General features: G+C 41.9%; 1 protein-coding gene across 1 annotated transcript; it reads left to right on the top strand.

The window, feature by feature from the left end:
• The first annotated feature begins 21211 nt into the window (after positions 1–21211).
• SCFD2 (sec1 family domain containing 2) lies at positions 21212–47740 on the top strand. Its single transcript, XM_010079677.1, has 5 exons — positions 21212–21257; positions 35030–35175; positions 38810–38944; positions 43543–43662; positions 47648–47740. The coding sequence occupies exons 1-5, from the start codon at positions 21212–21214 to the stop codon at positions 47738–47740; spliced, it is 540 nt and encodes a 179-aa protein (XP_010077979.1).
• Positions 47741–51072: the final 3332 nt, after the last annotated feature.

The following is a 51072-nucleotide window of genomic DNA, read 5'->3' as shown; positions in this document are numbered from 1 at the left end:
CTGATGCTTCTTGCCCTAGCTGTTTTGGAAGTCATATAGCTACAGCCTGCAATCTACCTGGCTTCATTCAGAGTTGTTCATAGCTCAGCTTTCACAATTATTAAATGAGCCAAATATACATACCTCCTTATCCAAATACAAATCTATTTTAAAACTGCTGTGGAAAGAAATGCTTTCTAGTAGCAAACCCACCTCATTACTCCTAAGCCTTGATAAGAAGCAGTAAAAGGTGGTGGTATGGTTGGTAAATGTGCCTCAAGGGATCACACATTGAATGTGACTCTCATTTTTTGTTCCCATGTAGGTCTCTTTACAGCGCGCTGACTAGTTTAAAGTGGCCTTGAATGAGCACAGATCGTACTTTGGGCCTTTTTTGCTTAAACTCTTATGAAAGAGATCTGACAGAAGGCAAATCAGATGCGTGATATTTTAAAATGTGCTGTAAAAGTATCAGTTGAGTAGTGCACACAGTGTGTCTGTGAAGCAGTCTTTTTTTCCCCTAGATATGGAAACTCAGAGACTAGCCGATAGAGTTGCCTGAGGCCACCCAGAGTGTTAACAGCACAACTGGGATTAGAGCTCAGGAGCTGGTTTCATGCAACCCCATAGCTAATCGGCTGTTTCACATGACTCCCTTTGCGTGGAAAGCATGCCGGCACAAACCTGGATTGCTCCAGCCGTGCACAGAGAGGCCAAGGTACAAATCTACCCTTCCTGGCTGTCCGTGGTTGCAAGCCCTGGTCTACTGCCAGATCTGCAGTGGTGGCATGCATCTGATCTGAGTGTGAAGTGTGGGGTCATCTTCACATAGTCCATCTCAGAGCTTTTCCTGCACTGACACATTTTAGTCCAGCGTAGAAACCCCATCTGAGACGTGTTGCAGTGTCACCGGGTGACTGCAGGACTTACTGCTGCTCTTTGGGCATTCATGGCCTTCTCCAAATACATCAAACAAGTGAGCTTCCACATACTCATGTTTACCACTCCCTATCTTCTTGTTTTTTCTTTACATCCTTCCCTTCCAATCCTGCATATCACAACTAAATCTTACAACAGAGTCAGGCTGGACACGCTGGTGGCTTTTCTAAAACATCTCTACGATGTGAAAGTTAAATCTCAAACTTTGTTTGCCATATAGAAATATAACCTGCTGGTCCTTCTTCAATAAAATATTAGTGGCCCAAATCAGCATAGTCTTACAAGGCAGCCTAAGAATACTGAATCAGAGAAGACTAATAAAATGTGATGTCTTGCAGTACCTAGCCTACAGCCACTTTTTAATTCAAACAGACAACCTGGTAATACTATGTGAATATTTTATATTGAATTTATTTGTTCATTTATTTTATATCGAATGTATCTGTTCATTTATTCACCTGCTGTTTGGTGGAAGAATAAAATATAGTACCACTTCCTGATAGCAGTTTTTTCTCCCTTGTAACGCCCAGCCTTTGGGGAGTTCTGTATTGCTTAGCATGAAAGTCACATCATCTTCACTGCATGCACGTTTTGCAAAACCGAGGAGAAGTCTGTCCTATGTGGACAGTGAATATATTTCACCTCAAGTATACGTAAATCTGCTGTATGTCTGATTTGTGGTAAAGCTCTTCAGTTATGCAGCAGAGCTTTTTCTTTGTGTTTCTATAAATAATACTAACTTCAGTGTCAAAGTTCTGCAGTTGCAAGAACATTATTTGCAGGACACAATTTGGACAGAGTCCTGTTTTGGTCTTCTGAGTCAGATGGATTGTCTCCTGTAGCCATTTCATCCCTTACAAAGTGGCATCTGTAAGGCGTAACCATACACAGCAGTGTGGTGTTTCCCTCTGTGGCTGAAAACTAAATGTCTAAGTACAGCTTCTCTTTATGGAAGACTATACCCATCAGAGTCTCTAATTAAATGGGAACACAATTACCATTTAGAAGTCTAGGAAGATACTCAGAATCAACTGAAGCTATTTTAGACTTGTTAGACTGCAGTTACCTAAATAAATAGGATTTCCCTTTCTTCTTATTTGCTGCCCTCTATTGCAAACGCCCTTGAAAATCTAGCCAAGTTTACGCTTGTGGCTTGTATCATATTTGCATCCAGTATAATTTTAAAAGTTAGCATTTTCAGTGTGAGCAGGGTTTTTTTTTTCTCCTGGCGAATTTGATTATTGGTGCATTAGTTCTCAAATGTCAGAACCTATCTTTCTATGGGGTTGGGGGTTTTTGTTTTAGCTTTTCTTTAAACCTGTGTCATTTCCTTTTAATTTTTCCCCATCTCATTCCCAAAGGAATTGGCAACAAACTCCCTTTGAGAAAAAACATGGCTGGGGAAGAAAAGTACTTTTGATGATTAAGGCCCTTCTGTTGTAACAGTTCCTGCCTACACTATGGAATCCATAGATACTGGAGATATAAAGGAGAGGGTTAGAAGATAACTAAGACCCCTCAGGCTTGATATATAATCAAAGAAGTATTGTTTGGGAATGACTTAAGGGGAAGTGGAGTGGCTAACATTTTGGCCCTGATCCAGCTACCGCTGGAATTGATGGCAGAGTTCCCACTAACTTCAGGAGAGGCGAGAGCAGACCTTTTGTCTGGTGAGCACAAGGATAGGAAAACACAATAGGAGAGATGACAACCATGCAAATTGGGAAAGACAACTGCCTACAGATTCCTTATGTTGAGGATGTCTCTGCCTGGATAAGTGAGCTTGACAGGAGAGGCGTGTTTCGTCTCCGGTTCCTGCGCAGTGCCCAGCTCAGTCAGTGGCACCTTTTGGTGCAGCAGGATCCCACTGTACAGATAACAGCAGTTCCGGGAGCAGGGCTCTACACCTTGCCAGCTGAAGTTGTGAGGGCCAGCTGAAAACTAACTAACATAAGCACAGCTGTGCTGGGTAGGAACAAAGACGTGGCTAGCCTGGCAGTCTGTTTTCTGTAGAGGATTAAAGAAGAATCGCGTGGCAGGGCATATAAAGCACAGTACATCCCTTGGTACACCATCCCAACTTCCCTCAGTCAATAATTTAGAGCTGTTTGGGTATCATCTACATTTCAGAACATTGTGTTTAAAGACCATTAGTGGACCTGCGTGCAAACAGTTCAAGGCTGAACTCCAGACATAGCATCTCCCATTATATTTATGTTAACAAGTCTGCAAGTTAGTAGATGTACTTTGCTAGATGTACTGCAGGGAATCTCTTCCAAGGCCAGCCCCTGAAAAAGGTGCTCTCCACCCCTTTCCTGCTGTCGCTGTCATGTGACTGATCAGAGGCACATCTCGCAGGGCTAGTGGCTGGTTTGCAGCTCAGGTGTCACAAAGCCAGTGCTGGGCTCTAGCTTCTGGTTAGGATTAGCCCCCCCTGAAAGGTGCAGTTTCCCTAATGAGCAACGACAGCTGTGATTGGCACTCCTTGAAGTGGAAGAGTTCAAATACCTTAATCTTGATTAGGAACCAGCACTGGGAGAACCGGAAAAATCCATAGAGAGGAAAATACACCTCTAGGAAAGGCTGAGAAGGAAAATAAATACGCAAGGTACAGAAACCAGAAGAAAAAAGATAGAATATAAGAGAGACTTGACAACTGTGCTGGGACCTACAAAAGGAGCCACATCTGTTCTGGCACTATCCCAAGCCGTGAACAGGTCTGACATTCCCAGAAGAAGCTTTCCCCATGCAAAGATTGGAGAGGTGTTTGGTGGAAAGGCTGCAGTGTAAACTAGCTGCACTTTCCCTTGCCTTGCGGTCATATGTTTCCCATTTACTGGGTGGAATTGAATAGCTGCAGACTTGCCACTCTCAGAGGAAAGAGATCGTCTTACTTACTGTAAAAGTCTTGGGTTTTTTTTTCCCTTGAATGTATGAGGAGGACGCTTTGGCCGTGACCTGTGAAACCTTGCACATTAATTGCAAGGTGGTTTTGCTTCATTGCAAGTGTGAATGAAGGGCATGTGTGGACACAAATAACATCCAGCTGCTGGGACAGTCTTCACTGAGCAGAAGGAACCCTGGTGCTCTGACATCCACTCCATACCTTTCACAAAACAGGGTCAGAAACAAGAAGAAATAAAAGGGATATGTGGGAAGAATTCATTTGGGTAAGGAAGATCCTGGGCATGAAAATAAGACTTTTCTTTGTGTGCCTTCCTCAAGTCCTAGCCATTGGGAGAAACGAGCTGGTGCCCACTCAGTGCTGGTGCAGGCAGAGTCAGGATCTTTTGCAATTCTTCCACTGTTCATTGCTCATCTACTCGCCCCATGTCCAAGTCTGGCAGGTTTTGGTCTTTCTCCTTAAAGTCTAGCTGCTGGGTTTGATCTATTATCCAAGAATCTCATTTGGAAGAAAAATAAGTTGCTATCCCTTGTGGCTGCAGGGGAGACGGTGAAAACATGAACCCAAGATGTGCCAAGGCCAGTGAAAAGAATTCAAAATTAAAAATTGCTCATGGATTTTTTGAAGCCTTTTTCCTAATTTCTGAATGCTAATTCAGAAATAACTGAATAATTCAGACTAATAAAATTGTGCAGGCTATTCTCCATACCAGCATTAAGTGAAGTAAAGCCCTAATGTTATTTATTTAATTACAGGGAGTTTAGAGAAATGCGTCGTTAAGTGAAGCATACCGTTTAGCTGTCGTCAACAACTGCCTGATTCAGGGGTAAAAGGGAAGGCTTAAAAAAAGTCATATCCTTTGTAACTCAGGTAGAAGTAAGCCCTTTCTCCAACCTTATTTCTCACTGTGCTAAATAATCAAGTCATTTTTGGGTTCCTCAGATTAATCAGAACTGTCAGATTTAGTAAATGATTTTTTCTTCTTCCATTTTTGACAAAGTTACTCTTTAACTGAGCATTTCTGCAAAGCACGCTACTATTTTTTTATATAAATTATGATCTCATAAGCAAAATCTCTTCAAAATTTTTCTTCATTGAGTCTTAAAACATAAAGAATAATCAATGAAAATTCAGATTGTATTTAGACCTGAGCAGTTTCTGTCAATGTTGCTCTGCTTCGGAGGTGTAATGCTCTGTAGCAGAGAAGGGAACTAATGAACCGGTAGCTGCATCAGTCACGCTGGAGAGGAGTCGACGTGGCTTTTGCAGAATTAACTCTGACGTAGAAGTGCTCAGCGATCAGAGTAAGGAAGGAGCCAGCAATCAACTGTCTGTGATTGAGACCCTCTGGATAATATAATTGCATTTCATCACCAGCCCTCACCCAAGGCTTTTACATGAACTAAATGGTCACGGGTCAGTATGGAAAATTCACTTATAGATTACTAACTGGTTAAAAATTAAGCTATAAAAAATCATGAGCAGGGTACCAAAAATAGCTGTAGACATTCGATGTGAGCGTGCCTCAATTTCTCCAGACATGCTGAAGTGTGGTGTTTCTGATTGCCTTTGCCACTTCTCTCCCATTTGGTCTGCAGAGCAAAGGGTTTACACGGAGTAGCTACTCGATTACTGTCCCAGGAGTGAATGAAACATGAGTGAGGAAGATAATGTTAGGAAATTGCACCATTGCTCTCAGATTTCTTTGGCTGTATTTTGACAGCTGAATTATCTTGAGTTATCTGTACTCAAGTGAACTTCCCCCAGCATAGCACAGCTTACTCAAGAACAGCCATCCAGCAGCTCCACCGGAGCAGCGCAAATGAATTAGGGGATCAACAATGTGTGTAGGGCAGCACAGAGAGATTAAGCTGGGCAAACTGAATGTTTTGCATCTTCATTATAGCGTGAATACAAGTTAAAAGCACCATCACTTTTGAACTAATGTTTTTCTTCTTGGTGGAAGTCTGGTTAGGGCTGAAATTTTAGTTTTGGCTCAAATTAGTTTTACACTGAAGATAAGTGCTTTGATTAGTGCTTTACAGAAAAGTGTATTTTTAAAATACTTGCTTCATCCCCCTTCTAAAGGAAGTCTGAGCAGTTCTGGAAGAAGTGGCTTCTGGAACTTAATATTTTGCCTCTGATTCATTCTGCTGAAGAACCACTATTGGAAAGAAAACTCACATCCCACATTCTCTGTTTACATGTATCTCATTTTGCCCTGGAAAGAGAGAGGAAAGTTGTATCTGGTAGACAAAATAATACTGGAAAATTAGCAGGATACTTGAGAGTGACATTAAAATTGCTTTCCTCAGACAGAGCCCAGCAGCACCTGGATGCAGGAGAGGTAGAAGCTCCTCTTGTTTTTAAGCATTATGGAGCCCCCAGGAACATGTGTTTGACATATGGCAATGGAAATGTACAGGCATGAACTCAGTGGAAGTTCAATTTGTTATTTTTGTTGTATAGTTACTTTAACAAAAACAAAACAAAACAAAACAAAACCCAAGGAAAAGAGTTATATATTCATTCTGATAAAGACTTGAATTTTCCAAATGAGACTTTCAGGAGGGAATCTTTATCTGTGTGTTCTCCAGCACTGGCAAAGCTGCTTGTTTCTTATGTCTAGAAAAAAGGCTTTTTTCTGGGGACAAGTCCCAACTGCAGACAGCCTAATTTGTTCTTGGCACATCCAAGGATTTGCATTGCTGTGGGGGTCAGAAATGTAATAATTCACAAATCTATCTGCTGAGCTGGGCTCAATTAGTCAATCTTCTTTTGTTTCTACTTTTCCAGTTGCCTTTTGGGGAGGGTAGAGCCTTCCCTGAGCAGAGCAGAGGGTCTTGGAGCGTGTTGTGGCACTACGCCTAGCAAAGCACAACATTGTCTCTGTTTTCAGCAGGGATGGAAATGGGGCTTGGCAGGAGAAGCCGCCCATCTCCTCCGGACCCTTGGTGGTGCAGGCAGAAACTGCACTCTCCTTGCTGACATTTAAAATGCTTTCCTCCATTCTTTACAAGATCTGCAGGAATTGAATTGTTCTCATTCAAGACTGGCACTTTATGCCCCCATGTGTTATCTATCAGAGTTCACTTCTCTGCCCAGGGTTCATTCTCACCAGGCCCTGGCAGAAGGCAGCCACAGGAAGATAAATTCCTCCTGTCCAAAGAGGGTCGCATCCATGCCAGGCACTGGGCAGGGTGAGCTGGTCACCAGGCTGGCGTTACTCCGCTTGGGACGGGAAGCGGAGGAGCCATCAGCCTGCAGCCAAGACACAAGAGCTGCATCTTCTCAGAGAGCTGCTGTGAATTTTCTGTGAGGTCTGGAGCAGGTCACTGCTATCTGCCTTGAATTACCTGGGCTGTGTACAAATAGTAGAAATAAGCTCAGGTAGGATCTAGATGCAGTGATTCAGACTTCACACAGTTTTTGGATACCCGAGCTGCTCCTAAATGTTCAAGGCACCATTATTCACAAGCCACAGCTGTATGTTTTAAAAACACTTAAAACTTATCTGTATCAAAATGGATGTTGACCAGACACTGTAAAATATATACCTGACTAATCTCAAGCCTGAATTTAAGCTTCCCAGCTACTTCTAGGTGTTAGAGCAAAGATAAGCAAGAGAGACACTGAAAACATTTTAAATGGCAAGGAATTTATTTTCTCTTTGTTCCCAGAAGCAGCTGAACTATTTTTACTCCTTCCTTCTAAGCACATCCACTTTCTGAGAAGAAATTGGATAAAGAAGATACGGTTTTGACAGCGTTATGAGAAACTGAAGAAAGACTTTGGCATGTAACTGGCAACCTTCAACTAGAGCTGTCACTGGCGGCTCCAGCCATAATGAAACGTCACATTTCATGCAAATAAATGCTCATTACATGGTAAAACTTTTTAATGTCCAGACCCTAGCGTCGTCAAAAGCACAATGCACTGACTTGCACGAGAACCTGGTACGGGTAGCTCAGGTACCTATATAGCGTCTTACTAAAGGCAGTAGAATTGAGGTATACCTTTCCTACCCCTTTCTGCATTCTGGGTCTTGGGCTTTTTGGTAAACAACATATAGTTGTGGAACAGTTAAAGGAAATTCTCTTTAATTAAGATATTTCACTGCTATTACACTGATCATGGAGAAAGTCCACAAAATGCCAACATTTCTTCTTTGCTGCCATTAATGGCACAGCCATTAAAGTCTTAGCCATTGATATAATTAATATTAAGAAGTATCAGCTTTTATAACATTAAGTGAAACCTCTTTGTTCAGTAATAATTCAGTTTCTCAGTGTTATTTATCTGTATGCATGTACTTACAGACATTAGAAAATTAAGGAATCAAAGTTCATAAGTTATGATATGAAACCTGTTTGATACTTGTATATATATACATACATAAAAAATACTGGGCAAGCAGAAATATTGTTTCAGGGTGCATGTTAACAGTTATTGAAAACTTACGGCCAAAGGGTTGGAAAATATCCTTTATTCAGAGTTCTGATAATTGTTTCCACCTAATGAGATGCTTTAGACCAGCAGTTAGAGAGTCTTAAATATTGTGTGCCAAGCAAGAATTGCCTACTGTGTCAGTTCAGCAGTGAGATAAACTTTGAAGTATATCTCGAGGGCAGAGCCAATAGAGTGCAGGTTAGAGAATTGGGATTTAACAGAAAAATAACAATCATTCAGAATTATATAGATGAAGGGATAAAATATAATTGGTAGATTGCATTGTCTTGTAGTAGTAATAAACACCAGCTAGTTGTAAACAGTCTGGGAAAATAGTGAATTCAGAATATTTGAATCATCAATTTTAATGCAATAGAGCTTTCACTTTATAGATGATATTAGGCTTTTCATTTATTTGGAGTATCTTGCACATTATCATTCATTTTGTTTCTTTATTGAGAATTTTTGAAATGTACAGTGATAAGAAAACAACAGTATGTAAATAAGCAGAAATTCAGGCAATACTAAAATTGAAATAACTGTAAAGGAAATAAGAAGGAGCTTAGGCAAGAAAATGGACAGAGAGGGGGAAATACATACAGCAGAACTGATTAATTTGTATTTCCTATAGATTTGTGTCTCAAGTGCACAATCTTCTCTCCCCTCTTTGCACTTTTGGAGTTCAAATCTAGTACTGTGATGGAAAGCATTCTTGTATTATTATCTAAGAGGTATTTCTATTGAGGTGGAAGCTGTGAATTTGGTGTAACATAGCGTAGAGAACAATAAGTGATACATCAAAAACCCAGACATACAGCAGACAGCAAAAGTAGCAAAGCTGGGTTCAGAATTCATGGCTATTTAAATTTCCCATTTGTTTAGGCATCTTGGCAGACACAACACAACTTTCTCAAATTGTTTCTGGTTAGTTCAGCACATCTCTGTCTTAAGTCCTCTCCTGGAGCGCAAGTCACGCTGCCTGCAAAAGCTCTGTGAAAGAGAACTAATCAACTGTGAGCTCCCCTGTGGATGTGACCTCTGTCAACAAGTTGTTTATGATTCCCAGAATGGATTTAAATGGATACCAGTTCTTTCTCCAGTGTGAGAAGCTGTTGACATGGTTGCAGTTGATTAAAAAAAAAAAATCACTATATCTTATAAAAGAGTAAATGAATCATTGCCTTATTTAGGGAACCTTCAGATCAACACCTCACTCTTCGATCAAAAGCATTCAGGACAACATAAGCATTTCCAGGATGTGCTGGTGATACCTGCCTAGCCCAGAGTTTCTGCCTCTGGGACAGACGGACATCCGGAAGGATTTCTCTACTTCTTTTAACATAAAGAGCAATAAGTAAATATATGCTGCTTTTTTTTTTTTTTTCACCAAATAAGGAGGGGAATGGATGAAGCAGGGGAAGACTGGGGAGTTCTTGCTGCATTTCTGAACAGTCTGGCTTTCCCAAGACAGCAGAGGTCACTGTGCTCATTAGGAAAGAAGTGGGAAAATCAGGAGGCACTTGGATATTTCAGTCCTCAAGTGACAAAATCAGTGCCTTTCTTCCTCCAGAAAGGAATTGATAAATCAGATTAGTTTTCCTATACTAAAAAACCCAGCATTCTTTGGCCAGTAATAAATACAAATTCTGCATTTAGGAAGAATCCTCTGAATTCTGAATTCTCACTGTCATTAACCTGAAGAAGTCATTGAAAAGGCTTTGGGGTTGAAGGTCCCACAAGTTAATTTCTGTGGCTTGGAGGATAGGAGGATGTGCAACGACAGACTCTGTTTGGGCAGGTTTCAATCTTCTCCCTAGAATACCAAAAAGCTTTTTAATGACAATTGTCATTTGCAAGAACAGTCAAAGAGCATTTGTTATCATGTGTATTTCTCCCTAGAGAACTGCAGTTTTGAGAATGACAAATTTGACAGCATGCCTTGAGGTGTCAGGGGAGGCATGTTGGTGCCCACATAGCCCTGGTGCAGCCTCTTTGGGATGACCGTGGTTAGAGTTGAGGGCAGTGTAACACAGGAGAGAGGAAAGACTGGGGAACAAATAGAAATTGCAATAACTTTGTTTACTAGTCAAGCAGTTTCAGGTCAGTCTTCGTTACGGTCGGTGCTGTATTACCTACCATGCACATTTGAAGTTTCTATCCTTTCTTATCATTGTAAAATCAAATCTATGTTCATTCTGACAACTGACATTGAAATTTAACTTTTCCCTACCTTATAGGAAAGACATAACAAGCTGTCGCTTGCTTGGTTGTCTGGCTGATAATTTTCTGTCCAAAACCAGCAAGCTGAGAATGGAACAGGAGAGGGCAGTGTAGGAGTGCTTGAGCACCCAAACTGTAGGAGTAAAATAGCGTGAGCAGGGATACAGGCATTTAGGAAGCATGTTTTGTTTCCATCGGCAACAAGACAGAAGCTCTTAAAATTCCACTTGCTTTTTTCAAATAAATGTTTTTGTTTCATAGACACTGTGTAAATGAAATTCAGAATTGTTTAGTGGCTAAGACTAGAGGATGCTATTGTTTATATTGACATGTTGGTTTTATTTATTGTGATAAAGAGAGGACCATTTCTTGTGGTGATCAAAAAAAGCAAGGCAGCAACTTTTGTTTCAGCAAGGGATAATCTGGAATATTAGACACATATATTCAGGTATCTTTCCTGAGCTGCAATACAATGGGTGTTTCATGGGATCCAATCCCTGCATCCAGCTGTGTGTGTAGGTATTTGTGGTGTGGCTGAGCAGGGGGAATGCACTGAGGCACTGCTTAATCCAGAGGCACTCAGAGCACATACCATGAAGTGAGGAGAACCAGTTCTGGCCCCGATACAGGGCAGCAATTGAGCCTTTTAATGCCATTCGTTCACAGAGCAGCGGTGCTGTAATGGCTCTGTAATCATGTGCAGCTCAATGAGCATGTGAAGGAGTGTCCAGTCCCCCCGCCTCTCTGGGAGGATGTTCCCCTGCTGAGCTTTGCCTTTCTCTGCCTCCCCACCAAGACAAGCCCTTACAGGGTAACTGGGATGTTTGTAGGCAGTGGAAGAAGGAGGTGATCTTCCAGACAGAAGAAAATCCCTCCCTTTTCTCTACAAGGGCATGGAAACAACTTAGAAAGCACTAGGCCAGTTCACCGGTGGGAGTGGGAATCTGACAGTCTGGTCTTTTGGCCTAGAAGACATACTAGACCAGAGTGAGGCAAACTGGCCAGCTGAACTAAGGCATCCGTACTTTGGCCTTTTGTTAGTCTTTGCAGATTGACTTGGGTGATGCAGTCTTCCTAGAAAAACCCTTAATTTCTTGGACTAGGGAAACACTACATTAGCACAACACAGAAAGATGCAATTAGCTCCTTACTGACCTGGTTTGAAGAGCCTGTAAAAAAGACCTGATCATCATTTGTGGTAACACAGATCTCTTAGGGGCCATAGTGCCACCCAATGCTGTCCAAGCTGTTGTCGGTACGAGCAGGAGAGAAACTTCTGCTCATTGAATCCCTCCTAACATCTGTGTGACAAGCATTGATACAGAAGGCAGCATGAGGATCCATCTTAGCTTTGCATGCCTCAATCAGTTGTACCCTGTGGATTTTCAACACTCAAAGCCATAGATACAGCCTAGAGGAGAACTGTGCTGAACCAGCAAACATTAGCTGCTGCCTTTGTTTTGCAGTCTTGGGTATGACCAGCTGATGTGGGTCTTTTCCATTCACACAAATAAATTATACTCTCACATACAGTATGTGCATGGAAATAAACAGGAGGGAAAAGAATTTTTTTGTGTGTGTTTTTTAGAAAAGGGAAGATGTTTTGAAAAAGAGAGGAACTCAATCAAAAAAAAAAAATCTGTTTAATGGGTAACCTTTATGACGTTAGTGATTCCTTGAACTCAGTCTGCTTTGCTTTGTGCATCCTTATGGAAAAAGGGTGACCTAGACTCACTCATAGATTTTTTTCTTTCATTCCTTTTGTTTTCCTTTTCAGAGCCATTCTCTTAGTATCTCCTCCCTTTCTTGTCCTAACAATTCTGAAATGTTTACTTCCACCCCATTATCTTTTATGGTACTTAGCAGCACTGTCATTTGTTATTTTTAGAGCTTTTCAAACAGTAGAAGGTTTCATTGCAGTTTTGCATGTCTTTGCTGCCTACTAATGTTAATTTACTTTTTTAAAAATCACATAGCTCTGTGTGTATATCATAGCACTTTCTCTCTGAGTGAAACAGCTTTCTGTTTCCCTTCTGCTTATTCTCCATACACACTGTCACAGCTGATGCTGAGGATCCAGGGTCCAAGCTTGATGAGTTGGAGACTCTTCTCGTCTGGTCCTGTGATCTGAATTAGTCATTGGAGGGCTTTTTTGGTTTGGTTTCAGTGGGAAGGAATTCAGTTTCTGCACTCCAAAGTTGCTCTGTAATGCAAATCAAAGCACAGTAAGTGGGAACTAGGGGAAGATTCTCCTCAAAACTCCTAATCCAAATTAAAATCTAACGTAGATGCAACTAGTGGGACTTAAATACCTACACCATAAAGGTACTTTTAAAAGTGAGTCAGAATTACTTCACAGCTTCTCCACAGGCATTTTTGAACAGAACACACAGGATAATTGGCTTTAGGCATGATCGTGCAGGGGGAACTGGAGTGACACCACCACCAAACGCCTGTTCTATCTCAGCTAGTTGTTTTTGTAATTTTTTTCAAACAGGCTTTAGATCTGTTAGACATTCTTGGGCTTGGGGTTTGAGTAGCATGACAAGTATTGTGGTATAGAATTTGTTTTGCATAAATATTTTTTTTCTAAGATGATAGATCTGGTAAACATAGATATAGATATATTAGAAATAAATAATATTCTGTGTGTTTGTGTGTGTGTATAGGAACATGCTAAAACCCATGTCTTCATTTGATTTCGGAAATGTTTAGGCTCATGCATTGGGAATCGACAATCAGATCACAATTTCTCTTCACAGATGGATTTATAAGCTTTGAAAAATCTGCTTGCATAGCACTGACCTCTTTTCAGCCTGCATAGATTTACTTCTAGATGTGCTGCATCAGTAAACTTGACCTCGAGTTAAAAGCACGAGTATGTGCTGAAGTGTTACCTACTAACAGACAATTGTCTGCAGCCAGTGTGCACCAGCTTTTTGCAAGGCATTTCTTCTAACATAGATTTTTCTACACTGCTAAACACAGTTCTTGACTCTTTTTAATCTTTTTCAGTTACTTAGCCTCCCAGTTGCAAAACCTCTTTGTAAGTAACAAATAGAAGTTGACTTGTTATTGGATGACTGGATAGACAGCTACCTTTTAAAAGCCTGCCTTTCTAAGTTTCCCTGTTTTCCCTAAGGCCATGCCTTGAACATCAGAGGCCAGAAAGCAGTGTTAAGGCCAGGAGTGATTGTATACAATAGCATGCCCCTGTTCAGTCTAATTAATGTGTAGAGGGATCAGTTCAAGTAGTTTATAGAATTGTGGGTTGTATTGTTGTTTCTTTGAAGTAGCTTTTTCACACTGACTTGTGCCAAAATTCATGCTCTAGTCCTTAGGGTGGGGAATCTCCTAGATGTCTGTCAGAGCAATTGGCTTAAATCCTTTGACTTGAAAGATATTGTGGTATTGAATTACCAAAGGGATTTCTCTAAAGAAAGGAGAGAAGGGGACTTGGGCAAGGCATGGGCTGCCTGCACCAGAATAGTGACCAAACAGCCTTTGCTTGTACTTTGCCGAGAGCTGTCTGATCACACAAGTACCCCTTTCTTACTTGTCACTGCTAACTTCTGTGAAAAGATGATTAAAATGTGTTCAGTGTTTTCTTAAGTCATTTAATAGCTGAGCAGTTGTTGCAGGTACTGGAGGGTTAAGATGCAGTCTGGAGGTGGAGATATAAAGGCTATCACTGTTCTGAAGTGATTCCAACAGTGAAGAAAGTGTGAGCCTCCCTGTTGAGCTTGGGAATTTGGTGTCAATTTAGACTTCAGGCTCTGTTTCAGGATGGTTTAGAGTATCTTACATGTATAACTTAGAACTGAAATAGTGCCTTAAACCAGTGATTTTACATGCCTTACTACGGTCTGGAAGACTTTAGTACCATTGCAATTTGTTGGTCTACCTTTCTTCTGTCGTGGTTATGTTATAATAGACTAACCAAAGCAGAAATCATTTACCCATCATTTTATAATAGAGGGGTTTTAAAGTGTAAGGAAGAAATCTGGTCTTTAAAACAAACAAAAAAAATCCCACAAAGTTTATTATGACAATGGCTCCTCTGTATTACTCCTTGCATTATCACTTCTGAGTGACCCGGAGGGATGCTGGTGTTCTCTTCAGAAGAATTTGACCCACTGCCTATTTTAGTGCGTGTCTTATCATTCTCATCTAATTTAGTGTATGGTTCATTGGTTAAATAAATCTATCTACCTGTCTAAGTAGGCCAGGCTATAGCCATTGCTACAAAGAGGCTTAATCAGCTGTTCACTGTGCTGTGCAAAGTAATCAGGTCTGGCATGCTCTGTGCACTCAGGTTCTTCACCCATTGAAGCAGGTTGGCATGCTGGTCATTCTCAAGAAAAATAAGCAAAATTTATTAGATGGGGATGGAATGATTCAATTAATTTACACACCTATCTTGCTGACATCTAGCATAACTTTTTTGATTGCTAGGTGAGAATATGCTGGGTGTAAAATGCACTTCCAACAACTCTAATTTGTATAAAATCAGCTATAGTGAGATTTCCAGTGGTGCTCAGTGTAGCTTCAGTGGTGCTCCCTGTGAAGCAAGGGACAAAAGACATTTTCACTGAAAGTAGAGTGCAGCCTATCCAGTTCACTTCTTAAAATATTTTAAATAATTCCTGGAGGTTTCAGTGGTGAAAATCCTATTGTAACACTCATCTGGTATTTGCAGATGGTCTTCCCAATTTGTCAAGTAAATGTAGTGGTTGTGGAAGCTACTCATTGACAGCCAGGGAAACAGTAACAGCCATTTTTAACATGAAGCAGGGGAACCTAAGGCAGCAGCAGTACAAGCTTCGTTATGCTGCCCAGCATCCCTGGAAGATCCAAGCTATTCTGTGTGCCAGTTCAGTCTTTGGTTTTTATTCAAGCTGGCTTTGGTGGTCTATTCTGCAGGTATCCATAAAAGCAGAAAGGGTCTGTCAACTCAGATCACTTGAATCATGGTTCTTCTGTGAATTGGCATGCGTGAAGACCAGTGATTGTGTGAAGAAAGGTGCTTGTGCCACACATTAGCTCTCCAGAGATGCCTCTTCTCTAGAAGTCAAGTCCCTTGTCTCCTACCTCTCCATTTGCCAAAGGAGCCTTTCTGAAACAGTTTTTAGCTCATATGTGCAAAACAGATTAGTGCAATGTTTTGAGCCTAATTAACTTGGGTTTAAACTTTGACTCTAATACCCCTGGAGCCTCTGGTTCTTAAAACTTTTGCCCAAGTTTACTGCTAATCTCCTTGTAACATAGCTCCAATGATGTCACTTTCAAATACTGCTTTTTCAGTAACTTTGCATGGATTTTTTTTTCTCATAAAGATGTAAAAATAACACTCTCACTTTAACCTACAAGCTAGTAAAAAGATTGTCAGCTAAACCAAACTAATACCCTCCAATGAGAAACTGAGTTCGTGATGTCCGACAACTGCTCAGTCTTCTGAGGTTTCATTTGATAGCATTCAATGCGTCCTTCCAACTGTATTCCCACTGAGCTGGAAGACTAGATAGAAGTCACTGAGTCTCCTCCAAAATCCGAGGAGCTGAAAGGCACATGGAGCCATGCAAATTTGGGCCCTTCGGCCCCTTTGTAGTGTTTGTGGCTTATGTGGTATTTTTGATGCTGATTGGTCCTGCATCCTCCATCCTGAAGGCAGCAGAGCAGCTACTCTCGCAGGAGAACTTCTCATACTGAGCAGGATCTCCAGGCAGCAAAAGATGCCAAGTCACATCCTCATCTTCTTCCCAGCGCTTACTGCCAGGTACACTTAGGTGCGCTGCCTCAGATTCTTCTGCTATGCTTCATAATAAACCTCAGTTGTATTAGGTCCCATATTCACATAATTTCTGTGTTTTATGGGTCTGTGGTGGTCTGTGATTTTTTTAAAATACTTTTTATGGCTTTTTTTTTTTTTTTTTTGCTCATTACAGTATTTTAAGGCTCCCTAAAAATGGAACCTGATAAAATTCCTCTCCTTGCATATGACACACAGACTGTTGCTTCCTGACATCTGATTATAAATTTTTGTAGCAGCTGCTCTTAAAACTTAGAACATAAGAAACATTTGCCCAAAGAAAAGAGTATTCTTCCTCACACTTGACCCCTTTTTCTATGTTTACCTATTTTTTCCTCCTTTCATATGTAATTGTATTTTTATACAAACCATTTCTCTGATGAACTAGGCTTCTTTACTGACTCCCCTTCCATAATTCCTTCCATATGTTTATTGTCCTTTGTGAAAAGAATAGAGCAAATGATTCCTACTGAGGTCATGTCATTTTGTTTACATTCTTAGTAAATATGAAGAGCTCAATTGGAACCCTTTAGGCATCTCAAGTATGAATGTCTTTTTCTTGAGTCTTCTATAAAAACAGGATGCTGAATTTTGTGGAGCTAAGCCAGCAAGGAGAAGGTTTAATGAAATAAATAGATGTCAGCATGTTAAATTTATTGATAAGTATAGTTGTTTTTTCTTAAATTCCTCTGTAGTTTAACAGCTTACTGAACATTGAAAAAAAATAAATTTGAAATTAGCCTTCTACAACTCATTTTCAATATGGATTTTATCTTTTGACAGAGCCTCCCCATCATTGCCTGAGTGCCATTAGAAGCCCGCTCCTTGCCTCAACTGTGGGTCTGACCCCATGGCACCAGCACAGTGGCTGAGCAGCCCTGGCCTGGATAGAGCTTAGGAAATGGGACAAGCTCACGGCACTTTTTGTGAAAATGACACATTTTTTGCTGTCTGATCACAGTTAGGAGCTGGGGAGTTACAGATCACAGCTTGCCGCTCTTTAGCAATGATGGATGGACTGCTCTGTTAGCACTACGTCCTGTGAAAGACTGGAGTATGTTTGGCAAGAGCATCCTTAAACATTGAAAATCCAGCAAGGCTTAACTGAGTGTGTGTGAGCAATGATCTTTCAGAGGTTTACAGCTCGCCCAGACTGAAGCAGACTTTCAGAGGAGCAAGGAAATCCATGTCCCTAGCTGTAGGACCAGGCGGTTGCTGTATGCTACCTCCTTGTTCTCCGGAGTACAGGCAGCAGGAGGTGTTTGGAATATGCTTTTTAACAGATTTATTCTCTGCCTCATCCTTCTCTCCATTCACCTAAGCCTTCTATAACAGTGAGGCAGAGCATTTGCTTTTTCCACGCCACCCAGAAGTATGTAGTGCAAGTCCTCTCCCGCAAGAGAGGATTGCAGATCCTACAGAATCCTACAGAATCCTATTTGCTAACACATGGATGCCAGGGAACCTCTTGCTTCTCCTGTCTTTTAGAAACACAACGCATACTAGTTTTAAGCCTTCTACTTTCCTTTCAGGCTCAGCTTTTTCATTAATTTGCCTCTCTGGTGACCTTTCCACACTTCTTCAATGCCGAAGCAGTTTGGCTTATTAGAGAAGTGAAAGAGCTACACATCTGTGCTCCCTGATGGCTTCACTATTCCTACCAGTCTTTTCTGACAGCTAGGCAACTTACTCAACATTTATGCTTTGAGAGAAGGAAGGAGAACTGTAATAACTTTCAGGGGGGAAAAATATTTTCATTTCTATTAGAGACCAATTCCCAGCTTTGAGCTCTCGGCCATTAGTGGGTTGTAAACCTCTCAGACAGGCTGTCCCATAGCTATCGACTGAGCCATTTGTCAGGGCAGAAGAATGTGCGTGGTGAAATTGGTCACTGACAGCCTGCAGCTAGACTGTACCAGGCTTTTAAAAAGGTTTCCAGACATTTCTACACATCTAAAAGTCAAAATCCTATATTAGCGTTTATGAGAACATTTATAGAGAGTTTGAGCAATTGCATGGTTTTTCTCCTGGATGTAATATTAAATCTCTGAAATATAAAAATTGTTTGAAATGATCAAGGGTCTACGTGGAAAGACAGCAGAGAGGTGCTTCCCTCACCACCAAACCAGGCTCCCTGGTCCTTTCAAGGCAAAGATATCATATAATCTTGTTTATAAACTTATCAAAATTCATCTTGAAACTGCTCTTATTTCCAGCCGCATCCAACTACTCTCACACAAAGGCTCTTTCAGGACCTTGTTCCTTTGATGGTTGGATACTTTATTCTACTTTCCAGCTTCCGTATCTTCAATTTTCCTGTTGCTGAGCTGAAGAAGACACATTTTTTTTCGGATAAAAATGGTTTCTTATTTCTGTAGTCATGCTCACAGATCTTCTTTAAGCATTTTCCAGTTTGAATTCAAGTATCTCAAACACCAGTGACCAAAATAGTTTCTGTTGCAGTTCTAACATTTCTAGCACAGAACAGGTGTGTCTGTGTGTCTACAGGAAGTATCTTATCTGATGAGTTTTGCATGCCTCATGCCATGCTGGTAGCCCTGGGTCATTCCCAGATCAACTAATACCACCCAGATTCTTCTCTTCCTGTTGTTTTCCATCACAGAGTCTCAGCTGATGGAGAGATTTCTAATTATTGCCCACTAAGTTGATGACCTTGGTGAAGTTTACCTCATTTTGTATTGCTGTACTGGTCTGCCTTGTCTCATTTCTGGTACTTCATAACTTAAATCTTGTATAATATTTCAGGCTTCTCTACCTTTGACAATACTTCATAACTTTGTCATCAGCACTCCTACTTCTTTGACAAAAGTCATCCATAGACGATAGTAAGACCAGTCCTCAAGGAATGTCGCTAAGACTTTCTGTCTAGCCCAGGTCATTGTTGTCTCTTCTTCAGCCCGTTCCTTACAACTCTTTTATTAAGTCCTATCTCTTCACTCCAAACTAATTCTCCAGGTGGTATTGTATCAAATGTTTTACTAAAATCTGAGTGGACTTCATCTACCAGACTTCTGTCAGCTGAACAGTCATCTCACCCAGAAAGATGTATGGCAACCCTGTTTATCACCTGCATTTGTCAGCTTTTGTCCACTTTCCTCGTTCACTTTTAACACTTGTTTTTTCTTTTTTACAAAATCTGCTTGAAGTTTATGCCTATTTGAAGTGACTAGACTGTAGTTGCCTGTGTCATTTTCCCTCTTCTCCTACGTTTATGTACTGCATTTGGTATTCTGCAGTTACTCAGTTGTTCGGTCTTCAATTGAACAGAAGTGGGTGTATACAGAGAAATGGCTTGCAAACAACTCCGTGGGGGTTGCATGCTTACAGCCACTGTGACTTATACCAAATTTGCTCAATTTACAACTGCAAATATGTTTTTATAGCTGCTAGCTCTGCAAAAACCCTCTCAGATTTGAAAGCCAACCTGTGTCCATTTTGGCTCACACATTGGAGCTTCAGATTCTGCTGCTTTTCTGCTCAGTCAGGATTTTGGCTAGAGATGGCTTCATTCTGCTTTCATTTGGCTCCCTTTGTCTACAAGAGTTGGTCAAGGCAATCTTTGCGAAGGCGATACCCTGTGTTTTTACTTTAGTGCTGCACTCTGGAGAAGCAGTGAAAAAGGCTATGTAAAGAAACCCAAATAAATAAAGCAAGTATTATACATATTAAAGACTCCTCACAAATGGATTGCATTCCATTTATCATTCCCAGGATAAGGTATAATCTAGCTGACATCTCTCTACTTCTCCCTTCTGTAGTGTTGGCATAAGCAGAAAGTAGGACAGTTTATTTCTATCTGCAGAGTAAGCATTTCTGACTTTGAATGTGCTGGGGTCTGACGGTAGCATCTATTCATAGTTGGTTTTTAGAAGAACAACACATGCCTTATTATGCTTGTCATAGTTCTGCTCTACAGGTTAATCCTTTTTCTTATCTCAAATTTATATTACTTTAGCTTATTCCATGTTAATGATTTGGGCCTTTGACTGGAAGTGGGAATTATTTCACAAAGTTTGATGTTAGCAGATGAAGCTCTCTAGAGTCTACCTACAGTCGGTGCAGACAGATTGGCCTTTCCAGGAGATTCCCTGGGATGCGATAATGAGTGTGGACTAGATTTCTGGTTTTCAGATGGTTAACAGTATTCAGAATATTTTTAAATGGCAAATAATCAACATAAAACAAGTGCGGTTCTGCAAGAGCTACAAAAGGTCTAATTAAACTTCTGGGAGTTCAGAGAGTTATAATAAGTTGTGACAGGACGATTCAACACTGGGGGATCATGGTAGAAGTTTAAACATGATATTCCACCTAGTGCAGGGGGATCATTTCTTGATGTGTGTGCTCTGCTCGAGGACAGCTGGATGTGTCCCATCAGTTCTGGAACCAGAAGCAGAACAGTTGTGCCCAGAAAATGCAGCACTCCAGCCTTTCTGTGGGCAGACTGGATGAAGTATCATCCTTGTGAAACCGTGCGTTTCCCAGGAGCTGAATGGCAGGGCACTGCACTGCGGGACAGTCTGAGCTCAGTCTGGGAGCTTTGAGCTTAGTGCTGCCTTCTGACATTTCCCTATAGTGTAATGATCACTAGTTTTCAGGCTCTACCCTCAGGTTTTTTTCAGTTATTGGTGCTGTTCTACCCCAGTGAAGAGGAAATACCTGTGCAAGAAAACAGTGTATTTTCCAGATGCCGTATAGAATAATTTAATAGAATATTTCTAATCCCTTCGTGTAAAAATAAGAATACATCTTCTTTTTTTTAAAAAAAAGGAAAGGTCTCAAATACAAGGAAAAAAAGACATTATTATGTCCCATCTAATGGAGGCAGTCATAATTTTACACCTGAGGATGGTAAAAACTTCTTGAATAAAGTGACAGAGAAAGTCACCATGACGTTGGCCGAGACTGTAATGGTGATGTTGCACAGAATCCACAGTAAGCAACATTTTACTTATCTGAGAAAAAGTAGTAATAAGGTGCATGGGGAAGCTTTGTCCTTTAATATTTTTCATTGCTTAGAAACGTAAACGTTTTCTTACTCCATGGTGATTCACTAAGTTGGTGACATTTGCTGTTGCCAAGCCCCATGGCTCGCTAGTACTGACACACATCGCTGTCGGGAGAGTGGGAGTGATGCATATTGAGGCTGCTCTGCTGGGAGTGCTGAGTAGGACCGAGCCACCCTAGCGTGCACATCCTCTGCAGCCCCCTCCCCACATGGTGTGTCTGAGTTCTCATGGCAGCAAGTTTGGGAGGCAGCTCTCTGAGCTGCATTTGCCCAGTCCCCTGGTAGCAAACAGCATTGGGCTGCCACAGATCAGCCTCATGACGAAATTGCTGCTGTCAGTCCTTCAGACTTGACTTGTTGCTTGCATTTGTTGATGTCTTTGTTTCCAAAAAAAAAAAAAAAAAAAAAAAAAATCCAATTAATTTTGAAGTTACATGTCCTCTTTCATTCTTAGACGGGCACAATTTAATGAAAAAAATCCTCTATGCTTCTCCCATATGCTTGAAGCATAAATCATGTTATCCTTATTCTTTTGGCCACAATAAATAAGCAGGTGTTGAAACTTGACTACAAGATTATGAGTGTTTTTAATTATTTCTTTCTCCTGGAAACATTAACGCTTTATGCTAAATGGAAATGACTACACATCCCAGGCATTTTCTATCAGTTGTTGTTTCTTCAAGCCTGTGTTAAAAGCTGTGTTTTTACCAATGCATATAATGTTTTCAATTTGTTTTAAAGACTAAAAATGTTAATTCTTAAGTGCTTAAGAAACATTCTAGACCAACTCCACAAGCCATTCAATTGTTTGTTAATTAAAATAGAACAATTACTTCTGAATTTAAATTGGAGAGTTTAATCCTAGTTCAACAAGGCACTTAAGCACTGGCCTAACTTTATCCCATTTTACCTTTTTAAATTGAGTGTGTGTTTACATTTTCTGCTAAACTGAGGCCTCTGACAACATATTTTTTTGTCTGTTGCACATACTACAAATTATTATCTGTTTTATGAATACAAGTTTATTCCACTTAATACTCTAGGACATTTCCTCCCTCTATAGATGTGCTTGCAGCTTGTACTGCTGATCATTTTCTTCATTGATTGATGCTTGCCATCTGCACTACAGTGTGCTTTCTAGTTAATAGACAAAAAAAAAAAAGGAATCAAAATGAGTATTAATTGATAATTTTGTGTTATTCATAGTCCGAGATCTGTTGTGTCATGTCCTCGGAGGAAGGGCCAGCTTGGCACATGGTGTCGTTCATCCTTTGGAAACAAATCATGCCACGTTGGTCCATCTTCCCATAGTATGGTTCCTTGTCTCCTCTTTCAGATCCTTTCTGCAGCCTCAGTTCTTTTGTTTTGCTTTTCACCCAAAGTATGTTTTATGCAGTCTGCGTCTTGTCTCTTGTGTAACAGTAATTTCAATATAAGAATTAACATGAAGTGGGATAATTCATGCAGTGCTTTCTTTCTAACTTGCATTTTTTTATTGCTCTGTTATTGTTCTTTCTGCCCATGCTTTTTACTTGGTTGCCTTTTCTTGTTTGTAGATTGTTATAAGCTTGGGCTGGGCTGTATTCTTATGATCTCTATAAAGTGCAGTGCACAGTTACAATGGATTATAAGAGTAGATGAACATAAGACACTTAAATCATTTAGATGAGTCAGTGTTATCTGCTTTCATAAAGAAAAAACATCTTCTGTGAAGGTACTTTTTATAGGATGTAATTCTCACTGACATGTGAAATATTCCCAAAACAAGAAGAGTTATCTTTTGAGATAGCACTCCAGCAATGATCTCAACTGAAATAGTTTTACAGTGGGTGATGGAAAGTATAAACAACCACTTAAACCAAAGCTGAAGAGAGAAATTTGCCAAGACCTCTTCTGTTTTATTTCTGACTCCAAATGTAATACAATAGATGTTTCCATGAAATTCATGAAGACCAAATGCCTCTGCAAAATATGGTTTTCCTAGTCTTATCAGAGACATAATGCTTATTCCAAATAACATAATCACCCATGCTATAGGCTAAACTATCATCTACCTTTTTATCTAGATGCAAAGCATTTTAATATCAAATTCTGATGACAGACAATAAAACTTACTTTAGAATTAAATTGTTCATGGTTCATAGCTTCAAAAATTTAGTTGGGCATCCCAAGCCCACATGTACAACGTTGTGCTTTACAGGTAGACAGTTAGTTGTACAAACAGTGGCAGTTTTTCTCCATGTATTCTGCAGAGAAACACATTCTGCAGTAACATCCCATCAGGTCATTTGTTCAACAGATCAATGCGGTGACTCACCAGAGACAGGGGTTTGTCTCCAGAGGGTCTGCTGTGTGCACAGCATGCAGTACAATTGAGCTGGCAACACAAAGCGGATGCAGTGCATGGATTAAACCACATATGCTCCTTGCCATGATGACCGTTGGTTGCAGTGGAAGGGCTTGAAAGGGCTGTGCTTCAGCGTAACTTCTCATCTGCCTGCAGAATATGGACACCTGTGCCTTAGGTTACAACCGCTGTCTAGGTAGCACACGTGTGACCAGCTGAGGGATGCACACATGCCTTCTTTACTGCTCATTCACTGCCTGTTACCCATTTCCCTCCCTAGTGTGCAACAGGGTGCTAAGCCTGTCAGATGGGGAGAGCACAGGTCTTTCCTGCAGACCCGACAGCCCCTTGCCAGAGGTGTCCCCTGCTGGAGCCAGGACACCAGGGACACGTAACCCTTCATTTACGTGAACGGTACCACTGACCATAGCAGGACAAAAACAGCTCCAGTAGGGGCCAAGAGTTGTCATGGTGTAAAAAGGGTTTTTTTATGTTATGCAGTGAAGCACCTTACCATAAATATATCTGTTATTTTTCTCTGGAAGTTGTTATACTTCACTTATCCTCACTTGCAGGATAAAAGAACAGTTGTTCTGCCCTTACCCTGTGATATCCCTGTATTTCACCTCAGTGTCAAGTGTCAATGTCATTTTCAGGAGAAGCATAAAGAACAAAAAGAAGTATAATATGATCCTTGCCCAGTACAACCCCTGGTCTCCAGCAGAGCACCACAAGCCGTGTTTCTCTGCTTTTCAGCATCATTAACATTTTCACACACTGTAGGCAGCTTTGTGCTACATTTGAGGAGGCAGAGCATGTTGCAGGTTTTGATCTACTGGTGGAAGGAAAAGAGAAAGTCTTGTGCAATCTACCAGGCAGGAATTCGTTCTCTCTAATGTGCTGGGCAGGTGCTTGACAGTACAGAAAAAGGGGAACCCTTCCTTCCCCCTCCTAACGCGTGTAGCCCCTGGGACATGTGCCACTTGACTTTCTCTTCTGACCAGCTTGTGCCCAGCAGGCCATAGTAAGTCATCCTTGTCATTTCCCTCAGCAATCCTGCTCTAGACTGAGCCTGGAGTTAGGTTTGTTTTTTTAGGCAGTAGCAGCATCTGATGTAGCTAAGTCAGGCTAAGTCAGAGGTCCTGTGGGCACACGGTACCAGGCAGCTCTTGTCCAAAGGGACTGAGATTTGGAAGAGATGACCAAGTAGATGAAAGCCAGTATTACTATTTCCAGTGTAAACATGGTCATAATTGTTACAGCCTGTTGGTAGTTAGATGCGTGAAGGCAAGTGCTGTTGCTCAGAGGCTGCACTGAGCTGAGCAGGACCCTGCACAAAGGTGGCCTGGTCCCCCCAAACACATGGTGCCAGTGTGAGGGACCTAGTTTCCTAAATTCAGAGCTGAGCTTGTGCCTGAGCTGCTGGATGGTGATTTACAGCATCATCCATCTACCAGCTCATGGCTGCAAACTTTCCAAATCTTGTTTGAAATTTAGTCACAAAAATGGGAATATTCACCTTTGATGTCATTAACATACACTGTGAGTATAAATATCATTGACAGTGTCAACTTGTTACAGTGTATTTCTACCTGCTGTTAGCATCAAAACTGTTTCAACACTGTAGATTAATACAGTTTAGCTTTTAGCTTTTTCATCCAATCTCACCCGGCTAACATTATTTTTATACTTTAATTTTAATTTTAGAAATTAATCTATGTCATTTTTTAAGGGAAACTATTCTGACCAGAGTTGTGAATTTGAAGCAAAAGGTACTTAAGGGATGTCCCATAATTGGGTTAATTTGAATAAAGGGGAGAAAATTAAAATTGCAATTGCTATAATCTATCATTATTATTATTATTATTATCTGTCATTAAATGGAGCCCATTGAATGCAGCCTAAGTGCCTGTTATCCTTGTCAGTTTTCCGATGGCTTTCCACCTGTTGTATAGCGTACTGGGTGAACAGGCCTTTTTGAACAGATAATTATACATAACATTAAAATGTCATTATTTTTGTCTTCCTGTTAAAAATACTGTTGTGCTTCAGTAGCTGAGAAATAGGTTACAACTATTAGTTTTAATTGTGATTTTATGTTTCTATACGTTCACGTATTGTATAAAGCTGCCTTCACTAGTTTAAGGATACCATGAGTTCTGGTTTGGCTCAGAACTCAAACTGGAAAAGAAAATGTCTCCTGGACATTTCTCCATTACCATCATTCTTAGATCCATGAGTTGAAACAGTTTCATGCATTTCTAAAACTTCTAGGTAGGATGGTTGTTTTCAGAAGGGAGTGTTTTCCAATCATGTTTGCAAGCCTGACTTAGCAGTATGAGCAACATAGAATTAAATTGGACTGTGAATGCGAAGAATGTTGATCGTATCATTGTCCAAGCTAAAAGAAAAATGAGATGGAAAAATCAAACAAAAGTACTGAAAGACTTATTTCACTTTGTTGTTGTTCTAAAAGTATGATTCCTTGTAATCAACATAAAGAAGAAAAGTTTTATAAAAATAAGGAAATTTACAGATCTAGCCATGTCTTCCTGATATTCCCCTCTGAGGCCAAGTGGGTAAAGCATCTAGACTCCCATGGGTGGAGCATCTAGATTCCAGAGGACTTCTGCATGAGCTTCCTCCCTGCTCTGCTGCTTCATAGTGCAGAGACAGGACGGGCCTTCCAGGTGTTTCTTTATGAGGGGCTTTAAACACCGTTGCTTAGGAACACTTCTCTTTGCATAGGATTCTTCTCAGCCCAGGCAGTGTGAAGTGCCACATTAACAGCGACATCTGAGCGTGAGCAAGGCCATAGCCTAAAAAAGGCTCATCCAGCTCCAGGTGGTCTCTCACACAAGGGTGGCTTGCAGGTGCTTCAATAAAGAAAGGAAGAAGCAGGGCTGTTAGGTCCTGAGTAGGTATGTTAGAAAAGGCAGTGGCAGGGTGCCATCCATGTCCCACCGTGCCGGCTGTTCTGAAGGAGAACAGACGTACCATTTCACGCATGCAGCACGTCCTCTGTTCTGGTGCACACTGGCCAAGGAGGCTTTGCCATACTGGTAGTACTTGCTGCCTCACCTGCTGCTGCCTGGACACGAACCTTGTCCCTCTTTCCCATGCGTTGTTTTTCCTTCACGTACATGGCACCTCTTGGAGTACCTTGCAGAGTAGGTGAGAGGCAGCAGATCTGAGGGTGAAACTTCACAGCACGACTGAAAGGTGTTGGCTGATGCGTGAATAGCAAGAAAGTCCTTGATGGGAGCAAAAATCTGTCTTTGCCAAAGTGCAGCCACCAGTCTGAAGACAAAAGTAGGCTAGCTGAGAATACTTTGTAAAAGACTGAGGACATTTGATCGTATAGGTCCTAGGGTGGTGTGTTCATAAAGCTCTGTATCATTTAACAAAACCTGGAGTTTTACTGAGTTCTTGCAAGAACAGTATTGGGAGGCCTTATTAGACTTACAGAGCATTTACCATAGCTTTATTAGCATGTGTGGTTTTTTAATTAAGATATGGACTACTTGAGGGAGCAACTGAATGGTTCCCTAATGAATTTGTTACATTAATTTCCTTCAGAAGGCACATCTGAGCCTAACTTAAACTCCTCCTGCAAGTAATTTATGTAATTTATTCTAGTAAGTGCTGTAGGTTTTCCCTGTAATTGTTTGCTGAATTGACAGGTTTAATTTCATGTAACATGAGAGCCTGCAGTACTGAGTTTGCAGTGCTTCATAAAAGTTGATATTACATGTTGTGCTGTCTGATTTTGGCAAGAAGGTGGCAATAAAATATTCCCGTAAAATAGAAATGTCCAAGTAACAGATATTGAGGCCAAAATTAAAAAAAATAAAAATTACTCTCCAAAGGTAGGTCTTAAATCCACATTTAATCATGTACGTAAGTGGCCAGATTTTCACTTGTGCAGCTTCAGAGCTTGAGATCCAGAGGAGTACTTAGCCACGGGGATGTGCGTGCCTTGCATGCCCAAGAGAAGTTTCCAGAAAAGGTTCCTACACTTGAAGCCAACAACAAGCCTTCCAAGCACACCACTGGCTCTTGCCATCGCTCCCTGGTGAGCTCCAGAGATCGCAGGATGTGTCCCTATGTAATAAATGTCATATCTGTGCTGAACTGCCCGTGGAGACATACATGTGCAATCCCTGTAGGCTCAGCACTGCTAAAGTTTGGACGCTTATTTAAAAGCTGAAGGGGAGATTTAGGATTCTAAATTTAGTTACTCTTTAAAAAAATATGCTTGGCTTTTCTCTCAAATGGGAGATGTTTGTCATGATTAAAATAAACTACAAATTGCACCTTTGCAGGTCACAATACTAGCTTCATGGTTTCCTTGGCGGTGGATCAGACCCTCCCTTCTCCCATCACAGACACCACATCTGTACTTTCAGTTGCCCTGCGTGGTGCTGGTGACTGCTCTGGAGTGTCCCTGCAGCTGTGTTTTCGTTCTCCATGTGCCAATCAGATCATAACGCTCTGGAGTGTCCCTGCAGCTGTGTTTTCATTCTCCATGTGCCAGTCAGATCATAATTGACATTTATAGAAATGTGGAGCTGACCTTCTCTGTTGTGTGGCTTTTCAGATAGTGTCTGAGTTATTCCAAAGTTTCAGACTTCAGCTGGAGCCCTACAGTGACCCTCCATGTGAACCTCGGGTTTCAAATAGGTTCAAAACAGATATTGGTAATAACTGAGGGAGAAAAACATTTTGCTTTGATTTTTAACAGAGTATAATTTTCCTTCCCTTTTCTAATGTTTTTTCCCATATGCTGCTATTCTTTGCTTTCCTCCTCCCCTCTGTTTATCGTTCTGCCTTCTAGCCTTTGCAGTCTGTTATCCAATGCTGTGTGGACTGGTAGGAGGGCTGGTCGAGCCCAGGGCTGGGAAATCCCGGGTTCCCACTCTGGATGTCATTCTGAGCTCTTGTATGCCTTGGAGGAGTTTTGGCCTCTTCGCCTCTGGTACACAAATAAGTTGCCTCCCCCCAAGGAAGGCCGTGGGGATGGTTTTGCAGCAGTGGGGTCCAAGCTGAGTTCAGCCTCCCAGGTGCAGCGAAGGGCTGAGGCATGACTAGGGCAAGGGGCCATTGCAGGGAGGAGGGAAAGAAGAAGGAGGGTGACAAAAGGGATTAAATGGGGATGACAGCTTAGAAATCTGCTGTGGTTGCTGGTAGGGAACCTCCCCCCAAGGAAGGCCGTGGGGATGGTTTTGCAGCAGTGGGGTCCAAGCTGAGTTCAGCCTCCCAGGTGCAGCGAAGGGCTGAGGCATGACTAGGGCAAGGGGCCATTGCAGGGAGGAGGGAAAGAAGAAGGAGGGTGACAAAAGGGATTAAATGGGGATGACAGCTTAGAAATCTGCTGTGGTTGCTGGTAGGGAATGGGGCAAGAGCATCTCGACCCTGTGGTAGGGTTTTTTTTTCTCTGCACCTCTGCACCTGCCCCTTCAGCTGATGAGCTCCTGCCCTTCTGTGCCAGCAGTACCGACACACTGCTTTGCTAGAGCTTCAGCAAAATGGACCTTTTTTTTTTTATAACTTTCATATTTTTTTTACTAAATGCCTGTTTTCTTGGGATTTGAACACCAAATACCATTTCAAAAGATGTTTCAGCTTCTCACCTGTTTCTTTTTACCCTTCTTTTCCTCTAATCCAATCCATAGCACCTGAATCGACTGCTAATGTCAGAAAAGCCAGCCCTGTTTTGAACTCAGCCTGCTGTAGTGTTGACTTGGCCTTCAGCATTTCAAGGTTCCCTGGAGGATTACTCCTCACTGGAGGCTGCCAGCAGCACAGGCATGGCTGTCCCAGCCGGCACCACGCACGCTTGCGCTGGGGATGTGGAGGACCGAGCGAGCACAGAGCAAGACCCCCTTCATCCCCAGGGGTAGAGACTTGCCATGTGCTGTGAGTAAGCTGTCACAGGCACCACTGTGTCTGTCCCCTCTGGATGCTCTTTTATTGGAGGCTGGGGAATGCACCTCTCTTCCATAATCCCCCAAACTAAAATGGAGTCAATTCTGATTTTTCACCTTCTGCTGATGTTGCTATTGGGAAATGTCAGATGTCTTGTGTTCTGGCCCATCCTTCCTCGTCCCACAGTGTCATACTCACCAGCTTCCCTTTTAGTTGGAGCAGAGAGCATGATTTAATACAAATCAGATTTAAGAATAAAGATTCAAATGCGTGGCAGAATCCATTGGGAAGAAAGGTGAGAGGAGAATCACACAAATTTCATCCTGGTTTTGGTTTTCACAACATTTTTTCTCCTTGAAAAAACAGCCAAGGTCTGTGTAACCTTATGCGTCCGTACCTACTTTTCCATAACAATATTAATGCATGAATATAATGAAACTATTATATAACATATGGCTGTGGGTGTACATGTCCATGCTTTTACATTTATCCGATAGAAAAAGAAGGGCCCCCATTGCTATGCTATCATCTGAAGTATAAAAATAGAAGATTTTCATTGGTTTAATATCATAGTGCTATATTTTGAGTTCTGACCCTCGAGGCACCCTATATCTGTCTTTCACTGACAAGCAAATTAGCTCTGCATATCTTGAAAATAGCTTGCATAATGCAATCCTGATGCTGGATTTTTTCTTCTTCATAATACCAGTTTTCTGGTTTATCCCGTGCTTCAGTGTGTGCTTCTAAAATGGCTTGGCTACTCTGCCAGCTCCATTCCAGGGTTTGCAGGGTTTATGTTGGTTTATTTCTGTAAATGGACTAGGGAGAGAGCCTAAGGCAGAAACAGCCTAAGTTAATACCAGTAAAACAGAGTAAAGTGGTAGTAAAGTGGTAAACTTTCAGCTTTCCTAAATTTTTAACTTTGTAAGAATCGTAGCCTTTCAGTGATGTCTTGGAAGTATCAAAGACCTTCACAAAGCATTTATAATTATCATACTGCCTTAGAGAAAAAACAAGTTTGTTTATAACACCCATAGCAAAAGACGCAAAGCACAGTGAAAAATTTTCTGATACTCAGGTCTGAAATTCTCATTTGTTGTATTCAGGGAGGGGATAATAAATCACATACCAGTCCATAATTATAAATCTCATGGGTTCACAATGTCCGTGTCCGTTTCTTAAAGTATCTTCCTTCCGATCTGGTCCTGTTTGTTTTCTGGTTCACCCCAGAAGGTAGAGAAGAGCATCTACATTCTCCTCTTTCCAAGCTTCTTGTGCAAATGGATTAGTTCTGGTACTAATTTTTATGCAGATGTGTAGCTTAAGAGGAGGTGTGCTCTCTCTGATGAAAAAGTTCAAAAGTCAGTCAAAAATAAGGGCCAGTAGTCTCATCCTGTTGGGTGCTGGGTGCAGCTGCTGACACTCTGACTCCCCTCAAATTTGGCGCAAGTGGATGGAAGCAGAACGGAAGCAATGTCGGTGAGGTCAGGCACCGCTTACCACAGAACTAGGTTGTGTTCTTCTTGGGATATCATCAAAATCTTGGATGTGTGCTTTAAGATCTTTAGTCCCATGCTGGTTAATGGTGATTTTCTTTTTTCCACAACTGTGCTTCTTCAAGTCTGACAGGAAATCCCCACATCTCATTTAAATGCCTTTTTTTCATATATAATAGGGCTTGGGATTCAAAGGAATTCATTCAGCATGCTCTCCTAATGCCATTTAACTTCCCAGGAAAAAAACAGTAACAGGAAGAGTTGCTTTAATTAGCACATGAGCTGTGCAGCAGTTAATGTATTCCACCTCTTCATTGTTGTAAAAGGAGCAGATTTCTTGGTAGCATGAAGAGGAGGGATTGTGTTCTGCTCTCCATATGCCCACACAGCCCCATTCACGGGGAAGGTGTGAATGGGAGGTGATTTGTAGCCGCCTGCCATTTGTACAACACAAGCTTCTGTTGTTCTCCAGGCTGAAGAGAAACCCAGCTCCCCTCTTCAAACCTACTGCAGCAATCTTCGGAGAGCCCGAGATTTTGTTATTAATTTCGACAATAAGGGATTGCAATGAAAACTTACTTTTAAATTTACATTTAAAAAAAGAAGACTGGATGTCAGGCTGGAAAAAGAGAGCCATGACTTCCCCAGACATGCGATTTTTCTTGATCAGAAGTCCCAAGGAAGCCACATTTTCGAGAAACCTTTGAAAGCCTCTTTTCCCTCCTTCCGGTCAGACTTAAACTGGTGCCGGACCAGAGGGAGCTTCGACTCCCAGTGACCCACTGCTCCACACTCTGCCGTGGAGACTGGAAGCACACGTTGAGCCCTGCTCCGGCACTCCTCAAGATACACTCTGTTCTGCATGGCTGAACTCAGAGAGTGAGGTGCTGCTGGCACACAGCCTGGCGTGCCAGGGCTCCCGTGTCACTCGTTTTGGTACAGGTGATGGTGGCAAAGCGATGTGGCCTGTTAAACAGATGGTGGGGGTGAATGATTTTGTGGCCTCCTCCAGCCCCCGAGTGTGTCAGCACAAACTGCAAAGCAAAGCCCGAGCTGCAGACATCATTTACCTGGTAATGAGGTTTGAGCAGTGAGTGATGTTACAGAGGCTGCGCTTCACAGAGAAATTAGTCAGGAGATTACCCAGTAACAAAAAGCAAAGCGGGACACACTGGGCCAGGCTAGGTGGGGAGCATCTTGGGGGCTTCCAGCCACAAAGCCAGACGATGTCCACTGGAAACTGTCCTGGAGTTCCAGAAGTGAGAAGTGACAAGCTGGTTTGAAACTTCTTGATCAAAAGGCTCTTGTTAAAATAAAATGAGGGAGAAAGAAAAGTGATGCCAACAGAAGAAGGAAACAGATATTTCTTTTCATGAGAAAAATAACTGTAGGGCCAAAACAAAAGGCTTTTAAATAGTTCAAGAAAATAAACAATTAAGAATAAGTGTGCAAAGCAAAGCAAACTTGATGTGATTTTTACCTTGCCTGAACTTACTCAACGTGGGGGACTTGCGTTCACTAGCAAAAGGAAACATTCCAGAGGTGGCTTGACCAAAAGCAATGGTTTTTGCTGATAAAGGATTGAAGAAAAGACAAAGAAAATATAACTACTTACATTAGCTGGGAACTGCTTATTTCTAGTGTCGCTAAAATGGAGAAAACTTGTCTCCTGGAGAGAACAACAATCTTGTAATACAATAATGAGATATAGCTGTTCATTTTAATTTTCCTTTGCAAAATGCTTCATAAACGTTAACTATTAAATATGCCCAGCCTCTGAGTTGGGAACTAACAGGGACTGTCCTGTTTTCTCATTCCTGTGTTTTCCCATGGGCAGGGTAAAAGCACATCAACAGTACAAGATCTCCTCTGAATATTTTGACCATGATAGTGGTAAATATAAAGCAGTATTTGTCATCTCAGACTTTATTTATTGACCTCATCTGCCCAGGAGGTGTCAGTTTCACTTTTTTTCAGCTATTGGACACCATTGGCTTGCACATAAACCAGCCCAAGATCACTCACAGGAGCCATCTCTCTTGATTTCAAGAGCACCAGTGGAGTGGGGTAGTGAGCTGCAGAGTGGGTTTTTTATTCAGGGCTTTCACTGACAACACACAGGCTCCTCGGCCAAATGGAAAACTAAGCTTTGGTCAATCTGAGTATCAGAGCATGTAGATCTTGCCCATACATAACAAGAAAATATTTCTGTAAGTTATTTTGCACTCATTAAAAAAAAAGATTAATAATTTAAAGAGCTGTACCGTAAGATAGATGAGCGTCTGCCTTAGAATTACAACACAGGAGTCACCCAGGCCCAGTTTGTGTTCACTTCATTGCTTTGTGGGTTATAAAGGCATAAATCCTCAGCAGCCTGGTTTGATGTTGCCCTGCAGAAATACAGTAATTTTATCTGTTCTGTTGCACCAGCTGGGGATCTGACTTGGAGCCTTCCAACAAATAATATTCAGACAAATGGAAGTTCAGTGTCTAATCACCATTTTGTAGGAATAGTTTCAGACCTCTATAAGTGTGTATGTGTTTGTATATTATGTATATATTCTGCTGTACAGAATGCAAAGATGTGAAAGAGTGATCCAGATTAGCTATTACAAATTCCCCGAAGATTTTTGTTGTTTCTTGAGTGCATAAGGATTCTGTCCTCTGTCAGTTCTACAGGAAAGTTTACTCAGTCTCCTCACCCAAAAATCCAGGCTCCTTCACAACAGTTGGGATGTCTATTTCCAGTGCCGGGCTCCGCTGGTGCAATGTGATGTCAGCTGGCACGCGCTGGGAGCTGCAGGGAGACCCCATCCTTGCAGCAGGATTCTGCACAGACAGAGAGGGTTGCCAGTGCAGGACCAATTGCAGGACCGGGGGCGTGGACACCCAAACCACTACAGCAGCATCCCCTGGAGAGCACAGTGGCAATAAGCAGGAGCGAGTGTGTGTTTGTGTGTGTGTGTGGCAAGAAGGGTTATTTTGTGCTGGATCTTCCGCCACACGGACAAGTAGTCAAGCGAGAAGAAAGGCGGACAGAGATGTCAAGAGGTGTAGAGCTGTGCTGACAGGGCAATACAAATAGCAGGTGACCCAGTTATCTCTCACTTGGCTAATTCTCATCAACAGGTCAGCTGAGAAAGCATTTTTTTCAACGCTTCTGTGCAATATAGGTCCTGTGGTGAGGGGGCGTGGAGCCAAGGCTAAGAATTTCTCTTTACCAAGGCACTGCCTGTCTACCTGGAGGGACCTTTTACATGGTCCTTTGAACAGAGTTTGGCCTCAGTGGAAGATCAGCATTATATCTTAGCAGAAGTGCTTTGGAAAAAACAGATTAAAAGTAATAACTATGCCACTTTGAGGGATAAGCACTTTTTATGGTAATACAGCTCTTTCTGCTACGTAGCTCTCTTTTCCACTGTATTTGGCGCGCACTCTTCCCATTTTTCTTGTCACAAAGGTAGGAAATGCACTCGGAGCCAGCAGGCTGCCTGTGGGGGCCCAGGTACAATGCCTGAGGAGCAATTCCCCTCTTCACAGCTGTTTTGCCCTGAGGAAACCAGCAAACCGGCTGGCTCCTTTCCATGTGGGGCTCTTCTTCAGGGCCTGCTAGCACGGGATCTTCTGTTTGCTGTGGAGAACAAAACATACCCTGTGCCGATTAAATTGCTGTATGATTTAGGTTACAAATGTGGTTAGAGCAGTGCTGTTCACTTTGCTTGCTGTCTAGGATTTATGCCTTCTTCCTCAGCTACAGAGGCTCATGCCATACTGAGGATGTGCTGTCTAACAAACTGCAGAGTTTCTAGAATATAACATGATGAAACTAATTTAAAATTTCATGCCAGTTATCCTTGTCCTACTGCTTATTTTCAAAACACTTGAAAGTTTTTCACTCACTCAGCTCTGTGTTTCTTTATTTCTTTAGGCTGTGACCCATCACTGAACCTGACATCTCAGAAAGTCACAGATGCAGTGGACAATATCTTTCGGTCCCTCAGGGATATTGCAAGAGCTCGAATGCACATGAAACAGTTTAATTCCATACATAATCCAGGCAGCAACACTCACCAGGCAAGTGAATCTTTCTTTTCCCTGTGTATGTTATTTCTATATCATGCTGACAAAATTACAGCATAATTTTGCTGATGTGCTAATCCTACATGTTTTCTGCCCATGTGGAAGATACTTAAGTATAGATTTTATAACTGACCTAATCATTGAGAACTTCCTCAAGTCCTCATCCAAACTGAGGCATATCCATGTCAAAGGCAACAAAGAATTGTCTGAGGAAGAAATTTGGGATTTGCTCTGCTGCACTCTGATATAACATAAATGCCTGTAAAAGGCAGGGCTAGGTCAAGATGGTTCTGGACTGAGACCTCTCATGCCGTAGCAAAGCAGGATGCCTGCATCCATACAGTAGCTATATTCCTGTGTATTTTCTGTCCCATCCCTATAAGTATGAGAGGCAGTCCTGTTTGTAAATAAGTGAAAAATGCATCTTTTGTTTCTAAAATATGAACATGTGAACTATGATAGTATTACAGGTCATCAGGACTCATATACAGTGTTTTTCTCTCTCTTCATCTCCCCCAAAGTGTCTTAACTTTTTCAGTTAAAAATAGTTTTACAATGGAAAGCACATATAGTGATTTAGAGAGAGACTGTAAAACGTAATTCTAGCCTTCAGCCAGAAAAAAATCCTTCCAAACTTGCAAGTATGCTGTAGACCAGCAAAGGGATGTATTTCAAATTAAGCATTGCTTTGTAAGGACAGCAACTGGGAGTGTTGCAAAATGTCACTGGAAAGCTAAGGTGGAGAAGACCTGTTACTGAAGTCTCCTGGCAGGTGGGACCAGTCTGGTGTCTGAAATGGAGAAAATTGTTAAACATTTAATACAGTTCAGTTGGGGGACAGTCAGATGAGAAGAAAATACCTTCTAAAAGTTTCCTGGAAGTGTAATTCATATCAGTGTGTTCTTTGGATGTAACCCAGGTTGTTTGCTTAGGGCTAAGTGCTGGAACGCAGCAAGGGGTGTATTAACACCTTGCAGCCCCCTGATCCGGCTATGCGATGGATTTAATTGCTTGAATAGGAGTAACCTTCTGCTGAGGGCAGTTTGGGAGGCTTAGAGTAGCAGAAATAAGCAGGCAGTATGGGTTTTTTTCCATCATACATACAAGTCTCTACAAATGGACCTCTCTTTTGACTCACTTCAATATAGGAGTTCTGTGCGATCAGTTTAGCTCCTCTGAAGAAGTAGCGCCCTTCCCATGGCCATACGCATTCCCTGCCCAGTCTAGTGCTATGGGAATGTGTTTAGCCTATAGGTGCTTTTCTGCTGTTAGGAACTGTGAAGCCTCCATTTCTGGTTAAGGCTCAAAAAAGGTTTCTATAGAAAACTGAGAATTGGATAGCCTCTTAGAAGGACTTTTTGTAGAGTTGAAGTTTATATGTCTTACACGAAATTACGAATCAATGTTTTCATCGGGTTATCAAACCAGTTTGTGTAGCAACCGTGGAAGAGGGGAGTGTTTATTTTGCCTGATACTGTAACTGCTGTTCTTTTTCTTTCATCTTGATCTCAAGTAGATTCCTCCCTACCTCCTTCCCTTCTTCCATCCCTCTCTCCCTCCTCCCTTCCACCCCTCCTTCTCCTTTTTCTTGTTCTCTCTCTTTCTCTGTTTTCCTCTCTCTTTTTCTCCTTATAATCTTGTCTGAGGTATGTTCCATAGCCATTGAGGTTTTTAACAACTGTTTTAAACACAATCTGTGCCCCACCAAATTTTAAAGTTGATAAAAGTTTCATTGTATGAGTTAGAGATCAATGCAGCTATTGGAGGTTGTATAAAAAAGAAAATAAAAACTCCCACAAAATTTAATAGGGTAATTTCAATTAATTGAAGATTTTGAAAATATTTGAAACTGTCATAGCGGAAAAAAAAGTAAGTGATCATAGTAGTCTTTTAGTAGTCTTTTTGTGTCTGTGTAGCTGAACTGGATCATTTTGAAGGGCACCAAGTTTTGGTGCTGAAAATTCAGACATGAAAAATCATTTTCAATGTCTTTTGAGTACATAGTTTTGTCTGAAGTCAGATAATATTTTTCCTTTAACTGGGTGCGGTAAGACTCTCTGTTTATCTGTGATTTGATCTCTACTCCAAAAATATTTCATTCTTAGTGCCTTTCTGTTCCTCATCTATGAAGATACTAAACAGATTTTTATGCATAGGACTTCATGCCTGCATGTGTATTTTCAAATAGTTGTTTATTGCATGACTAGATTTGGCAGAAATCTTGGCATGTTCTCCTAAAAGATCCTGCAGCTCACGTCTGCTGTAATTTGCTTTGTTGGCTCAATTAAAAATTATGCACATGTTGTGAGAAGAACTAGATGAGTTGTAGAAATCTTCGTTGACAGGATTGTATTCAGAAACTGTAAGTTTTGTTTCTCACTGTAAAGTGTTGGATGAAAAACATTTCTTTAATTACTCCAGAAAATTTTAGTTTCAAGCCAAGCAGCTTGCTTTTTATTTTCCATCCATTTTTATGTTTATCTTGCATGATGTCTTGTAGATAACATCTTCACAAGATGAATGATGTTACACTCTTTTCCCTTAAGGAATCTAGGGGCTGGTGTATACCTGGGCTAGTCCCAAAGGAAAACAAATGTGCTAACTTGAAAGCTGCTAATTTTCTACAATGGCTGTGCTTCCTGAAACGGTTGTGGTTCTGTTGCAGTTTGGGCAAAGTTGAAAGCGGCAAAATAAAACTCCATCTGTAAACCAAGTAAGGTCAAATTTTCATTAAAGAGCATCTTTCCACAAGTCCCTAAAATTTTTATCCTTAGAAACTTTTTCAGGATGGCAGAGTGGTTTAAACCTCGGTAAGGCAGTGTGGAAAGGCTACTAATTCATATTCAGCACAGGTTTGTGGAACCTGAAGAGGATGCAGGGTGGGTCCTTTGGAAGTGGATTTTCCAGGATGCTGACCATTTGTACATTTACATGTTCCGGTTTTCCTGGTCCCTAACTTCTCTGAAGCTCTGGTACACATTATATCAGTGGGGTTGTTTGGCCTGTTTTTCTCAAGGTTTTTGATGGGTGGATGTATTATGTAGAGTGCCCTGGCCGTAGAAGCTGAAGGACTAACAGGGACTCGTTAGCTCTCCTCTCCCATGAGGGACAAACAAGGCAGGTTGGCCTTTTCCCAGCCCCGCTGATTTCCAGGCTTCAGTGCTGACATGATGCCTGTGGGAAGGCAGGAGTGGTCAGTAACCGACACCTCCTAAAAAATCCCTGTTGAAGTGTTTGTAAAATCATTGCAAAAGGAATGATCTGGGTGCACGATGAGCAATGGCATGTCATCCCTATTGCTATCCCTTTCTGTCCTACCTCCAAAAAGATTACAGAGAAACTAGAAGCCCCCTTTCTTCCTTGCTTCCCTTTGCTCATATAATACCCATGGGGCAGAGTAAATGTGTGGCTGTCTTCCTGTCTTTTCAGTTTGATGCTGTGCTGGTGCACACTATTTATGGTCAAGGTCACAAAGACTATTGCTGCTTCAATAATTTTTTAACTCTCTGAGTGGTTTCCTTTCTAAGAGAATTATTTTTGTTACCTTTAATGGAAATAAAACATTTAGAAGAGCAGTTGCACCAAGTCTAAACAGCTTTACTGACAGTGCATTGTTGTTTTTGTGCAGGCTTCTTACAAACCACTGCTGAAACAGATAGTGGAAGAGATCTGTAATCCTGATCGACCTGATCCTGTTGATATTGAGCATATGTCATCAGGCCTCACTGATCTCCTTAAAACTGGATTCAGCATGTTCATGAAGGTAAACCAGGCTTCCCAAGCTCATCTGTGATATTTTCTTGAGGTCATAGCATCATATGGCAGTAGCTGATTTTATGTATTTGAGTTGATACTGTTCAGCAGAACTTAAGAGGTGGTTAGGAGAGTTAAATCCTTGCAGGGGGGCTGGGAATAGCTTGAGGCACCACATTGCAGGTACAATACAGATGGGTAGCACCTGCTGGAGAAAACAAGAGGAATGGAGCAGACTGGACACATAAATAAGGAAGATATGTCTGGGAGGAAGCAATGTGGCTTTGCTAAAGGGAAGTCTTACCTCACATAGCTTTTGGAGCTCTTCAGAGACACCCAACAAGCAAATTGATAAGCGAATGGCAGTTCATATAACTTACCTGGGTTTCCAAAAGGCATTCCGCAAGGCACCTCATCAAAGGATTTTAAGGACACTGAGCAACCTTCAGATAGGAGAGGAATAAGTATGAACAGTCAGGTTTCACAGGGGAGGAAAGTCATCAGAGGGCCTCCGTATTCAGTGCCTTTTCTATAACTTGTTAAGGTTCAACTTGCAGTGAAGAGGAAGGAAGCCTATTAGTCAGAAGTTGCCTTGTGTCTGCTCTTAGCATGTTTTAAGACAACCTTTCTCCAAGAGCTTACTCTGCTTTACAGTTTAGCCTATGTTAAGTGTTTGTTAAATGTTTACAGAGATGAAGCATGGAGTAGCTAGGATGTTGGACATTCAGCTCTGTCTTACTGCATATCCTGAGTCCTCCATTGAAGAGTATTATGTAGGAGTATGAAGCTTATTATGGCAATATGTACCTGTAAGCACCTGCATCTCTGCTAGTGAGAAAAATATCCTACTGTAAGGAATTATAACAGATGAGCAAGTGAACCTTGTGTAGGATGAATATTTCATAGGCATCTTCACATACCTCACAAACACATCCATGCTTGCTCATTTAGTTTGTAGCCTGGTTTGTTGGCAAGTGCTCGATTATTACGTGAATGAGTTTCTGACCAGCCTGTATTTCTCACACCAGAGGATCTTCTCCACTTACTGCACCATCAGCACTGTAATTATTTCATGAGGTTCCTTATATTTTTATTCCCCAATGCCTGAGTATAAATACCAACTCAGATAAACATGCTTTGGTAAGTGATGGACTCAGACATGTTCGTCCAGGACAGACTTTTAAAGATACCTCTGGTCCAGAAGTTGTTTCTCTGGTGGATGTGTTTGTTTTGATGCTTAGGGAAGGTGAAGGGAAAAGGCCTCCCTGCCCCTAGGATTCCTCATTTGACTGCTACTCTAGAACACACGTGGTTTATGAAGATCTGAGCTTGGTATCATTGATACCAAGTGCTTTGCATGGCAGTCTAGCTTCTGGTGATTTATGTGTTTTCCTTTTTCCAATTATTCAGCTAAATTAATTGGTTTCTGGTTGATCACAAATACCAGATGCCTTGGTGCTGGTGCCCTGGTTGTCAAGAGATAAACCTTGCGGGGCAGTAGAAGTTATTTCTGCTGACTTTCCTCAGAGGAAAAGGCTGTGTTTTGTGAGCTGCCATGAGAACAAACCTGTCCTCCAACCCCTTTCTGCTTCAGTTTTAGAGTTCTAGCGACTGTTGTCACCCTGCTTTCCCATCTCCCCTCTCCCTTCCATCCACTCAGACACATGCACCAGCAAAGAGACCTCTAACCACCAGCGTCCTGAGGCAATGCAGTGTGGTGGGCTTGGAGCTGGAGAGAAGGCTGATGTCCAGCTAGGCTGCTCTGCTAGCTCAGGAAACCATTCCTCTTTCTTCCTTCAGGTTCCTTCACTGAATGTAACGGGTTTACTTTTTTCTTGGTTAGTCTTTCTAATTGCCTGAGATAACTGTCCCAATTTTTTTAATGCATGGCAATTTGAACTGAAAGTGAATTTCACTTGGGGATTTTTGCAAAATTCAGATTTCACAGTAAATGCTATTCAGAGGCCTCAGAATTGTCCAAAACAACCGAGCTTTAGAAGGATCCCTGAAGATGCACATTGGTTTTGTTGCAATCCATTTCAGTTTTTCTTCTGTATCACAGAAATGAGCTGTGTTTAGCTACATGCAGCCAGTTTCTTCAAAAGACAGAGCCTTGGGTGGTTGTATTATCAAACAAAAAAATCTTGGCAGAAACTTGCATTCTTAACACAGCCAAATATTTTGTACCCAAAGTATTGTCCTCCTTCAAAACGCTTGTGCATAGCAGAACAAAATTACAGATTCCAAGACCCTTTTCATTGCAATTTTAATTTAATTTAGAGTTTGCATGCCTAATAGTATTTTTAATATGCGTTTCTGGAATTCGTGGTTTGAACTTTAGTGTTCTAAAAAATAATAAGTTTTATATAGGTACCATGTGTTTGGATCTAGGTTTATTTTGACTGAAGGAAATAATTTGTCAAGACATTTTCTCTTTAGTATTGAGATTAAAGCTTGTGTTTTCCAATTAATGCTCTTATATTGGATGTCCTTTCAGTGTGTCCATGCATGCTTATGATGAGTTTGTTGTCACTAGGAAAGATATTAAGAAATAGAGGCTTCATTCCATAGCAAGGTTCTTAAGCTCGAGCCCTTTGCATGCATCTTTGGTGATTCAGAAGCTTCGTGAGATGGAGTGAAGCTGTTTGTTCTGGCAACAGGGTTAAGATGAGAAAAGATCCATGAAAAGGAATAAATCAGTAATTCCTGTATTGCCTTGAAGTGCCGTAGCAGAGCATTTTGTCAACTTTCATCTTCAGCATCTTTGCAAGGAGCTAGGTCTTTAACCTTGTGTCACTGCTTGCAGAAATTATGGCATAAAATGCTCTAATATTTTAGCGTGTAATAGCTCTATCTGATACACTTTGTAAGTAAATATTTAGGTCTTACTTAAACTCCTCATGATGTTAGTAACGGGAATGGACTTTTTTCATTTGAGTTTGATACTATGTTATATGCAGATAGTAAAAAGTGAGTAGTCTGATGGGGAAAAGTGCATAAAGAAAGTCTTCCTAAGCTCTGGTGTATCCATTTAATTGGTCTGTTGGTGTAAATGGAAAATTGCTCAGTATCACACCAGAATTGCAGGACACAGCTGAATTGTAGTACATATGCTATCTGTGCCATCAGTTCCGTGAAGATGGATGGCAAAGTGGGGGCAATCGAGAGAATAAACACCCAGTACACAAGTACTCAGCTCACTAATATATCTGTCTAAGGCTTTTTGTACTGCTTTCAAATTCCCCAGGGAGCTGAAGGACTCCTTGCCTGGGAAGGAGCATTGAACAGGGAGCCCTGTGTAACCAAAGGCCATGTAGCCTGGAGAGAGGGCACGCCATGCTCCTGTTCTTGGTTCAAAGGGAAGAGTCTCTTCTGAAGGTTGCCAGTCAGAAAGCCTCATGGAGCTGCAGGATGCAAAACTGCCCAAAGACTAAATATAGGGCAGCCACAAACATGCAGAGAAGAGCTGTACCCTGAGGAGCTGGAGCCACAGGGATCAAAGATTGCTGCTGTGGTGGTGAAAGCACAGGAACCCTGCTCCACCCAAACATGGGTTGATGACCATTTTCATTCTGTTGAGTGAATGCTGTCAAAAACCTATGCTTGTGGAAGGAGAGGGGGCGGAGGGTCTAAAAAGGAGCAAATGAAACTGTTCTCACTGGCTCTTTTGGGAGCCAAACATTTGGAGTGTTTCATAATCAAAGGTGGTGTGATAAGAGCAATTGTGTGGCCTTCATTGACATCACACCCAAAGATTGGAGAAGGCATTGTCAGCGGAGTGTGTTTTATCAAGAAAGAAAGAGTTTGCTAGGAAACAACAAAGTACAAACTTGTACAAGTGGTTAAGAGGAAACTGATGTAAAGCATCACCTTCATGTTTAAAATAAAATGCAGTTTTATAAAGTCTGAACTGAAGTGGAATGTTTGTGCCATTTTAATGATAATTGTGGAAAAATTAAACAATTATTTTGTTTGAGATAAAATTTCTTTGTACTAGTTACAACCCAATCAAAGAAATATTGAAAGCTCTGAAGTGAAACTCTAGTGAACAAGCTAGAAACTGATTTTATGCTATAAGGAACCTGATTTATTTTCATTGGATGACTTGTAAAGGATTATTCACTGGACTGGTGAAAACACAGTACTTGTGATTCTTTCCACTGCTGACCTCAGGTGGGGATTTTAGAATGTTTAGGTTGGACTCCTTTTTTCTACTCAGTTGTAATTTACCCCTCATTCCTTAAAGCCTCATGCATACGTGTATCCAAACTGTGCATCCACCCAAGTTGTCTCTTCCCCTCTGGGAAAGGGAAGAAAGAAGTGAAGAAGGAATGGAGGGAGAAGCCCTCAGACAGCATGAGAAACTCGCCACAGGCTCAGTGGAATCCAGGAAGACTCCATTTCCCTGGAAACAGTCATTAGCTTTAAATGGGCGTCATCCCCATTGATTTCCCTCTCAGCTGCTACCGAAACCAGCATTCCATGAATGTTTCTTTCTGAGCTTCCTCATTAGTCTTCCTCCAGCGGCTCAGGGAGACAATCACTGCCAGTCCATAGGTTTGGAGCTGGACTGAGCAACTACAAATAATTCTTTCCTTCATGTTACAGGTGAATCGCCCTCACCCTGGTGATCATCCTCTTCTGATCATCTTTATGGTTGGTGGAGTGACAGTCTCAGAGGTCAAAATGGTGAAGGATCTCATAGCAACACGCAAACCTGGTACCCAGGTAAAAACAGCTCTAAATGTACAGTTCCTATCTGAACAAAAACTGAGAAAATTCATCAGATAATGTTCCCTATAGCACTGGTACCAAACCTACATGAAGCCACAGCCACATGGACAGGAATGGTGTTAGGACTTTGCTGTGAAACATCTGTAGGCAACAAGTGTTCAGGCACCAAGGGTATGTTTTTTACATGTTAGAGTCAGCAATAGAAGTTCAAACTCAGGCTGGAAAGTTCAGAACAGACTGACATTATTCTGAAGGAGCTTTCATCATGTCTCAAAAGGTTTGCTTCTTCATACTACTTATGAATAGAAACACTTGCTGTCCAAAAGGCTATAGGCTCCCTGACAGTGCATCTACAGGACGTAGTACAGGAGTCTGGGTACCACCTAGTGACTTATCAGCAGTGATCCTGCAGACAAGTCAATTAGCACTGCTGAGGAGCAAAATAAATTAGCTTGGATACAGCTGTGCTCTTATGGGCCAGGCCAAGTATCTCGGATAGATACCTGACTGCTGGATGCCTGAAGCAGTCTGAAGCAGGTGATGTGGGGAAAGGCCCAAGTCTCTGTGGCCCTTGGAGATGCTGTTGAACTCCTGCAAGGAGAATGGCTCCCACAGTGAAGCTTTGGTAGCATTTGTGCAGCTGGTCTGTGCCTCGTCCACTCTCTGGCAGGAGAGTTTGACTACAGCAGCTGTCACCTGAATGACGTGGGGAGGGAGAGGAGGAGGATGGATGAGCTCTGGTGGCATCTGAGACATTAAAAATCATTGTTAATTGTGGAGGAGCAATCAGGTATCTACTGAGTAGTGCAGATACACAGAGTAATCTGAAAACTGCGAAGAAGTACTGTAACCAGCTGCTTCATACACATAAGTCTAGTTTCCAGCATGGCTTGTAAACATCTTGTTTTCAATGCCTATGGAATGCAGTTTTGATTAGTGAGAAACCATTGTCAAAATGGAGCCAACCAAGGCAGAGCAGCTCCTCAGTTTGACATGTGTTTTCCACGCTTTAGTTGTCTTTGCAAGGCAGTCGCGGGCCGTATTTTGTAAGACAGAGTGCCATTTTTAGCGGGTGTGTTTTTGATCTGATAGCTCATTTCTCCCCCGTTAGCCTATTGCTAATCTCCTCAAAACAGCAAATGATTGAGTTGTGACACACTGATGGACAAGTTAATCCACACCCAAAATGTATTAATACACCCTGAAAGATAAGCAGAGGGTTAACACATGAGTTGTTTGAGAACTATGCAGGGAGACTTTCAACTGGCTTTCTAGGGGGACTTGAGGTTTGACAGTGGTGACACGGGATCTGGTGTTGCTTTGCTTCGGCTTAACCCTGACGGCAGGTCACCCTCTGAGGCAGATTCCTAAAGAATTTTAAGCTTTTACTGCATCTTGCCCTTTGTCCAAATATGCTGTGTTAGAGGTGAAAGAACTTCGGGGGCGAGGCAGGAGGAGGGAGAGAAAGAAGAAAAGAAGCAGTTGTGCAAGTCTCTCATATAAAAAAAGTTTATGAGTTTGTTGGATTTACCTGGATTTCTGCACTATAGCTGTGAATATGTGCCACCTGTTTGGGATTATTCTCTTTTCAAAAAGCCAAGCATTTGTCTAACTCGATCCAGCATTCAACAGAGCTTTTTTTGTGGTGTTCAGGCATCAGGGGAACACTGGCCTCCCAAGTCCCTTCCAGTCAAACGAAGCACTGACATACTAATTATTGGCTCTTGGAGGAATGGAGAGATGTGTGGGTGCAAAAATAAAGAATTGAGGAAAGTAACAGAAAAACTGACAGGACGCACTGATTACTTCAGCAGTTGTTTGGAGTTGAGGCAAATGACATTTAAATGTGGAGTAGAAGACGCATGTTTCCATCCACAGAACTGCTCTGCATGTGAATGTGAATGAAAGATTTATTTCTCATGGAGAAGCACAAAGGAATACAGTGTTTTCTACACATCATTTGTTTTGAGATGGTTGTGAATAGTTCCCCTAACCTAGTGAGAAGTATCTTACTATAAAGGGAAGAAATTACCTTTTTTTTTTTTCCCACTTTAATCAGGAGAGTAAAAAAGGGGAAAGAGCATGAGTGGATGTTTCACCCTCCCTCCTCGAAATACACACAGCCCTCTATGTGGTTGTGGCTGAGGCATACAGGCGGGTAAACCCCTCCAGATCACCATCACACGTTAAGCTGCGTCTGTCCGTGCTCTGTGCTGAAGAGGAACTGCCTGTTGCAGCGCAGTGGGTCAGAATGGGAGCTCCTGGCTCCTCCACCTCGGCTGCCATCGGGAGGGGTGGCCCTTCAGGTGAAGCATCAAAGAGAGGTGCGCTGCACTGAACAAGGAGAAGGTCTGCAAAGGAGATACAGTATCCTGAAGAGACCTGCCTGGAGAAGAGACGGACATTACTTATCTGGGCAATTCCCCCTTCTCTTGAAAAATGAAGGAGCGAATAGTCACATTTGTCACACTCAAAAGCCCTCAGAGATACTGGGTGGAAAGAATTGAAGTCCCACCATATTTGGCTGCATCCTGTCTCAGACATTAAAGTTGCAGCTCTCATTTTTCTCACTGGGCATGCTGTTAGTTGCACAAATCCCCTCAGGGTTCCGTGGTGGGACTCCAGGAAGAAATTGCTTTTATCTGGCAGTGGCTATTGTTGATATTTGGCTTCTACACCCAGAAAACTTTGGTAACGTGTCCCCTTGTGTTTTTCAGAATTAAGCTGCATGATAACAAGATGAGCACATACTGTGCTATTGTCTGATTCTCACGTAACATAAGTAAGACAGTGTCAGCCTTTGGCATCTGCAAATTACAGAGAGTTTTTCAGCCATAGGAAGGAGAAGAGATAATCAGTGTCAGTTTGCCACAGATTGTGTGGGCGGGCAAGGGAAGGGGAGAAGTGAGGGGGAGACTATCGTCAGTACAGAAGGGATCTGTAGTAACTTAACTCCAGATTCCTTTCACTATTTGAAGTGAAAAGATCAAAGAAAGAACAACAAAAAAGTTGAAATGCAGGACTACTGCACATTTAAGCCGTGCAAGGAAGAGCACAAGCGGTTTGATAGCTACTGCAGGAAACAGACCCACAGACATACTACATTGTTGATGCTTGTGCTTCCTCTCCTTGGATTTGCACTGAAGAAGCAAATTCGTGTTCAAGTGGGCTAGTAGGATAAATCTGCTGGTACATCCCTGCCTGTAGGCCTGACCCTACGGACACTACAGATCTTGGGGCTTTGTAAGAGCAGCATCCTATGACTTTGACCCTGAGCGTATGCGCTCGCTCCTTGCTGATAGCTCTGCCCTGCAGAGGAGCCGTCACGCTAGGCACCTGCATACTGGTTTGCACTTAAGAAAAATGGATACCTGCATCTAACAGAGTGTGTATCATGGTTGTAGTGACTGATGGTTTAGTCCACCAGCCCCATGTTGGATTAAGAACTGGAAGAAGCAAAAGCAATAGCACCCCACTATTGAGGTTGAGCTTGGGTCCTGGTGTGCAGCACAGCCTGTGCCTGGTCTGAAGAGATGTTTCTGAACAGGGACTGTGGCTCCCTAGAGCGGGCTGGCAGTGCTTCTCTGGTGCTTGCCTTACCTTCACCTGAGAGGAAACAGCTGTCACTCAAAACTGCTATAGGAGAGGCAACCCCTGCTTCATCAGCTGGTGCCTCGCAGTAAACACAATGGCAGTCACAACAAATCACCAGGTAAGATGTGGGTAGAAATGAGTCAAAGCACACATTCATTGAGAGTACAGTGCTACCAGTCATTATGCTCCTTAAAGTGATTTAACTACGGTTATTAGTGAGCAGTTTCACTGGGCAAGTTGTATTGCCCTGTCTGTAAACAGCAGAAACACACAGCCTGAATAGTGCTGGGTGAAGGAAACAGTTCATATCCACGGCTCATTAGTATTGCAATTAGTCTCAGTCCTCTCAATTTTGACTTGTTGTTTCTTGTCCCCCTTCTTTCAGGTCATTGTGCTCTCCTCTGCGCTCCTGACACCACGTAGTGCTATTGAGTTGTTGTTTGCCACAGACCGCCGCCAGCCTGACAATGATATCTGACGGGGAGGGATCTGTGGAGATGAGTGAGTGCCTCGGCTGGAAAGATCGAATCCCTGGTCTGTCACTCTCCCAATAGCCTTCCAAAAAATGACATGTCCCCTGCTGCAGTTCGGGCTCCAGCTGGAACAGGATGAAGCAGCTGGGTGTGTGGCTGCAGGGGAACACATGCAGCCCACAGACTGCTCTTCAAAATGGTCCAGTCACCTAGCGACAGCTCCCCTCTCCTTAACGGTAACACTGTGCAGCCCTGAACCACCCCAGCCCCACTGTGCACAGCAAGGATGATCACCTGTAAAAATTCCCTAGAAGAGGAGCAAATGGGGACCAGGTGATGCTGAATTTGCACTCCCCAAGGAGTACCTTTTTCTCTGAGTATTCCTGATGGTTTCACTGAGGTTGCTTCTGGTGTGAAATGCTGCTGAGGTAGTGAAATGCTAGCAAAATCCACCGTCCCTGTCATGCTACCTTGCAAAACACGTGTGCCTTACACACCATTAACAGCCTCTGCTCTTACTTTGTCCCTCACCCCAGAGAGGCCACAGAGCACAGCCCTGATTTAGCCATCAGAGCAGCTCCCAGTCTGGTGATGCTCTCCTGGTCAGACTGGTGGAGGCACAGAAGCAGAGAGACAGACTCAGGGGCTGGGTTATGTGGTTTCTTCTCTCTCAGCTTCCTGTTTCCTGCTCTAGTTTCTCCACCCACAGTTCCGGCAGAAAAGACTGTTTCCAATGGCACACTTCTCTTTAGGTTTACGCAGGAGGACATATGGGCTGTGATGGTTTGATGATAACCCTGGAAGAATGCATTTAAAACAGAAAAGAAAAAAAAACCATTATCCCATTTTCAAGAGGCCGCAGTGACAGATTCTCTCTTGAGCTAGATTTCTGAACAGCATGATTAGAGAATAGCTTTCCTTTTTAATCTATGATCATGAAAGAGCTGCTATCAAATTCAGTTATGTAATTTTTTGTTATAAAACTTTGCCACAATCTGTGATAAAAAAGCAGCAGCCAATAAGAGATTTTGATTGCATATAGCACTACAACTTCTGAATTTCAACTTAAAATGGTGGAGCTCTAAAGCTGCATCCTTTTGCTTCATCCAAGGGATGCTAAGATTGCAGCTTACATTAAAATGAGAATGTGAAATTATAAGTGACATTCACTCTATCATAGCATTCTTTATTATGCCAAAGGAGCAGATTAAATGGGAAGTAGCTTTTTAACCTGTGTTCACTAGCGAGCATAAGTTCTCTTAAAGGTTTATAATGGTCTTCAGAAAAGGGTGCATTTTGATTTAAATTCACTTTTGAGTGGCTGGAAGGAAACAATGGACTGATTATAAAGCATGGACAATGTCGCCTCTATGGAAGAGAAATTTATAAGAATGACTATTGAACGGAATTTTGTGCTATAAAAATATGAGATTGCAACATTAAAAGCTCAAGAAATAGTTTGAATGGATCAACTGGAAAGCAAATAGCCAGTCTCTTGGTTTATTTTTTTGTCCCCCTGTACTGTTTAATCTTAGAATATGGATGTTTTGTAAATTCTGTAATCAATAAAGCAATGCTCTTACAATGACAAGCCTCATCCCTCTTCTCCTTCTCTCCTAGTACACGGGGCTACATATGACAGGACTACATATTCCTGTAACTCTTTTGTATTAATTGATTGCCCCTAAGAACCTAGACCTTCTGTCCTGGCAGGTGTCCTAGAAGGGTTTCCACACCCTGCTGGTAGCAGAAAGGCTGTCCTATGTCCAGTGACCATTGCTGGCCAGTGAGTTCAGGGACTCACACCTCTGAGGTGCTGCTGCTTTCCTGAGATGATGAGGCTGGCAGTTGTGGTCTTCTCTCCCTCACCTGTCTTTCATCAGATGCTGTCAGGTCTCTGACTTGGTCATCTAAGGACATGCTGTGTCGGAGAGTGAGAAGTAGGGTGAGTTTAAGCAGACGCTGGTGCTCTTGCACTTTCTATGGGTCAAGTAACTCCTCTGACTGTGGCAGAGACTAGTTTTCCAGGCCCACACGCACACTTTGGAGGAATCTTTTCAGCCAGTGGGGCCACAGCTGTGGCAATGGATGCTGGGACGCAGCTACCATCTCATACTCAAGTAGTTGAAGAGATGAAAGAAGATGGTCACAAAGCCTGCTCTTCATCTAGACCAAAACTGGAATGGAGTCTTTCCAGTGGCCCTGGTGTAATAGTAAGCTCCTTATTTGTAGGAAATAGCTGTAGTAGCTACACATCGCCTGTGCTCAGGGAAAAGGCCTGGGGGGGTGACACATCTCCCGACGGTGCATGTGAGTAGGAACAGCACAGATGAGACTTTGCTTGGGCAGGTGCAGGACCACAGCAAGGAGCATCCAAGTCCTCTCTGCATATGACACTAAGCGATACTCAGAAGGTAGGAGGAGAAGAAAACACAAAGCCACCCTTGGCAAATGGGTTTACTGCTATATTAATAATCCAAGGGGTAGTTGGTAATAAGCTCAGACTGTAAGAGCAAGCTCAGGTTTTTTTGCAAGTCTAGTCCCAAGTCACTTGGCTAGTAGCTTGTGGTCAAAAAGACTATCATCAGCAGGACCTTGTCAGATTTTCCCTGCACCAGGTATTACAACTGCATGCTAACCAGGTGAGCCCGTGCAGCAGCCACCCTCCTTCCAGTACAAACGTCCTCATCAGGAGGGCTCCCCCTACAGCTACTTTAAGCATGAATAAAATAATTGAACTTGCAATTTAAGTTATTCATTGTGATCTAGCAATACATAAAGCTTCCCTTTTGTTTTTTTTAAAGAAGTGGCAGTCACTTAAAAGACTTGGTGTTCGTCCCCATTTTGACCTACCTCACACCATTCCTTTCTCACTAGAGTTTTTTGACTAGGGGAAGTGAAGAATCGCATTTTAATTTGAAAGGTCAGTGCCTTATTCAGTTCCTCTCCTAAAAGAATTTCTTAAAAGGAAGTTGTAAAGCAGTTGGGAGAGCCAGCCGCCCCCCTGTGGTGTATGCTAATAAATCAACAGTGTAGGTAGGAAAGGCCTTCTGACTGTTTCTCAATGTATGTTAACTACCTCGAGAAAACTATCACTTGATCTCACCATTTCTCTGGTTATTGCCCATTGTTTCTCACCCACCAAGAACACACAAGAAAACATGCAATTCAAAAATTTAATGTTGAATGAGGCAGTAAGAAAGAAAAGTCCACTTCCTTGTGGGAGTAACTGTACACAAAATAAATAAGTTACAGTTTAAACAAAAGCACAACTGGCTTTTTAAAGTGCATGTGTGTATAAGGCCCTCAGCCTGTGAACTCCATTGGCTCAATGTAA

This window comes from Pterocles gutturalis, unplaced genomic scaffold (genome assembly GCF_000699245.1).
Source record: "Pterocles gutturalis isolate BGI_N339 unplaced genomic scaffold, ASM69924v1 scaffold17574, whole genome shotgun sequence".
NCBI classification, from domain to species: Eukaryota; Metazoa; Chordata; class Aves; order Pterocliformes; family Pteroclidae; genus Pterocles; species Pterocles gutturalis.
The sequence above is the reverse complement of the archived record's forward strand: the minus strand, read 5'-3'. Positions and strand labels throughout refer to the sequence as shown.

Excerpts from the sequence above, each read along its gene's own strand:
- SCFD2 (XM_010079677.1), top strand. The coding sequence starts at position 21,212 with ATGACGTTGGCCGAGACTGTAATGGTGATGTTGCACAGAATCCACA. Across the intron at positions 35,176-38,809 it reads CAGGCAGCAACACTCACCAG|GCTTCTTACAAACCACTGCT; the intron begins GCAAGTGAATCT and ends GTTTTTGTGCAG. Across the intron at positions 38,945-43,542 it reads GATTCAGCATGTTCATGAAG|GTGAATCGCCCTCACCCTGG; the intron begins GTAAACCAGGCT and ends TTCATGTTACAG.